This window comes from Rhyacophila brunnea, unplaced genomic scaffold, assembly GCF_057557595.1.
Source record: "Rhyacophila brunnea isolate RB1 unplaced genomic scaffold, BYU_Rbru_1.0 scaffold_16, whole genome shotgun sequence".
NCBI classification, from domain to species: Eukaryota; Metazoa; Arthropoda; class Insecta; order Trichoptera; family Rhyacophilidae; genus Rhyacophila; species Rhyacophila brunnea.
In genome coordinates this window covers 1,736,028-1,808,116 of record NW_028232816.1, presented here as the reverse complement: position 1 = coordinate 1,808,116, position 72,089 = coordinate 1,736,028, and the positions used below count along the sequence as shown (strand labels likewise).

Here is a 72,089-nt window from a genome sequence, read left to right as displayed (position 1 = left end):
ATAGAAAGACAATCCGTCACTTTATATAGATTACAGGAGCCAATAATAAATACTACACATCATTAAATTTAGTAAAAAATTATGCTTTTTTGTGCAAAACCATTTATCACTGCACTCAAGTAAGTACATAATCGCAAAGATAAAAAAATACTGCCACTGTTGAGCATGTAAAGAAATGGAATGGAAACAGAGCGATATTAATATTTTTGTGGATTTTACCAACTTAACCACAATTCATGTGCTTGCAAAATAATTACAAATGTTAGTTATAAAGTAAAAAATTTCTCGTCATTCCTATGTGTCAATTAGGGAAACCAATCCCGAGCTAAAATTTTAATCCCGCGATTACAATAATTTGACTATCTAGGGATTGGTATTTTTTTTGATTGAAAATATAAAAGTATGATTGAAATTCTGAAGTGTTATGTTGAATACATTTAGGTTATTCTGTAAGGGCAATTATACCCTTACAGAAATAAAAATATTCAAAGATTATGACGTGTGAACCTAGTTTATTTAAAACTAACCAGAATGGAATTTTGGAATTAGTAACATAGGTTTAAATCAATGGACGCACCAAGCGCGTAACAGTGAAGTGGCCATTCGATATAATTAGCATGCTATTTAAATGTAGTAATTATCTCTGCTCACGTGCAATGACCTAAGTGACGTCTAACTGGTTGTTATTAATCAGATTTATTATTATTCTAATGTTGTTAAAATTACGTATAGCATCAAGAATGGTTATGTAGAGGTTTTATATTTTAGCTCTACAAATGTCAAGTTGTTGTATATGGTCATTGATCGACCATAGACAATAATAATGAAACGAGTCAACAATTCAGTTGCAAATCCGGCCTTCAACAGTACAGTCAATCATGCGAGCAACTCCGCATAAAATTTAATTAATGTTAATCTTAAATGTTTTAGGACAATATAACAATCCATATCAAAACTGTTTCATTTAATCGTGCCCCGAAAATTATATTATCACACACACGAAGTAATTTTCTAAATACAAATAATATACGTTATATCTTCACAACCTACAACAATAGGTCATATCCTCTCTAGTTATTTATCATCCGCATGCAAACGGTGATTCCACATGTTACGTGTGCAGGTACATACACGTCACTAACATAATGATTTTGTATACATACCGATTGATTGTGATTGATGAAAAAATAAACCCCGAAAGATTCGGGATAATGTTTACAATTACGAAATTCATAGGTATCGAAAATTGTCCGGGAGGGATCCTGTGATTGAATTCCCTAGTGTCAATGCCATAAATACTAATTTGTCACATAAATACCAGTGGCCAATACTACCAACATGATGTTTGACAGACTGCATAAGTGGTACGTCTTCATAAACGTCATGACATAAATATAAAATAATGGATAAGTTTGCGAGTATCTATACGAACATACGTTATAATAAGAAAGCTATAACACTAGTATGTCTTTGTGTTTTTTAAGACTACTAGCTGTCGAGCTTCGACATAAACGTAGATATATTGCATTTATAAGGTTTTTCACCAATATGTGTAATTTTATGTATCTTAAGATCACCAAGTCGCGAGCATCTATATGAACATACACTGCATTTGTAAGGTTTTTCACCAGTATGTGTCATTTTTTTTTTTTAAGATGAATATAAATGTCGAGCATCTATATGAACATACATTGCATTTATGAGGTTTTTTTTACTAGTACGTGTCATTTTTTGTCTCTTAAGATCACCATGTTCTGAGCATCTATATAAATATAAATTGCATAAGGCGGTTTTACACCACTATGTGTAATTTATGTGTTTAGAGATGAACAAGATGCAAGCATCTATATAAACATATTTTGCGTTTATCAGGTTTTTCACCAGTATGTGTCACTTTAGACTTACGATGACCGAGTTGCGGACATCCATATGACCATACATTGCATTCATAAAGTTTTTTTTACCAGTATGTGTTATTATATGTGTTTTGAGATGAATAGATGTCGAGGATTTATACGAACATACATTTCATTTAAAAGGTTTTTCACCAGTATGTGTCATTTTATGTTTTTTGAGATTAGTAGAAGTCGAGGATTTATAATAACAAACATCGCATTTAAAGGGTTTTTCACCAGTATGTGTCATTTTATGTGCTTTGAGATTACTAGAAGTCGAAGATTTATAATAACAAACATCGCATTTAAAGGGTTTTTCACCAGTATGTGTCATTTTATGTGTTTTGAGATTTACATGTTTCAAGCATCTATATGAACATACATTGCATTTATAAGGTTTTTCACCACTATGTCTCGTTTCATGTTCTTTGAGATTACTAATTCGCGAGCATCTATATGAACATACATTGCATTTATAAGGTTTTTCACCAGTATGTGTCATTTTATGTTTTTTAAGATCACCAAGTCGCAAGCATCTATATGAACATACATTACATTTATAAGGTTTTTCACCAGTATGTGTCATTTTATGTGCTTTAAGATTTCCAAGTTGCGAGCATCTATATGAACATACACTGCATTTATAAGGTTTTTCACTAGTATGTGTCATTTTATGTGTTTTGAGCTGACTAGATTTCGAATATTTATATAAACATACATTGCATTTAAAGGGTTTTTCAACAGTATGTGTCATTTTATGTATCTTAAGATCACCAAGTTGCAAGCATCTATATGAACATACACCGCATTTATAAGGTTTTTCACGAGTATGTGTCAATTTATGTGATTTGAGATTACTAGAAGTCGAGGATTTATAAGAACAAACATCGCATTTAAAGGGTTTTTCACCAGTATGTGTCATTTTATGTGTTTTGAGATTTACATGCTTTGAGCATCTATATGAACATATATTGCATTTATAAGGTTTTTCACCACTATGTCTCGTTTCATGTTCTTTGAGATTACCAATTCGCGAGCATCTATATGAACATACATTGCATTTATAAGGTTTTTCACCAGTATGTGTCATTTTATGTTTTTTAAGATCACCAAGTCGCAAGCATCTAAATGAACATACATTACATTTATAAGGTTTTTTACCAGTATGTGTCATTTTATGTGCTTTAAGATTTCCAAGTTGCGAGCATCTATATGAACATACACTGCATTTATAAGGTTTTTCACTAGTATGTGTCATTTTATGTGTTTTGAGCTGACTAGATTTCGAATATTTATATAAGCATACATTGCATTTAAAGGGCTTTTCAACAGTGTGTGTCATTTTATGTATCTTAAGATCACCAAGTCGCAAACATCTATATGAACATACACCGCATTTATAAGGTTTTTCACGAGTATGTGTCATTTTATGTGTTTTGAGATTACTAGAAGTCGAGGATTTATAATAACAAACATCGCATTTAAAGGGTTTTTCACCAGTATGTGTCATTTTATGTGCTTTGAGATTACTAGAAGTCGAAGATTTATAATAACAAACATCGCATTTAAAGGGTTTTTCACCAGTATGTGTCATTTTATGTGTTTTGAGATTTACATGTTTCAAGCATCTATATGAACATACATTGCATTTATAAGGTTTTTCACCACTATGTCTCGTTTCATGTTCTTTGAGATTACCAATTCGCGAGCATCTATATGAACATACATTGCATTTATAAGGTTTTTCACCAGTATGTGTCATTTTATGTTTTTTAAGATCACCAAGTCGCAAGCATCTAAATGAACATACATTACATTTATAAGGTTTTTCACCAGTATGTGTCATTTTATGTGCTTTAAGATTTCCAAGTTGCGAGCATCTATATGAACATACACTGCATTTATAAGGTTTTTCACTAGTATGTGTCATTTGATGTGTTTTGAGCTGACTAGATTTCGAATATTTATATAAACATACATTGCATTTAAAGGGCTTTTCAACAGTGTGTGTCATTTTATGTATCTTAAGATCACCAAGTCGCAAACATCTATATGAACATACACCGCATTTATAAGGTTTTTCACGAGTATGTGTCATTTTATGTGTTTTGAGATTACTAGAAGTCGAGGATTTATAATAACAAACATCGCATTTAAAGGGTTTTTCACCAGTATGTGTCATTTCATGTGCTTTGAGATTACTAGAAGTCAAAGATTTATAATAACAAACATCGCATTTAAAGGGTTTTTCACCAGTATGTGTCATTTTATGTGTTTTGAGATTTACATGTTTCAAGCATCTATATGAACATACATTGCATTTATAAGGTTTTTCACCACTATGTCTCGTTTCATGTTCTTTGAGATTACCAATTCGCGAGCATCTATATGAACATACATTGCATTTATAAGGTTTTTCACCAGTATGTGTCATTTTATGTGCTTTAAGATTTCCAAGTTGCGAGCATCTATATGAACATACACTGCATTTATAAGGTTTTTCACTAGTATGTGTCATTTTATGTGTTTTGAGCTGACTAGATTTCGAATATTTATATAAACATACATTGCATTTAAAGGGTTTTTCAACAGTATGTGTCATTTTATGTATCTTAAGATCACCAAGTTGCAAGCATCTATATGAACATACACCGCATTTATAAGGTTTTTCACGAGTATGTGTCATTTTATGTGATTTGAGATTACTAGAAGTCGAGGATTTATAAGAACAAACATCGCATTTAAAGGGTTTTTCACCAGTATGTGTCATTTTATGTGTTTTGAGATTTACATGCTTCGAGCATCTATATGAACATATATTGCATTTATAAGGTTTTTCACCACTATGTCTCGTTTCATGTTCTTTGAGATTACCAATTCGCGAGCATCTATATGAACATACATTGCATTTATAAGGTTTTTCACCAGTATGTGTCATTTTATGTTTTTTAAGATCACCAAGTCGCAAGCATCTATATGAACATACATTACATTTATAAGGTTTTTCACCAGTATGTGTCATTTTATGTGCTTTAAGATTTCCAAGTTGCGAGCATCTATATGAACATACACTGCATTTATAAGGTTTTTCACCAGTATGTGTCATTTTATGTGTTTTGAGCTGACTAGATTTCGAATATTTATATAAACATACATTGCATTTAAAGGGTTTTTCAACAGTATGTGTCATTTTATGTATCTTAAGATGATCAAGTCGGAAGCATCTGTATGAACATACACTGCATTTATAAGGTTTTTCACCAGTATGTGTCATTTTATGAATCTTAAGATGATCAAGTCGGAAGCATCTGTATGAACATACACTGCATTTATAAGTATTTTCACCAGTACTTACATTTTTATTTCCTTTAATATTACTATGTTGAGAAAATACTGTGACTTGATTTTGATCATCAATTACGTCCGTGTGAGTAATTTTGTGAGTTTTTAGAGCACTTCTGCTACCAAAGACTGCGCTACAAATGCAGCAAATCAAATTACGTGAGAAATGGATTTCCCTTCTTAATATAAGGCGAAGTTCCTTCGGCGTATCTCGTTCTGAGATTTCTTTTTTAATGTCTTTCTCATCTATCGTGACTTTTGAATACTGCATCATTCTATCCTGGATTCCATCATCTGAGTTTTGTTGACTGTCGCCTGTATCGTGATGCTCTGAGAAAAATCCCTTGGTAGAAACCTAGAAAAAAGTACAATATTATCAATAAAATTGTTATGTGTTATAATATTCCATTTGATATATGTTTTCACTTTGCTTTTCAGCATCTGCCGACATTTTTAAATAACGAAATGAGAGTAAAATGATAATAGTGTCATTGGAGAGTGTGCATAGGTCTGTGACACCTGTGTTCTTGGAGGTGAAATTTTGACGACATAACTGCCTTATAATAAATTGAGTCGCTAAATAACATTACATTTACCACCCATAACAAAACCAAAGTAAGAACCAAGGAGTAAGTCCCGCAGTTCATACTGACCGGTTAAGCAACTACTCAGGATGGACTGTGGATGCCAAGAGTCGACCTAAGCGGTAAGTATTATAGGTGTAGTATAGTATATAGGATTAATTAAATAAATGTAAAGGTATTACTCGTATGCATAACGAAATAATATGTATTTAAATGTTTAATTGTATTGTTAACATAAGATCACCGAGCAAATTTAATATGCCATTACTCAATGTATAGATTCGATTAAATTAATAATCATTATATAATTGCCATTACATTATAATCAAATGACGTATCAGAATACGTAGTTGTTATATAGAATCATGTAAAAAGCAGCATATTTTATCATTATGCAAGTTTACGTAAATTTATTAATATAGTGCAAGCTTTCTTTCTTATAATTGCTATATAACTCCGTATGTCAGACAGAGCCAGCGCTCCGGCCAATTTTCTACATACGTTTTGTTTGAAGTATAAGGTGCAGTAAGTGGAAAGAGCGCACACTAGGTGGGCAATTTTCCATAGATAAACTCCACACGAGTAAACGAGATAATACCGTAATGCTTAAACAGAATAAATCAAAATTTCCTTGCAGATTAAATATTTGTGATGCCATAATTGATTTATATAAACATAGATAGAAGGCGAACATAATAATATTAACTAATAGACTAAGATAACCTTAAGCCTTTATAACTTTGTATCTATCATTTAGACGAGTATGTCCGAACATAAGTAGAGATGAAAAATCATAGTTTGTAAAGCTCAAAACTGGACGATATAACCATAAAGTTTAAACGTGCATCCTTACAAGTCCAGTCGATGAGCTAAGGGTTCATAATGTATGTAAACTATTAACTTCTATTATTCAAGATGTAACTATTTGAGAGGTAAAACATTAATCCGCCCAGCGTATCTCGTCTTTTTATGGTCAAACCTGATGGCCGCGAGTACATCCTAATTACGTGTGCGGTTCTTCAACTTTCTAATTAGCGACTCTATAATATTAAGACATTAATAAGACTTTTAAAAGTTAATAAAAATTAAATAAATAAATATATATAAATAAATTTGGACTTTAATATTTATTTAATTCTACGAATAAGTTCGTATAATTATAAATATAAACTATATATATTTTTTTACGGTTTTTCTAAGAACTATATTATACAATATATAAATTATATGTGACCTTGACCATAGAATATTATTCATAATTTGTTTATTGTACTTTTTGATGTAATTTCTGACTAAATAGGTAGGTAATGGAGTTTTTACCTACTTTATTGTATTGTTTTACTATATAAGGTAGAGTGTTCGTTGTCAGTGTGTGTTTGTTTTTGGTGAGTGTACACGACGCCTGAAGATGCCGAAAGGCGAAACCCGGGTCGCAAAAAACGACTTAAATGGAATAGTACAGAGCTTGAATCCATTACAATTTAAATTCAAATTCCATCAAGTACCTTCGGTCGAAAGTATTAATATTATAAATGATATTCATTGTATATTTAGCTAATTTTTGTATATATTAATACAAACACTCTTCAATCGGATATTTAAAAATATTAGTACACCGTAGTAATATATTTTTTTAACCATTAGAGAAAATTTGTAATTTGTGTTTATCTCACTTATCTGGTTGATCTGCCACGCCCCCCCCCCCCCCTGAGCCTGGCCCCCCAGACTAGAGCTCTGATGAAAGAGAACCCGAAGTTCTTATCACTCGTCAAGTATGACTGCTTATCATTTTTAATTATAGCTTGAGTTGAAAAAAGTTTCTCACATAGGTAATATGTCGTATAAATGGGAGCTGAACTGCGATAGCCTTGTCGGAAATCCGAGGATATTCTTTATTAACCGAAATCCAGAAAATACCCAATGGAACATCGGTGAAATTCATTTTTAGCGTCACGTCGTTCCTCAATTCAACAAAATTCCTCACGAATATAATTATAGTGCTTCTATAAAATTTCCGGCATTGGTTGCAAAAGGGTTTCGAATCCATATTGATTCATAATTCATATTGATTGTATGACAGTAATGATAAAATTTCTTTTGCAGCAAAGTTATAAGTTTTTGGGCCGGACCCAAAATTCATTGCTTGTTTTCAATGGTAGTGAATTTATTTAATATATCTATAGTAGTGAAGCATATCAATATATTTTCATTCTGACTTTGCATTTTTTTAATAATTTTATTCAGGTGCTCAAATATATAACCAGCCATGCACGCAAATTTGGCCATTAAGTGAGTATTGTATAATATACAAAATTATTAGCATTTTTTGACACAATGCGCCGCGGCACACCTAGCATCGTCTCGCTGCACACCAGTGTGCCGCGGCACACCAGTTTCGGAGCACTGATATATATGACCGATCGTCATAGAGTGTATTTGAAGCATAAGGATGACTTAGTCGCTGATCAGCAATCATGTTAGCGTGAATCAATTTGTGACTTTTTAGGACACTTTCGCATCCAAAATTGTGCAAATACTAAAAATTTAATGCGTGAGAAATATATTACCCTTGTCAGAATAAGTCGAAGTTCCTTCGGAGTATTTGCTTTAAAGATTTCTTCTTTAATATTTTGTTCGTCTATCGTCACTTCTGAATACTGCATCACTTGATCTACGATTCCAACAGGCGAGGATTGTTGCCTCCTATCTGTATCGTGATGCCTTGTGAAAAATTCCTTACTAGAAACCTAGAAAGCCAAAATTATCGTTATTATAAATTCTAAATTATGTTTTCTACTGTTTCGTTTGAGTTCTTTTTTTTCAACGTTTATGATTTTCAGAATTTTAAGACATCAACTCATTTAGTGCTGACACCGCGACTGGCGCGTTTGCATTAGTTGGCCATTAGATATAATTAATATTGATATTTAAATGTGATAATTAATAAGTAATTAGTAGGCCAGCAATTAATCATCTATACATCATCTAGATATACATCGGTGCAAATGACGCATGCCGAACGAAATATAATTTGTCATATAAATCCAAGATGCGTCTTTTTAATGTTCTGTTTATCGTTTAAATTAGTAACAATAATAATATATTCATTGACATGTTTTCTTTTTCAAGTAAATAGGTAACGTTTTTAGTCATCTTTACACGATTTAAGAATAAACCCCCGTCGCCATCACGAAACAAATTGACGTATTCACACCTCGACGTTCGCTCTCTGAATGCCAGCGAGTCCAAAATTTCGTCGCGCCTATAGTTGAAAATTATTTGCCGTTTCACTGATGTATGGTCATAAGTATACCCATCCCCTACCAAGGTATTACATACGAATTCAATATTGTTACAGAATAATCCGTAAAAAGTTAAAACAAAAAAAAGAACTACATAAAAAAGTAACATCCAAAAGGAAATACATAAAACAGAATAATATGATACAATTATTGTGGTACAAGTCTTGGTACAATATGTGTAATTTGTTTTGTACAAAATTAATATAGTTTTGAATGCAAATTCAAAGATTGGATTACATAATTGACTGATGTCAATAAAATATGTTCACTCTGCAACCGTGCTATGTTTATTCCTGATATTTTTTGATAAAATAACTTATGATCACCTTAATAACGTAACGATGGCCGAGCAGCTTACGCGTCGGGATGCGTGCAATAAACCTCCTCTTTGCTGGAAGCAATTTTTTTTATAAATGTTACGCCGAATGTGCGAAATTGACTATTACATGAAATGGGCAACAATTTGCCTAAATCAAGAAAAATGCAAGCCCGTTGCCTTATTCATGTATTAGACAAAATATCTGCCGATAGCGTGAATTCGGCAGTAAATTTTTCTGCCCAGTTCATGCATTGAACAAATTAGATAGTAGCGCTACGGTGGTGTTTTTTGCAACTAAACTAAATGTGTCAAATGCTCATGCATTGGTCAAAATTTACGTATATTATCTATGGTCAAAATAAATGGTCGCGCTCCGGTGGTGTTTTTTGCAACTAATCAAACTAACCAAATATGTCAAATGTCATTGATTATAATATAAAAATATGACGATCAATAACTACAATGACGATCATATCCATTTATTATGCGCAAAAAAAATCTAGAACTATAATATGATAACGGAAGAATTTTATTAAAAGGTATTTTCGCGATTTGATTCGTGCTTGGGTATCAATCGTGCAATGGTCGAATGTATGTTTGTGATAGTTTGTCGACGCTTGTTAGCTAAATTCAAAAAGGACATTCAGTTGAATTCAGAATTACAAGACCTAACCTAAACTAACCTAACCTAATAATAATAATATTATATTATGTCCAATTAGAACTAATAAAACCATCCGAATTAAATTTACTTTTTCTACTGTCATATTGACAGTTTAAGAATTCCATACCCTGGCGAATTCACGTAGTCGGCAGATAATTTACCTAATTCATGAATAAGGCAACAGGCTTAATTATTACATGAATTAGCCAAAATTTTGCCCATTTCATGTAATAGTCAATTTCGCATATTCGGCGTAACATAAACAATTGAACAAATTAACGTTATTTTTTGTTTACATATTTTACCTTGCATGACTTAAAAGGCACTTCCGGGAGATTAATTTAACGTACAGTGGATCGCAATTTAAGATACCTATTCACATTAAAAATTGCTTTACATTCGAATGATTGTAATGTATAAATTGTCATAATTAAATGCTCATGATTTAACGAAAGATGTACAAACCTACACATATATTATATTAATATATTATTAGTGTAAGCTAAAACCAACAAATGAAACAAGTTGGAGCGAATTAATAAAGGCGTAATAAGTTTCAAAGATGCATTTGCAAATTACAACCTTCTATATAAGACAGCATACATTATGTCTACTTACAATTGGCCTGTAATCTGAATGCGAACAACCCGGTTGAGGGTATTCATCATTATATATTGGGTGTGAAACATCTTCAATAATCTCGCGCTTGACGACGGCTTGTTGATCATCTGTCTCAGATTTTATATTAGAGAGGTCAGCCATTAGGCACTGAAAGAAACAATTATTGTATTTTGTAAACACGGTAAAACCAGTTTCAGTTATCGTAACATCCATAAAACAATGTAATATAATTATATTTAACATAAATTAGTAGATAACCTAACCTAACCTATTATATCACAGATGTATTATAGCTGTCAAGTATTCTTTAGAAACAAATTTTGATGTCATCGAATGTCCTTACATAGTTTGTAAAAAATCAACATATTATTATAATTGTATACTTATCGTTATTATTCTCAATCTAAAGTGATTGTAAAAGAATTTAGTTTCCAAAAACTAACCTCGAAATTGCAACTTGAAACGTCCGCATTCTCTTGCGTTACATGAATGCGAGGGTCCGGGTTATTTGGATGGCTAGTCAGCGTGTCATAAATAAAATTACATTTACCACCCATAACAAAACCAAAGTAAGAACCAAAGAGTAAGTCCCGCAGTTCATACTGACCGGTTAAGCAACTACTCAGGATGGACTGTCGATGCCAAGAGTCGACCTAAGCGGTAAGTATTATAGATGTAGTATAGTATATAGGATTAATTAAATAAATGTAAAGGTATTACTCGTATGCATAACGAAATAATATGTATTTAAATGTTTAATTGTATTGTTAACATAAGATCACCGAGCAAATTTAATATGCCATTACTCAATGTATAGATTCGATTAAATTAATAATCATTATATAATTGCCATTACATTATAATCAAATGACGTATCAGAATACGTAGTTGTTATATAGAATCATGTAAAAAGCAGCATATTTTATCATTATGCAAGTTTACGTAAATTTATTAATATAGTGCAAGCTTTCTTTCTTATAATTGCTATATAACTCCGTATGTCAGACAGAGCCAGCGCTCCGGCCAATTTTCCACATACGTTTTGTTTGAAGTATAAGGTGCAGTAAGTGGAAAGAGCACACACTAGGTGGGCAATTTTCCATAGATAAACTCCACACGAGTGAACGAGATAATACCGTAATGCTAAAACAGAATTAATCAAAATTTCCTTGCAGATTAATTATTTGTGATGCCATAATTGATTTATATAAACATAGATAGAAGGCGAACATAATAATATTAACTAATAGACTAAGATAACCTTAAGCCTTTATAACTTTGTATCTATCATTTAGACGAGTATGTCCGAACATAAGTAGAGATGAAAAATCATAGTTTGTAAAGCTCAAAACTGGAAGATATAACCATAAAGTTTAAACGTGCATCCTTACAAGTCCAGTCGATGAGCTAAGGGTTCATAATGTATGTAAACTATTAACTTCTATTATTCAAGATGTAACTATTTGAGAGGTAAAACATTAATCCGCCCAGCGTATCTTGTCTTTTTATGGTCAAACCTGATGGCCGCGAGTACATCCTAATTACGTGTGCGGTTCTTCAACTTTCTAATTAGCGACTCTATAATATTAAGACATTAATAAGACTTTTATAGGTTAATAAAAATTAAATAAATAAATATATATAAATAAATTTGGACTTTAATATTTATAAAATTCTACGAATAAGTTCGTATAATTATAAATATAAACTATATATATTTTTTTTACGGTTTTTCTAAGAACTATATTATACAATATATAAATTATATGTGACCTTGACCATAGAATAATAGTAGTACCATTGACAATAAATATCGTTATACTGAACGTGAGTTTTATTCGTTAAAATAACTGTAGTGAAGCACAAGCATCAAGTGTTTCCACTATGTACTCCAAGATCCTCACATAGGTGACCCCCAGATCACATAGCTGAGCATGTCGAATCTGGGTGACTGTCACCTGCCTAGCTTAAAGGCGAAACAAAGGTCACAAAAAATATTGAAATCTCATCAGACAACCTCGATCAATAGTATAAACAACATTTTAATATATTATCATACTTCGAAATTCCACATGATTTAATAGAACACTCACTACACGATACTACTCCATATTGGAGAAAGTGTTGTGGGGTGTGGGAATGACTATTAGACGACGAAACTCAAAATTACTATATCCAGTTCTACGGATTTTTTTCTACGGTTGATTTCAATATTTCGTGAAATTGGAATATTATTATTAAATATCACTATAATTAATTTGTAAATTAAATTAATAACGTTTGGCTTGCCCACTCTTGCGGCACATCCCGCTTTCGCCTATTAACTATTGGTCATTAATGAATGAATAGCAGTGTGAGGTTTTCCATAAACTTTTGATTGTATAATCTAAAGTATAGTAGGGAGAGGGGTGCAATCACTTATCAATACTAAAAATACACGCTACATGCAAGAAGTGGACAAAGGATATCTTACTTAAGAGGTGAATTTTTATCCACTGCACTAGTAAAGATGAGAAAGACAATCAAGATTTTGTATTTTACGGCAGGTGATATATTATAATTAGGTACTACATTAAATCACCGATTTCGTGATATTTCAACTCGATTCGCATGAAATACCATTACCTCTCTGTTTTCAAGATTTCACAACCGAAAAAAAGAGTTTTATTTTTTGATTAGATAGAACATACGAAAGGGTTAATCGTCAAACTGACCTGTAATACTGCGCATACTTTTTGACACTTCTGTGGGTCTATTCTATACTTATCGAACACTAAATTGATAAATAGTATCAAACTTAGGGTAGGTTTGTATCAAAATATTAGCACTTATTGTAACAATTACACGAAGCCGGTTTTTATTGTTGCAATAAGTGCGATATTTTAACAGCAGCAAGATAGGCGCTGTTAAAATATAGCACTTATTGCAACAATAAAAACCGGCTTCGTGTAATTGTTACAATAAGTGCTAATATTTTGATACAAACCTACCCTAAGTTTGATAATATTTTTCACTTTATCACTTTAGCGGTCGATAAGCATAGAATAGACCCAATGATCAGTATTTAGACCGGCAAATCATGAATAGAGTGACGATCGAACAGCGATTCAAAGATATAATTGTTTTACTTAAGCGTTGACGTTTATTTTGGGCTAAACGGGTTTGTTAATAAACAAAATTGGCGCATATGGGGTCTAATCTGGAAGAGGCCCTAGAGATTTCTTTACATAAAAATAAAACACTAGCTTATGCGGTTTACATGCTGGTAGAATCATCGAACCTTATTTATTAAAAAAGAAGCGAGAGCTCGCGTTACGGTCAATGGAGATCATAAGGCATTGGCCCATGATCAATGATATTTGTTGCTGTCGCAAATATGTATGGCATTGATCCGGACAGAATGTGGTGTCAACAGGATGAAACTACGTATCAGGATACGACCGCAACCACCGACTTATTGAATAAGATTTATTTATGATATGACCCTGTCAATTTGCTTCCAAAGTCGTGCGATTCGACAAATATGGAATAATTCCTGAGTGGCTAGGATTGTAAGTGCTATTTGTAATATACGGCCAGCAGTGTTCGAAAAAGTGGCGCAAAACTGGACGTACAGAATGCACTTCGTCAAGAACTCCGCGGTGGCCAGATACCACAAATCATTATGAAATGTTAGGCACTGTCGACTGTCTGAAGGTACACAATAGATACCTATGTCCATTGATTTTAAAACTTAAATACGCTACCTGTAGATATAAATAATAGCGAGGATATTATATTTAATGTAATTTAAGGTTCAAATAGACTATATGACGATCGGGCACATATATGCTAAGAGCGTTTTAGTGTCTATGATCAAATCCATGCCATTCCAACATTTTTACATACATATTGTATGACACCTATGACATCGTATTTAGTGCTCGTCCGTGGTGGTTTGGCGGGCGCGGGGCGGCGGCGGGGCGGGCAACTCAAACGTATGAACACGTCTCGACGTGTCCGTAGACAATGCGCGTGGACGGGTGTTCGCGCGTGTTGTTTTGGCGCGTCTAGCTCGACGCAGGCAAGATCGTACATGCGGCGGGCTCTTCCCATACTGCGCGCATAGAGGTGTCCGCACTGAATGGACGGGCGCCGACACGGTAAACGAGCGAGTAGCGAGTGTCTCAAACCATCATGAGCTTACCGCGCGCGTCTGGTGTATTTGTGGTATTATTTTCACAAAGCATAGATAGTGCGAAGTGATGTAAAGTAGGTATACGTTTTATAACTTTGCACTTTTTACTACACTGATACGCCTCTTTTCTTTATTACGTCGCATAAAATTATATCAAATGATATTCACTTGTATTAATATAATATGTAGTTCTAAATAAATATATATTATGTAAAAATAATATCTTTAAAATTCAATAATTCTTAACGCACATATAATATTGTATACTTATCTTACTTATATTTATAAAGGTAGCTACATAAAAACTGTTTTTTTTTGTCTATAATTATTCAATATTCTTTCTCATTTATCTCTTTATCTAATTTCTCTGTATTTAAATTATAATATGATTAACTATAACTATTATAATTTATTTGGAAACTTTGCTTGTTCAATATCTTTTTCTAGTCTATTTTATACATATTTTTAGTCTATGTAACTGTTTGTTTTCTTTAATAAAAAAATATAAACATAATAAAAATAAAATATATTAAGTAGGTACATCATTTCCATCCTAGAGCCGGGGTGCAAAGTTATGAAGCGTACATTCTACACCTACATTCACACCATATGAACCGAAAAGTCTTTTTTAAACTTTAATTTACATATTATCCAATATATAATCAAATTATAAAATCGACCAAGGGTACTTGATGGAATTTGAATTTAAATTCATAAATATAAATTTACCAAATAAACAGGAATTAATTGTATCAGATGACATTTTGTATTCACCATTGGTGGTGTTTGAAGATGCCAAAAGGCGATAGTCGGATCGCAAAAAATGACTCTTATATTATAAATATACTTTCGGTTTTTCGACATATATATCAGTGCTCCGCAACCTTTTCTCACCCATGGCACACCAAAGGTATTCCCAGAATTCCGCGGCACACCACAGGTAAAACAATTTATACATAAAAATATGCACCCACATGCTGAAGCGGGCCCCTTACCTATCGCTAAGGTTAAAGACAGTGTGATACTCTAAAGTAGGTAGTGTTTTTCAAATGGTATTCGAGGTAATATAAATGATATTCATTGTATTTTTAGCTAATTTTTGTATATATTAATACAAACACTCCCCAATTAAATATTTAAAAATATTAGTACACCGTAGTAATATATTTTTTTAACCATTAGAGAAAATTTGTAATTTGTGTTTATCTCACTTATCTGGTTGATCTGCAACGCCCCCCCCCCCTGAGCCTGGCTCCCCAGACTAGAGCTCTGACGAAAGAGAACTCGTCAAGTATGACTGCTTATCATTTTTAATTATAGCTTGAGTTGAAAAAAGTTTCTCACATAGGTAATATGTCGTATAAATGGGAGCTGAACTGCGATAGCCTTGTCGGAAATCCGAGGATATTCTTTATTAACCGAAATCCAGAAAATACCCAATGGAACATCGGTGAAATTCATTTTTAGCGTCACGTCGTTCCTCAATTCAACAAAATTCCTCACGAATATAATTATAGTGCTTCTATAAAATTTCCGGCATTGGTTGCAAAAGGGTTTCGAATCCATATTGATTCATAATTCATATTGATTGTATGACAGTAATGATGAAATTTCTTTTGCAGCAAAGTTATAAGTTTTTGGGCCGGACCCAAAATTCATTGCTTGTTTTCAATGGTAGTGAATTTATTTAATATATCTATGGTAGTGAAGCATATCAATATATTTTCATTCTGACTTTGCATTTTTTTATTAATTTTATTCAGGTGCTCAAATATATAACCAGCCATGCACGCAAATTTGGCCATTAAGTGAGTATTGTATAATATACAAAATTATTAGCATTTTTTGACACAATGCGCCGCGGCACACCTAGCATCGTCTCGCTGCACACCAGTGTGCCGCGGCACACCAGTTTCGGAGACCTGATATATATGACCGATCGTCATAGAGTGTATTTGAAGCATAAGGATGACTTAGTCGCTGATCAGCAATCATGTTAGCGTGAATCAATTTGTGACTTTTTAGGACACTTTCGCATCCAAAATTGTGCAAATACTAAAAATTTAATGCGTGAGAAATATATTACCCTTGTCAGAATAAGTCGAAGTTCCTTCGGAGTATTTGCTTTAAAGATTTCTTCTTTAATATTTTGTTCGTCTATCGTCACTTCTGAATACTGCATCACTTGATCTACGATTCCAACAGGCGAGGATTGTTGCCTCCTATCTGTATCGTGATGCCTTGTGAAAAATTCCTTACTAGAAACCTAGAAAGCCAAAATTATCGTTATTATAAATTCTAAATTATGTTTTCTACTGTTTCGTTTGAGTTCTTTTTTTTCAACGTTTATGATTTTCAGAATTTTAAGACATCAACTCATTTAGTGCTGACACCGCGACTGGCGCGTTTGCATTAGTTGGCCATTAGATATAATTAATATTGATATTTAAATGTGATAATTAATAAGTAATTAGTAGGCCAGCAATTAATCATCTATACATCATCTAGATATACATCGGTGCAAATGACGCATGCCGAACGAAATATAATTTGTCATATAAATCCAAGATGCGTCTTTTTAATGTTCTGTTTATCGTTTAAATTAGTAACAATAATAATATATTCATTGACATGTTTTCTTTTTCAAGTAAATAGGTAACGTTTTTAGTCATCTTTACACGATTTAAGAATAAACCCCCGTCGCCATCACGAAACAAATTGACGTATTCACACCTCGACGTTCGCTCTCCGAATGCCAGCGAGTCCAAAATTTCGTCGCGCCTATAGTTGAAAATTATTTGCCGTTTCACTGATGTATGGTCATAAGTATACCCATCCCCTACCAAGGTATTACATACGAATTCAATATTGTTACAGAATAATCCGTAAAAAGTTAAAACAAAAAAAAGAACTACATAAAAAAGTAACATCCAAAAGGAAATACATAAAACAGAATAATATGATACAATTATTGTGGTACAAGTCTTGGTACAATATGTGTAATTTGTTTTGTACAAAATTAATATAGTTTTGAATGCAAATTCAAAGATTGGATTACATAATTGACTGATGTCAATAAAATATGTTCACTCTGCAACCGTGCTATGTTTATTCCTGATATTTTTTGATAAAATAACTTATGATCACCTTAATAACGTAACGATGGCCGAGCAGCTTACGCGTCGGGATGCGTGCAATAAACCTCCTCTTTGCTGGAAGCATTTTTTTTTATAAATGTTACGCCGAATGTGCGAAATTGACTATTACATGAAATGGGCAACAATTTGCCTAAATCAAGAAAAATGCAAGCCCGTTGCCTTATTCATGTATTAGACAAAATATCTGCCGATAGCGTGAATTCGGCAGTAAATTTTTCTGCCCAGTTCATGCATTGAACAAATTAGATAGTAGCGCTACGGTGGTGTTTTTTGCAACTAAACTAAATGTGTCAAATGCTCATGCATTGGTCAAAATTTACGTATATTATCTATGGTCAAAATAAATGGTCGCGCTCCGGTGGTGTTTTTTGCAACTAATCAAACTAACCAAATATGTCAAATGTCATTGATTATAATATAAAAATATGACGATCAATAACTACAATGACGATCATATCCATTTATTATGCGCAAAAAAAATCTAGAACTATAATATGATAACGGAAGAATTTTATTAAAAGGTATTTTCGCGATTTGATTCGTGCTTGGGTATCAATCGTGCAATGGTCGAATGTATGTTTGTGATAGTTTGTCGACGCTTGTTAGCTAAATTCAAAAAGGACATTCAGTTGAATTCAGAATTACAAGACCTAACCTAAACTAACCTAACCTAATAATAATAATATTATATTATGTCCAATTAGAACTAATAAAACCATCCGAATTAAATTTACTTTTTCTACTGTCATGTTGACAGTTTAAGAATTCCATACCCTGGCGAATTCACGTAGTCGGCAGATAATTTACCCAATTCATGAATAAGGCAACAGGCTTAATTATTACATGAATTAGCCAAAATTTTGCCCATTTCATGTAATAGTCAATTTCGCATATTCGGCGTAACATAAACAATTGAACAAATTAACGTTATTTTTTGTTTACATATCTTACCTTGCATGACTTAAAAGGCACTTCCGGGAGATTAATTTAACGTACAGTGGATCGCAATTTAAGATACCTATTCACATTAAAAATTGCTTTACATTCGAATGATTGTGATGTATAAATTATCATAATTAAATGCTCATGATTTAACGAAAGATGTACAAACCTACACATATATTATATTAATATATTATTAGTGTAAGCTAAAACCAACAAATGAAACAAGTTGGAGCGAATTAATAAAGGCGTAATAAGTTTCAAAGATTCATTTGCAAATTACAACCTTCTATATAAGACAGCATACATTATGTCTACTTACAATTGGCCTGTAATCTGAATGCGAACAACCCGGTTGAGGGTATTCATCATTATATATTGGGTGTGAAACATCTTCAATAATCTCGCGCTTGACGACGGCTTGTTGATCATCTGTTACAGATTTTATATTAGAGAGGTCAGCCATTAGGCACTGAAAAACAATTATTGTATTTTGTAAACACGGTAAAACCAGTTTCAGTTATCGTAACATCCATAAAACAATGTAATATATTTATATTTAACATAAATTAGTAGATAACCTAACCTAACCTATTATATCACAGATGTATTATAGCTGTCAAGTATTCTTTTGAAACAAAGTTTGATGTCATCGAATGTCCTTACATAGTTTGTAAAAAATCAACATATTATTATAATTGTATACTTATCGTTATTATTCTCAATCTAAAGTGATTGTAAAAGAATTTAGTTTCCAAAAACTAACCTCGAAATTGCAACTTGAAACGTCCGCATTCTCTTGCGTTACATGAATGCGAGGGTCCGGGTTATTTGGATGGCTAGTCAGCGTGTCAAACAAGGGCCTGCCTTCTATATCGGAGTGTTCTCCATCGTAATCTTGCTTTACATCCATGTTAAGGGTATATATTCCAGAAACAACGTGTTACGTGACAGACAGGATCCTTTCAAGGTAATATTAGAAAAGTGTTGCCGCAATACTGAAAAGTATTTCCGTGAAAACTACATTATAATAAAAATACACCGGTGACACAATTTAATAATATGTATGTTTTGTTGTCTAAACAAAACAATGGTACGAAAATGATCGTCAGCATTTCCTCAATCATAACGAGAACAGCGCATCTCGGTATATAATAACTAATGACAATTAAATCAAATTGAATCTTTTTTCTCCTATAGTGTAAACACTGGCGATGTCTTTTTCGTGACGGCTCCACTCTCTGCTACTCTCCAGCGACAGGACATACGTTTTAGTTACGATAAAAGTTCTACGTTTAGTCGGTGTTCTTGACATTAGCATCTGTACCATAATACCTACAAAATTCAATAGGTACTTTATTATTTATCAGTTATGACGGAATATTATCAACTGCATTTTGGCAACACGTACATTTATAATACTACAACAGAATAGAAAGTTGTCAAGTTGTCTCTAGCACATTGTATACAATTGTTGATACACAAACATGGAAGTCAAGCGAGAATGTGATGGTGACCAATCTGGTACTGAAGACAAGTTTGGTGTTACGACTAGCCATCACAACAGTAATGACACGCGCACCTATATAAAGCAGGAGAACACAGACGATTTCAGTTGCGATTTTGAGGTTAGTTTTTATTTATTAGGTCCTTTCCTGCGATTTTTTATAATATTATTGTTTTAGCAGAATACCTACGATTAGTTTATATTTTGTACAAATTGTTTAAGAATTTACGAGGATGTCAAACTTTCTGTTAAAAACCTTTTGACATACTCTCATTTAGACAGCTACATACGTCAATTATATAAGTAAGTGTTGCTATAAAATAGGTACCTACGCGACCTCAAGATTGTTTTTTTTTTATATGATTACAAAAATGCATAATGTTTTCTTCAGTATTCAGCAACGCATCTCACTGAAATTAAACCCGAGATTGACCTCCAGCTGGTTGACGTTAAACGAGAGTTCGTTGCAGACGCAAAACACCCATACCATGATGAAGATCCATCACCTGGATGTTCGGATTCAGATAACGGACCATTACAGCAGGTAATTGTATATTATGCGATATTTTCTTCATTTGGCTTCGTACAACCATTTCACTAACCTATTTATCTGGTAGGTATAGTGTGAGTGGATGCATTGACCTTCAGTATTTGAATGTGATGTCTGTCACTGATGATGACCGATCGACCTATTCTGTCAGAAAGTACTTTTGTCATAACATTATTGTTTGTAGCAGTATAATAATGCTGCGATGACATTATGACATAAAACAATATGATCTGAGAGTTTGACAGAACCTGATAAGCAATTATAAATATTGCTTTTAATTATCACCGTCCTTTTATTTTTTCATTTATTGTTTTATATTCAAAATCGACAACAAGCCACTGATGTATAAAATACATTAAAAATATTATTTAGGTACATGTAGTCCAGGTGCGTTACCTAACAACCCGTATACATAATCAGAGTTCAGAGAGACATACTTTCTTCTGTGATTTGTCTACTTGAGATGATAGTATACACGAAAAGTCATGGTACCAGGTCGGGAAGTGGCCGTGACTCCCAATCCTCACCTCCGTAACTTGGTACTCGATGAGAATCCCGCGCGTACATCGGATTCGTCAGAATCATAAAGTTTGTTTTGCAATTTGTCTATCTGAGACGATAGTATGCACGAAAAGATATAGCACCATGCCGAGGAGTCGACGTGGCACTCACTCCTCACATCCTCGATGGGCACCGCGAGCGCGCCTCTGATTCACCTGCACAATATGATATACCTACACGGTCTATTTTGTAATTCATCTACCTAAGACGATAGCAAGTGGTACACGAAAAGTCACGGTAGCAGCATTTCTATTAAGCCATTGCTGAATAATTATGAGAGATGCAATTTATTTTATGATTCGTTTGCAAGAGCCATATGTAGTCACTCAATTTATATTTTCTGGGACAACAAGGTGTCTGTAGGTGGAAAAAACTGTTCACCGTTTGAATAATGTCTTCAAAAATGATCCGTGCCTTAAGCGCAAAATGTTAAACCAGTGTGTGCTTCCCGTAATCACAAGTGCGTGTGAAACATGGACCCTAAGTAAAAGAGAGACCCAGAAACATATAGTAGCACAGCGTGGTATAGGAAGGTGCATGCTTGACATAACGCGAAATGACAAAAAGCGGAATGATTGTATAAGAAAACAGACAAGGGTTTGCGATGTAATAGTGTTCTCTAAAAACCACAAATGGAAATGGGCTGGATATATAGCTCGAAAAGGGGACAACCGATTGACAGTAGTAGTCATCCAGTGGTACCCAAGAGGTACAAAACGTCCGCAAAATAGACCTAGAGGCCGCTGGATCGATGAAATGGTTAAGTACTGCGGGAGTATGTGGCAACGCAACGCACAGGACCAAGAGAAGTGGAATCAGCTTGGAGAGGGCTTCATCCAGCAGTGTATTGATTGAGACTGATGATGATGACTCTAACGATGCTACTTTTCTACCAATGATAGTTACTCTAAAATTCCCTCTATCAATATGTCTTCTACTTGTCATTATTTACACATGTACCTACTTTTAATCTCTACTCTCTATAAGAATATACTATGTAGTATATATCTATCTCATTTTTTTTTATAAAAATACCTAGATAATTTTACGTACCTACTAAAATTTTTCCCTTAAACTATGACAATGGCTTTAGATTATTCTGCATTTTTCTCCTGGTAGAAAACACTAAATAACACTTTGTGTAATCAATACCGCTGAAAAAGACAAAATGTGTTCTGGCAAAAAACACTAATTCGTTTTTCTATAAACAAATAAGAAAATAAACATAAAAAAAACTATAAATAATTATATAATTTAGTAATTTAAGTTAAAATTTATAGAAATAATCCAACGGCGCTTCAATAAGCGCCCGTTTTCTTACGTGTCTAATTTAACAAGATAATTAAGAGCTAGTCGAAGAATCTAGGTTATCACAAGCTTTGTTTTTGTTTTGTTATGCCAAAGAAGTATAACTTTAAACGTGCGTACATAAGTACACACACCGATTTTTTTTAATCGTCCGACATTGAAATAAATTAAATTTCGAACCCTACTGATGATTTAGTTATTTTTATTGTTCTCTTTTATTTCTCTATGTTTTATATTATATTTATTATTTTTTTTATTTCTATAATAAAAGAATTTTTATATAAAACAATAATTTTATATTAAAACGATGAAGCCGCATCTGCAAGTTTGTTCATCAATTCTCAAACTATATGGCCGTTACTGCAAAAATCCACAATATAATTAAAAAATATATATTTATATATTTAAGAACTACAGTAGGATAAAGTACACAAAATTATTTTATCATGGTACAATTTTCTGCAGTCTACTGCAATTAATTAAATTGTAGTTAATAATTATTTTACATTCAAACTCAAATTACTCAAGATCATATTATTTGCAGTTACGACCGTATAGATCTCAATGTGCTGTACGTTTACAAAAAGCAGAATCAATTTCGCAATGTGATGCAGTTAGCCGGAGTGTCTTTCGGTGAGTATACATTCACTTGCCAAATGTAGTCGTACATTGGTGGCCACTGAAAGCAAAGAATGCACGTATATTATTATATATTATTAATCATGTTGCTATTTTCAGGAGTTTGAAGACAGCCTGATCAATTTAAGATCGGAGAATGATAATGAGGGTGTCATCATCAAACAAGAATTTGTTGACGGTGCAATTCGCCAAATCAATAATGAAAATCCTCAACCCGGCTCATCCGATCAACAATACAGCCCAATGGACCAGGTACGTTCATTTACAGGTTCACTAATAACACAACTTTTAAACATTTTTTTTAATATTCAAAACATCGATATCTACTTGGCATTAAAATGTATATGGTCACCGCAGTTGTTCTCAACGAAGAAAACTCTGGTCATCCAATTTGGATGTCATTTATTCGAGCACTGCTGGTCGTATATCCCGAACAATATTGGCTTCCACTGGGTATTCAGCATAAACCAGTGACTCCACGAAGTTTTACAAGAAATAATCCAGAGATATCAAATCGCACGACCTTGGAGGATGCCAATAATTGTCAGCTCTATTTTTTTAAATCAACTAAAGCAATCGTTTGTAATCGTTTCGTATTTTCCGATTATATTTTCGTATTAAAGTCCATTTGTAGCGGCGATAAGAGAGCCACAGATGGCGCTGCCCATTGACTGGACGCCGCAAGCACTATATATTTAATATTGTTAATTAATCTGAACTCTGTGGACTTAATTATTACATTCCGTAATTATTATTATTTTTAAAATTTACTACTTCAATTATGTTGTCAAATTACACACTCAGAAAAAGAACTGTTATTGGAGCACCGCTGGTTTAAAATTAGTAGTACTGGTATTAGTTTATGGATTCATTTCATAATAATTAATATTATTTAATATTACCATTTTAATTATATTGTTACACACTCAAAGAAGCGCCGCTAATTAGAGCGCCGGTGGTTTAAAATAATATTGCTTCACTCCATAATTATATATAATATTTACTATTACTATTTTAAGTATCTTGTTAAATTACACACTCAAGAAAAGAGCCGATTATTGGAGCGCCGCTGGTTATTGATATATAATTTTACTCATAAATAATACTTACATTAATATAGCCTCAAATCTTTAAACACAATCAATACAATGAAAAATAAATTTACACTCCAATGTAAACGAAGTTTTATGAATAACGTTAGGAAATTTATCAGAAACAAATTTGAATCCGCTTAACACAACGATAAATATTTCAAAGTATTACGCAACCCGAATGCAATATTAATTATAAGAATTATGTGTTACATCGCGTCCGGTCACACGCAAAAAGTGTTATATCGGCGCGTCACATGCGAAAAATACACTCTGTTCCGTTTTCCCAAACGCGCCAAAAGAAGTAACTTCAAAAAAATACAAAAAAGTTTTACAAATAAATATAAATAACTACTTATATATACTATTAAAAAATAATCACGAAATATTCTACAGTTTTTAATATATTATTTAGTAATTCTGACAGACAGTCAAAACCGTTCAGTTATGGGAAATCTATAAAAGAAACGTAGTTAAAATGCGCCCACGACCTATTTGAAAAATTTGAAAACAAGGAAAAATATATTTAAAGAATAAAAATATGCCTTCGTCTAGAATCACGATGAAAGATAGAATCTCTCATTGTAATTTTTAAACCATTTTTAAGAGAATTCTTAAAAACTACTTTTTCATTTTTTCCCAATAAAAACGCCACGTCAGGCAATCAAAAGAATATATTTGGAAATATTTGACACGCGTACCTACGTAAAAAGTTCGCTAACACCGTGTCTAAGTACAATATTTCTACTTGGATCTTTTACTTATAATGATTTGTTATTTATAAATCTCTTAATTTAGTAATACTTTATATGTTTTTTTAGATTATCGCTAGAAGCACTGTACCGGCCAATGTTGCATGTCTTATATCGTCCTGGGACGTGACTGAAACACAAGTGTCTAGCGAAGACCTACACATTGAGGAACAAAACATTAAGAAAGAACTAGAGGAATATGTTGAAAGGTACAAAGATGTCACCTGTCGCAATAGTAAATGTGATATTTTTCAACCGAATATGGAAAATACAGAATTATTAGTGGTTATTAACCGATTCCGTTTCAAGGCTGGTTAAATGTGACGATGGTCATTTAACAAGATTTCATCCTAGTCAAGTCATGAACTCACTCAAAGTGACTCAGTTTTGCGAAAAGCCATTTAAGTGCGATATATGCAATTACTCATGCAAGCAATCTGGTCAAAAGAAAAAACACAAATTGATTCATTCTGGTGAAAGGCCATTTAACTGTGATAAATGCAATTATTTATGCAAACGGTCAGATGTCATGAAAACACACAAAATGAGTCATTCTAGTGAAAAACGATTTAAATGTGATAAATGCAATTACTCATATACAACGTTAAGTAGCATGAAAAGACACGAATTGACTCATTCTTGTAAAAAACCATTTAAATGTGGTATTTGCATTTACTCATGCACAAGGTCTAGTCACATGAAATGACATAAAAGGACCCATTCTACTGAAAAACCTTTTAAATGTGATAAGTGCAATTACTCATGCAGAGATTCATGTACCATGAAAACACACAAAATGAGTCATTCCGGTGAAAAACCATTTAAATGTGACACATGCAATTACTTATGTACGACGTCTGATAGCATGAAAAAGAACAATATGACACATTCTAGTGAAAAACCATTCAAATGTGATAAGTGCAATTACTCATGCAGACAGTCAGGTGCCATAAAGATACACAAAATGACTCATTCTGGTGAAAAGCCATTTAAATGTAATAAATGCAATTATTTATGCAGACATCCAAGTTACATGAAAACGCACAAAATGACTCATTCTGGTGAAAAGCCATTTGAATGTGATAAATGCTATTATTCATGCAGACATCCATGTCACATGAAAACACACAAAATGACTCATTTTGGTGAAAAGCCATTTAACTGTGATAAATGCAATTACTTGTGCACGACTTCTGGTAGCATGAAAACACATAAAATGACTCATTCTGGTGAAAAGCCTTTTAACTGTGATAAATGCAATTACTCATGCAAACAATCAAGTAACATGAAAACACACAAAATGACTCATACTGGTGAAAAGCCATTTAAATGTGATAAATGCAATTATTCATGCAGACATCGAAGTTACATGAAAACACACAAAATGCGTCATTCTGCAATTGGCGTATTCAGATAAGGCCGTTTGAATGTGATATAATTAATCATGCATAACTTCTGGGTGCATATTTCCTTATTATTAAAAAAAACCTCATTTTTGGGATATAATTTAAATAAAATATATTGTATCAATAAAGGCGTTGGCTACCCGTTCACTAATTAGCTAGGATAAAGTATCTGTAGTAAAGACTTCGAAATAATAGTCAGTCGAGAAAGGACCGAACGTGCGCAGGTACGTCATTTTTATCATCCACCGATAACGTAAACAAATAATATTTTTGTAGCCCATTCTATAGCGACATTATAATATGTAACCGTATGTAATATTATTTTAAACCATACAATAATAATTATTGTTTCTGTGCTAAGTACAGTTTTTGAATACTTCAAACCTACTTGCTCTAAGAAACCTCGTTTTTTTGTGGTGTATTTTGGATTCGTGTAAGTAGATGTTACGTCTTAGTGACATCAATTGAAATGTATCTAACTCCATTACCGTAAGCTAGTTGCTTTTTTAAAACCATATACGATCCTAGGAGGAACACATGGACCTCCAACAGATTTTGTTTTTACGAGTAACGGATGTCAGCCACTTGCTTAACCTGTCAAATCCATACTCTGACCCTACACAAATCTAAAAACAATATATGTACATGCTAGATCCAGGATTAGATCCTGGACTCACGACGCTATAAGCCGACGCTTAAGCCACGTGGCCATCGTGGGACTGTTAGCTAATTTATAGCTTTATTTGGCCGATCCGAAAATATTGTGCACACTTTTTCATTATATTTATTTGTTTTCGTTGAATTAGAAATACATATCACACATGTTGTTTGTTATTTTTTTTTTAATTTTGATGCCCTGCCCAACCATACTATAATCGATAAAAATATTATTCTATCTATAAAATATCTTATTTTAATTATGAATATGGCATAATTATAGATATTTTATAGATAGATGAGTATTTTTTGGAAAAATATATTCTGTTATGGTTTGGTTTTGGAAGGTTTAAGGTGATAGACATTTTTTTTTTGATAATTTACAATTTCAACTGTATTAATCAATAATTATGTATCTAAAGACATTGAAAACAAAAATATTTTTTATTTTGGTCTTAAGTAAACTTACAATTGTAAAAAATATTGTAAAATATGAATTTGTCAAAGGAGTCCATCTTATTATTAGGTTGGTAACATTTTAATATTATTAAAATTTAGTTTATTAAGTTTTCTATGATACACTTAACAGATTTTTGGCAAATTTTAATACTTTATATATTTGTTTTAAAAAAACATCGATTTTTGTAACAATGTAAATGTGTGCAAGCTTCGTATTTTTGCGCTAAATGCCTTTGCACATCTATTCTGTACATAAGATTGCTATCGAGGGTAGTTTTCATTTTTATATCGAAGTATTAGCACGTTTTGTAACAATTACAATAAGTTAGAAGTCTAAACAGTCAAAACTGGCTATTCCGCTATAAAATTTAACACAGAGACGTGCTGTTAAAACATAGCACGTATTGTAACAATTACAACAAACTTCTTGCAATTGTTACAATAAGTGCTAATACTTCTATACAAAAAAAATGAAAAACTACACTCGATAGTTGCCGATATCATTCTTGTGTATAGAATGGTTGCACTGGTAGGTAGGTAAAGACATCTCCTTAATTAAATCGTAATACGTGTGACGTCACTAAATACAAAAAAAAATGTACAACTGTCATCGTATTTTGGTTTATGTCTGTGAATTATTGGTGTTATTTAAAGTTGTATGCATGCTCCTCTTAATAATTATTAAAGTTTTGCCTTGTTATGGTTATAATAGTTCTGTCCAAAGAGATTGGACTTGGTTCTGTCCAAATAAAATGTCAGCCTACGAAAGTTTTTGTTGTGAATTAGTGAACCCAACATTTTTAGCCTTTTGACAACTGGAAGGTACCAACCTTTTGAGTATGACATAGCTTGGTTAAAAACTGTATTTAGTGACAATATGTACTATATTTTATATATAAATAAAGAAAATCGCAAACCTATTTGGTTTTAATCGTTTTTACTCAAACTATCCCTCCTGTTCTCACAAGGAAACTTCATTAAGGAAACCCATATAGTTTTTGCCATCTCCCGTCAGAGCGAAAAAATGCATTCTCTTCGCTCGGTATGCTGGTTGCTGGTCATCGTCTGTTATTTGGACTTGGGAGTGAACAAATAAATACCTCGGAATGGTCGAAAAAGGCGATTTTTATTTGACTTAAACTTTCACTATTTATTACATTTTCATCAATTTTCAGGACGCGAGATGTACCTTTATCATTTTTACAATTTTATTGCAATCTCTGGAAGCCTAAACTTTTTCGCTTTCGATCTCGCTATCAGCGAGAAGCGCTTTAGCGGTACAAGCGATCTACCATCACAATAGCGGTGGTCATAAATGCAGCGTTGCTTTTTGCGTTCTGACAAACATCGTTGCCAGATATTTTTTTCTCGTTATCGACCATTACTATGAGTCAGCCCGGAAATGGTTCCGGCCTCTCCAGGCCTCCAGAGGAGTGTGACATTATGTCATCTTTCAAAAATAGGAGACTTCTTTTTAATAAATTATTGACGTAGAACTATCTTTCCAGCAGGTCTATTCTAAACGGTCATCTCTTTAGTACGTTTCCATTATATTCATTGTCCAAATTAATACGGAAGGTATTCCATACATTAAACAGTTATCGGCGGCTATCTCCAATACGTAATACAGGGAAAATTTAGGTTGGTAGACATGTCGGTCAAATTCATATACGTGTTGCCTGTGAAGAGCGATCCTAAGCTGATGAAGCCGAATCAGCGCCGTGTAGTCGGTAACTCGGTAATGAGTATGAGGTAATGATGAATAGATGTTTGACACCTCTTGACTGTAGTATTTTTATTGTTTATAATAATTACTAATGATCTATTAGGTTTTGACGATTTATTATTTATGGATTATATAGGGGGGTTATTACAAACACTTCAACTATTCATAATTGTTTTATTGTGACCCTTGACTTGATAGGTGTAATGGAATTTTTACAAAGGTAATCTGTTGTATTGATTTGTTATTTAAAGTATTCGTTGTCAGTGTTTATTTGCCTTTTGGTGAGTGTACATAGTGCCTGAAGATGCCGAAAGGCGAAACCCGTGCCGCAAATAACGACTCAATTATTGGAATACAAAACCTAAATCCATTAGAGTTTAAAAATACATCTAGGCATTTTGTTAATCCTTCATTATTATTATATTATATAATGTTTGAGGCTTTCACGGTTGTTTTTTATCGTAGTAGTTTTTTGGGTTTCCACCGTGTGTCCTTCTTCCTTCTTTACTCGACGTTTCGGGCTCGTTGAAGAGGCCATCATCAAAAGATGATTTTATAATTTAATTATATTTTATTTCCATAAAACTTAATTTATAATTATTTCTATATTTATTTTTATTTGTATCAGTTACGTGAAACTTTACTATGCGGCACTTTATGAAAAGGTTGGGAACTACTGGCACTTTCCTAGATGTACCTTATGGTACTTCGCGTCTATATACTTGTGAGTGACTCACCCACAACGAGTGTACTTGCGGGGTGACGTCACCTACTGTGACGCACTTGCTAGAGAGGTACTCGTATGTACCTATTACTCCATGAAAATCCTCTCGTAGGATTTTTCACCGGAAAATCCGACACCAAAGTGGCATGGATTAAGTCGGCAGGATTTTTCCGAAAATTTGACTTCACGGGACGCGAGCCTCTGCCTACGGTTTTAAGACTTTATCAATTCTCTCTTTAAACCTTGAGAAATCTAATGAAGAAATACTAAGGCTAGCTGAGGACCCGAATTACCCTTCATTTGAAATATATTTTTAATGTGGAAAATATGCGTACATGACTTTTACATGACATTTCAACGCTCATATGAGACATCTATATTATTATAAATAAAAATATTGCCGGATATTTTCCCAAACATTGGTGATTATGTAATATACCGACGAAAATTAATGCGATACATTTTTTTATTGGCTCTAACTTTCTTAGTCATATGAGAAAAACGCTATATATATAATGTCTTAATCAATGACTTAAAACATATGAAAAGATTAATTAATACGATTGAAAAACGTTAGCGTGAAACTATTTGTAAATTGTGTTGGTACGAAATTGTTTACTTGATTTGTTTGATGTATTTTTAAATAACTAATTCGCAAAAAATCTTTAAAACATACATCGCATTGATGTGGTTTCACCAATGTTTGTCATTTAATGTGTTTTGCGTTCACTTCTTGTGATGAATTTTTTAAAACACACATCGCACATGCGTAATCTGAGATCAGCAATACGCAGAAATTTTTTAAAACACACATCGCATTGTTGTGGTTTTTCACCAGTGTGTGTGTCATTTTGTGGCTTTTGAGATAAGCAATTCGCAGAATTTTTAAAAATACACATCGTATTGATGTGGTTTTACACTAATGTGTGTCATTTTATGTATGTTAAGTTAACTTTTTGTGATGAATTTTTTAAAACGCATCGCACTGATATTTTTTTTCACCTGTGTGTCATTTGATGTGTTTTTAAATGACCAATTCGCAGAAATCTTTTAAAACATATATCGCATTGTTGTCGTTTGTCACCAGTATGTGTAATTTTGTGGCTTTTGAGAAGAGCAATTCGCAGAAATTTTTTAAGACACACATCGCATTGATGTGGTTTTTCACCAGTGTGTGTCATTTTATGTGTTTTGAGTACACTTTTTGTGATGAATTTTTTAAAACACACATCGCAATGATGTGGTTTTTCACCAGTGTGTACCATTTTATGTGTTTTGAGTTCACTTTTTGTGATGAATTTTTTAAAACACAAATCGCACTGATGTGGTTTTTCACCAGTGTGTACCATTTTATGTGTTTTGAGTTCACTTTTTGTGATGAATTTTTTAAAACACACATCACACTTATGTGGTTTTTCTCCAGTATGTGTCATATTATGTCTTTTGAGTTCACTATTGTTGATGAATTTCTTAAAACATACATCGCATTGATGGCGTTTGCCAACAGAATGTGTTATTTTGTGTCTTTTGAAATCAGGAATACGCAGAAATTTTTTAAAACACACATCGCAGTGATGTGGTTTTTCACCAGTATGTGTCATCTTATGTGATTTAAGTTTACTATTTGTGATGAAATTTTTAAAACACACGTCGCATTGATGTGGTTTTTCACCAGTATGTGTCATTTTGTGTATTTTCATATCACTAGATTGTAAACAAGAATGATGACATTGGTCGCATTTAAATGGCTTTTCTCCAGAATGTTTCATTTTGTGCCTTTTCATATCAGCAAATCTTATACATGAGTAAATACATTGGCCACATTTGAATAGCTTTTCACCCGAATGAGTCATTTTGTGTATTTTCGTAGAATTAGATCTAACGCTAGAGTAACTGGTAGGTTTTAATAGTCCAACACCCTTACCCTTCTTTGTTGCTGTTTTATGAACTGCTTTGTGAAGTTTTAATAAATATAAAGATGCGAAAAAATCAAAACAAAAACTGCATACAAAATTTTCGTTATGAAACAATGTCTTCTCTATCTTTATAACAGCTACTAATAATTTAGGATCTGTGACAGACGGTTGCATTTGATTATATTTAGCAGTGTGACTGACGGCGTCTGTATTAGTAATCGTTGTATAATATATCAGGAGTTCTTTCTTGATGTCTTGTTCGTCAATCTGTGTTTCATCGTATGGCTCTTGTAATTCTGAGATTTTCTCTGACAATGTTAGGCTAGCGGTGTCGGTCAATGCAGGAGTTGCTGGAATCAACTAAAAGAACATGGAATATTACATCAAAGTGAATAGTGAAACACTTATTTAAAAAAAAAAAAAACCTATTATATAATAATTTATTCACATTATACGCATGGAACTTAAATATATTATTTCAGACGATTGCTTATCGCTCTCTACCAGATTTACTTATGATATTGTATTATGTAGGTACGCACGGGGCCTAAAGATGACACGATGCGAAAATCAGCTACAGATATACAGATAGGTAACACTATGAGGATACCTAATAAGCTAGTCGAGAATTCATCTTTATCACAATTACTTAATCCGAGTTAAACATATTCGTTGACGATCTCTATATAACAGCAGGTAAGTAAGTAGGTGACCCTCCCTGAGAGATGAAATTTTTCGTTTACAATGTAAACTTCAACAAGTGAGGTATACTCTTTAATATTTACACGCATTTATTTATTGTAGAAATTATACAATTATTAAAGAGTGACATTCCAAACCGGCCTAAGTCTAAAAATGTGATTTTGAGATAATCATATTTTTGTGATTTACAATAAATGTTTGGCAATTTCATAGAAAATTCAGAATCAAAAAGATGAAATATAAATAACATTAAAAAGCATACTTTTTTTGAAATTTCAAGAAAAAAATCTTTTTTTCAAAATGGCCACAAGTCAGTACTAAGGGCTTGCGCAGACAGAGCGCGGTCAGGCGGTCTGCGTTCCGCGTTCTTTGTACTGTATGGACTTCATACTGTATGGGTACACAGCCGGCGGTCAGACCGCGCCGGTCAATTGGAACGCTAGAGTTCTAGAGTTCTATGCCCGGAATGACAAAGAACGCCGTACCTCCCGTCCAGTCCCGTAATAGGAATTTGAGCAGTCACACAACATAGGGCGAAACCACAAGGGGGAGTAAGTACGCAACAGCGGTGCTTTCTCACTTCCACTCGCAGTCGGAATATAGCGGTCTCGCATTATGCAGCGCCTGTGTCACAACGACGTTTGTATACAAATGGAACGCTTATTGTTGACCGCCACCTGTCTGCTGTCCCTGAACGTTAGCGGTCAACGGTCGGTTGAACGCAGAACTCCGACCGCTCTCTGTCTGCGCAAGCCCTAAATAAAGTAAATTTGAGAATCTTTTGAATTTACAATTATGATTGTCTAATGGAATGTGGTCATGGACAGGTTTGTTGGAATGACTTATGCATTTTTTGATAAAAAGGTACACAATGTAACTTTTCAACATATATATAATAATACTACTATAATTAAGGTTTTCATCAATAATCATCTTCAATAACAAAATATTTTACCTAATGTGCACATAAAAATGTAAGCTCCATTATGTTACTATATATATATATGCCTACCTATACACAGTTTTACATTTTTTTTAAATATGCCTGTAATGGCAACGGAACTTCTGCTATTCATCCATTTTTTAAAACTTACACTCGTTTGAAGTCAAGATAAGATGAATAAATTAAAATATCTCACTGTCATTCGAATAACACACCGAAAACACAAAATTAATTAAATTATATGTGTATATTATTATAATACCTGGATCACCCAATGTTAAAACTCCAACTTTTTTGGGTGCGTTTGTTTGTGCACGATTTTGCACCTATAATAACCGAAAAATTCCAATTTCAAATTGGATGTTCCAGCTAAACGTTGGGTCACCCAATGTTGAATTTTCAACTTTTTTTTAGTGCGTTCGTTTGTGCTTCGCCACTGCACGTTTGTGCACGCACATTAAGGGGGTTAAGAAGTTGTCATACAATAGTTAAAATCAACTTCCTGGAAATTAGTATGCGATTTATTAGTGGAAGGGTTGTGAAAATAACAATGCGTTAATTATATTTAATAGATTAAAAAAAAAAAAAAAAACAATAAAAGTAATATATTTTTTGAGGCATACCCTACTATCAGTTTATGAATGATATAGCAAACGAGCAGTATTCCTCACATACAGGCTGTTCCTATGCATATAGTCACCGAATTCCATATAACCAGGTGCTTGATATGAAATGCCGAATGTTGCATGGAAATAAAGACGTTTGAACTATTTTAAGATCCAGTGTATCCAGCATAAATTAGATTATATACCTGATTTGCTGGATTGCATTCCGAATAAAAGCAACCGGGTTGTGGATCCTCATGAATGCTTTGGCTCATTGTATCTTCAACATACTCCACTTTGAAATCGACTCCCGGAAAATGAATATCAGATTGTTTCGTGGCCTCCTGAAAAAAACAATAATTTATAAGTAATTACATTTTGAAATAAAACAAAACGGTTATTTGATAAGGGTGCAGTCTACTATCGGTATTGGCAAATCTGGTAGGAGATCGTTCTATAACGCAGTGCTCCGCAACCGGTGTGCTGCGGCGCAATGCTCCCAAAAAAACAATACAAATAATTTTGTATATTAGGTATACAATACTTAGTTAATAGCCAAATTTTCGTACATGGATGGTAATATATTTGAGCACCTGTATTTACTTAATAAAAAAATGCAAGATCAGAATGAAAATATATCGACATGCTCTGATAAAGTAGAAGATGTAAAGACTGGGATCTCTACAAATATACCAAAGGACCTACAAGACCACCACTGAAAACAAGCACTTAATTTTGGATCCATCTCAAAAACATTGAACTTTCTGCAAAAAAATTCCATCATTACTTACATACAATCAATACGACTGGATGCAAAACCCTTCTGGAAACAAGGCCGAAAATAGAAGCACTTTCCCTATAAACTCTAGAGGAATTTGTGAATTGAGAAACAACGGGACGCTAAAACAGAAGTTCGCCGATGTTCCATTGGCTATTTTCTGGATTTCAGTTAATAAAGAATATCCTCGGATTTCCGACAAGGCTATCGCAGTTCAGCTCCATTTTCTACGACATACCTAGGTGAGAAAAGTTTCTCAACTCAAGTTATAATTAAAAATAAAAATCCGTCTTGCTTGAAGGGTCTTGACCGAGAACTTCGTGTGCTCTTTCAAATACCAAGTTAAAATATTTACGTTCAATGAAACAAGCTCAGTTATCACATTTCATTATCAGTTATCACAATTAGTTATTATATTGATAATACAAATACTTGGAAATATGTACCATTTAGTTATTCGTCGTGTGATATGTTGTTTGTAAGTATATTTAATTATTTATCAAATAAAAAAACCTAAATTAATGTAATTTTAGTGCATGGCCCCCACAAGGGGGGCTGACAGGGCTCTAGCCTGGGGACCGAGGCTCAGAGGGGGCCGGCATGGCAGGTCAACCATATAAGTGCGATAAACACAAATTAAAAATGTGCTCTAATAGGATATATATACTATATATATATAATAGGGTAAAATTTATTATTATTACTTATGTCAATTTACTCGACAAATAATAAAATTATTCTTCACCCGACAACTATCCATAGATCAAGTGAATATATTAATAAATACAAAAAATCGCTAAACATACAATCAATACCATTGATTTTATCTCGAACACCATTTGAAAAGATCACAGAGCGTTGGAGCAGGAGCACGGAGCAGTGGAGCAATGAGGTTTTACCCGGAGCAGGAGCGGAGCTGGAGCACTGAATATATGTAGTGCTCCACTGCTCCGGATGTTTTTTTTTATTTTTAAATTTTCATCCTATAATCCGGGGTATATAAAAGGTTCTGCTCCAACGCTCCAGTATCACATGGAGTTTAACCTTAGCGATAGGTAGCGGGTCCCGCCAAAAATCCTGGCTTGGGGTCCTTCTTCAGGATGTAGGGTCCATATTTTGGTATATAAATTGCGTTACGTATGGTGTGCCGTGGAATTCTGAGAAGACCTTTGGTGTACTGTGTGTGTGAAAAGGTTGCGGAGCACTGGCCTAATTAAAATCCATAGCAAACAAAATGTTACGTAGGTACTTCACATTCAACGGTGGTCAAGCAGTTCGTTTTGTTTTTATGAATAAAACATCGGCTTTCATTAATTATTCACGTTGTAAAATTTAATCAAGAGAGATGGTAAATCAATGGAATATACAACGGTTGGACTTGAGTAGTTTTTTTTTAATTGTTGTAGAACAGACAAAAAAACCTATAAAAACTATGAAGTATATTTTTTTTAAATTATTAGTTAATATTTCTGGAATTCAGTTCATTCCATCTCTTACACGATCAGTATTTCTGTCACTATTTAAAATAAAACCACTTAGCCGATTCACTCGCTCTGAATGAGTACAATCCTGTTTCGGATCTTCATAATTGAATGGGTATTGTATGTCTTCAATAAACTCAGTCTTGATGTCAATTAGCTGAGTGCCTGACTTCAATGGTATTATTGCCGGGTCTGAAACAATAGTCTGAAAAACAAAATATTATGTAATAAAATCAAGAATATTTTTAAGAAGACCGACAATACGCGTGAAGTTCGACCACACACTTGAGGGGTCTCAGCTCAAACACTCTGCAATGTGGACATGGTGTGTCTGTCGTTATCTAACGACAAACTTCAATAACAACGAGTATTTTAAAATATAATGACAACAAGCATATTGCAAACAATAATATGTACTGATCTACAATATTATTTGAATTGTCAATATCAATTATTCATAACTAGTACCTATAAATTAATTTGAAATAAAACAAAATATTATTATGAATATAAATGGAGGAAACTTATCGATATTCAATTATGTCGGCCAATTGAATCGCTATCAACCTTTAGAATAAGAATACTCAATGTTAATTAAAAATATTTATATAAAAAGAACTTTTTATTTACAACGTTTTTAAATTTTCTGTTGAATCATATTATATACTTGACTTGACTAGCTTAAACGATCAAAAAAATGTGTACTTGATAAAAAAAATACTGAAATGTCATTTTGACATGTCATGTTTATTTCCATAGTAACGCACGTAAATAATAATAATTTAGTTTCTAGGACCCCAGACCCCTAGCAACCAATAATAGTGGATTAGATTACGGATTTCTTCCGAAAAACTTTTCATACAAAACAGAATTAACTGAAAATGAATTCAATTCTACTTAAAGATGGCTAAAAGTATTTAAAAAATGAATTGGCATCGTGTTCTGATATATTCCAAAAGTTTTAAATGTCTAGCTAGTCGCGAAGTTAGTTGGAAATCGATTGCAAGATTTGTATCGGATAAACAATCACCGGACAAATAAGAATACGAGCTAATAAAAACGTTGTAAAATAAATGACGTTCGTGACAACGGACCCTAGAAGAACAAATGAATCCAGTTTCAAAATGGCCGCCAGTAATAAAGCTTGTATTATTATGTGTTCCACTGTCGAGAACAGGAATGTATTTTGTTTTAGTTTCGTTTATCCGGAGTCCCATGTTTACAGGAGCTGACTTTATTTTATGGAAATAAATGCCTTGTTTGTGGGCAATTATATCAATAACAATGTCAATGTTAGGTGTGGTATCAAAATTGTTACGAAAACTCATAGTTAAAGGTACCTACAGGGATAGTGTTACCAGCAAAATTACCTGGAGTTATACGGTTGACGTAGGCCGTTCGGAACTTTGTCGCAATTTGCATACGGTTTTTAGTACACAAAATACATACCTACACTGTTAATTACGCCAGACGACACACATCTCAAAACAAACAATACTACGACGTACAACAATCCGATATGAAAAACTAACCTCAAAAGTGTATCCGGCTTCGTCGGTGTACTCTTGCTTTATGTAGGTAAGCAGCTGGCTGTTAGGATCATGATTCACAGGTACCTCAAACCATTTCTCCGCTTCTGCAACAGGTTCGGAGTCTTCTCGTTCACCTTTAATATCCATTTTATGCATTCAATCGGTCCTCGAGTTTATCGTGGCACACAGAACGTAACAGGCGTGACGTGCGTAAGTAGACATGCGTCGTTTTCGAACGAACGTATCTTTTAAAACTAATCTTTAGCCAGCGAACAAATCGGTCCCGTGTCACCTGGCGCTTTTGTCGTTCGAGGCGTACGAGATTCGCGAGAGTGCGCGCGCAGTATAGGAAGAAACGTGGGTGCGAAGGATACGCTGCCCAGCGAACGGTTTATGTCGTTCGGGGCGAACGAGATTCGCGAGAGTGCGCGCGCAGTATAGGAAGAAACGTGGGTGCGAAGGATACGCTGCCCGGCGAACGGAATATGTCGTTCGGGGCGAACGAGATTCGCGAGAGTGCGCGCGCAGTATAGGAAGAAACGTGGGTGCGAAGGACACGCTGCCAGGCGAACTGAATATTTCGTTCCGTTGAACTAGAGTGCGCGCGCAGTATTGGAAGAAACGTGTGGGGTGGCGACGAGATTCCGTAATTCGTACGCGCTAGTACTATACATTTTATTACAGCTACAAAAGACACCATTGACCTAATCTGTCCGAACAAATCACTATCCGTAATTAACCTATTCGGTCGGAGTCCTCATTAAGTGACTCATTTTCCATAGCTATGCGTAAGCATTTCGCCATAGACTAATATACATATAACTACCTACATTTCGCCATAGACAAAAATTTTGCAATTATTATGAAAATTAAATACAAAACTCAACTTTCTTTGGTACCTAGGTACATCTCCACATGCCACCTTCCCGTTATAATCTTTCTGGTCCACTGGTTTGCAAACCAAAGCATTTTGTTATGCCAGCGCTCCATTGGCGAGCCAAAAGTTCGAGGACAATAAATAATAATAATTATTGTCCGATTTGTAAATAATGCTCTGTTACTGATCAACGAACGAATAAAAAAGTCGTGCTGTCAAAAGAGAAAAGTGTCGATTCTCGCAATGTCTTCCTATAATCCTATAATTTTGTGTTATTTATATTTATACTTGCATTAAGTAATTACGTAAGTAATAACGGCACATGTTTTACGTTTTCTTTTATGAATTTCATAAATACAAATTTTAAAAAAATTGGTAAATCCCTCATTTTGTAATGTGTAAATTAACAAATTTATCAATAAAAATGCTTAAAACAATAACAGATTTTTTTCGGTCCGAATGATAGGTATTAATGTTAAAATTATTATCGAATTCGCGTAGTGATCGACGAACGAAGTCTGGCAACACTGAGGGTAAAATATGCTTTGGGCTTTTTGCGCGCGGATCATATTCTCAAGTATGCTAAATTTTGATCATTGACCCAAGTTCGTGGAGCATGCTGATGTTCTTTTTAAACTAAACAGTCGCATTCGACCAATCTGCGGAGCAACATTTGGCAACGTGTGTTTTGTGATTAAGGATGACGTCACACTGACGTATTCAATACGTTGCAGGCGGACGAGTTTTGACGTGAGAGCCAGCTTATAAAGTTTCAGGAGAAAATTTATATGTTGAATGTACTTATATTAAAACATCTTATTATGTGTAGGTAGGTATTACAATAATTTTATCAATAAACCTATTTGAATAACAACAGCTGAGAATAAAATAACCATGACTATCCAAAATTATACTTACAAGAATAATTAATCAACTACTAATTAATAATAAGTAATTTTATTAAGAAATCTTAATAATCTAATATTATTTAAATAGTAGGTTATTTAGCAATACCTACCTAAGTATCTATTATTTTATTATTGCCGCAATATTGTTGCAAAAGAAACTTCGCATTAAAGCTGACATTAAACTATAAATTTTATTATTATCATTATTTTTACCAATATTGTATACTTAATACATCGTAATATTTTTACAGCACGTCTTATAAAGTGGCAACACAATGTTGCCTTTGAGCAGTGATGCCAACCGTACTATAATTATAGTACAATACTATAATTTTAATTCTGCGACAAATGTAAAATACTATAATTTTACGCCAAATATACCAAAATACTATAATTTTAAAGGATTTAAGACGAAAAATGTTCCTGTACTGTATATTTTTTAGAAATACTATAATTTTTACGCATTTGTACTATAATCAGCATAGAAAAAGATGGCAACACTGCCTTTGAGTTTTGACAAAACCGAAAATATACCTGAGCAAAATGGACGTAAATTGTGAACCAGCTGAATTCGCATTCGACGCAGAAGGAGATGATTGCGTCACCGTTCAGGCAAAAGTCACCAACCCTGAAAATGGAAGTTTTGAGTTGAGTATGTCACCCGAAGGGTAAAATTATGTTCTTTAAGATGCATAAGTCACCACGGTACATTAGTTAGTAAAATTTTGCTTAAATCCGAATTATTTGTTTTTCACTAAATGACTTTCGATAAAATCTTAACAAGCAAAAGTCATTATAGGTGAATAGACATTATTGACTCAATAAAAAAAAATCCTTCGTTATAAATATACAAGCAAAAGTCACTATACTATGGATGGTGAGTTTTATTGATCCTTCTTTTGGCTAACATTGTTCAGATTATTAACAAGCAAAAGTCACCAAACCCTAATTGAGCTACCTTGCCTCCTTCAAAACCTTCCAGATGTTTTAATTAGCATCAAAAAGTAAAAATACCTTAAAGAAATTATTAAGAAGACATGAGAAAATAATTTAATGTAGATAAAACCTTAAAAACATTAAAATCTGATTTTTCCTGCATTTTCAAACTTTCAAATTGCGATATCTCAAAACTATGTTTTTAGGGTTGGTGACTTTTGCCTGAACGGTGACGATTGGTTCGATGTGCCTATTATTATTAATTCAAACAACCTGAATGCCTACACTCGTATAAAGCAAGAGAACTCTGAAGTTGTCGTTTCCATTTCTGATGTGAGTTTGTTGAAAATTAAATTTTTGTAGGTTATATTTTATTTATAGGTACGCCCACGGCGGCCGCGTGGCTTGAGCGTTGGACTATCACGCCGTGGTTCCCAGGTTTGAATCCTGGGTCTGCCAAGTCTACCTACTCTGTGGAGGCCCATACGATCCTATTAGGATCGGACATGGTCGGGGGATAGCTATTTAATTGTTGGTGATTTTCGCCAACTAAGGCCGTTCGCTCATGATGAAACTAAAATTCAACGAACTGCTTGCTGATTGAACTCATAAACACGTCAATGACTGATGCTTCGCACATGGCGCTACTGAAGCCCACTTGCAATAATTTAAACATCTCATAGGTACCTAACCTCAAACTGTCAAACCCATTATCTTTCCTAGGTATTTCTTTTTAAGATTTTTCCGTAGGTAATATCTCTACGGGAATATTCTGGCAGCCTGTAATTATACAGGCAGGAGTATTTCTCAACTATTACTAAAATTTTAATTAAAAATCGTTTCGCCCATCTTAACTTTTGACGTCTTGACTTGTTATTGGTTTTCAGTTCAGTGGTAGCAATAATTTTGGTAAGAAAATATGGTTTTGCATCGAATTTATTGATATTGGCACCACTGTTTTATGGGCGACTGGAAACTGAGAGACTGGGAGACTAGCATGTCGCGTCTCTTCAAGTTAATAGCGAACGTTTTGAAACGTAGAGATTCCAATCTTGCCGTGAGCGAGCCGCCATTGAAATATATTACCTAGCTGGATACTGACTGGATTTTTAGTTTCAGTCTCGCCTTTTTTGAGTATTCTCGTGAGCGGAAGGCCTTAAATTCGAAGATTCTACACAACACGACGATGTGGTTAAAAGCGAATGAAAACATAGCTGACGATAAAATAAGACAATACAATATGTTGCAAAACGTCTTCAAAATAACACGATATGTAGGTACTCATAAAATGTATATTTTGTAACCTAATTATTTTGATATTTGTATTGTTTTTTTTTCAGATTCCTTCAACAAACCTATCCACAGTAAAATGTGAGGCTGATTATCAGCGAGTAATTGACTGCAACAATGTGTATGTTGAAAATACAAAACGTCAATTCGACTATGAAGATCCTCAACCCAGTTGCTCATATTCGGAATCAGAATGCAACCCAAGCAATCAGGTTAAACCTCGTATTCTATGAATTTAGATATCATATTAAGTACATACAAACATAATAGATTTACAGCCCTTGCTTGGTTATTATTTTTGTTATTGGCCATGAATATTTCATTAATTACACTTGCGAAACATATATAGTTACTGAGATATCCCGGGTCCTGTGGCTAGCTCGGGATGTTGGTAGTACCAGGGATTCACAAAAATTAAATCATAAATAGAATTAGGTAGCAGTAAAATGAAAAAGTCTTTAATGTTTCGTTCAGACAACGTGGTTTTTATATTTTGGCTATAGCGACACACCATCAATTCACAATATTATTCTTACACATTTCCGTCACCGTCATTACTGTTTTTCCGTTTCCGTTTCCGTCATTACTGCTTAATCTCTAATTCGCTTTAACTTTAAACTTAATTCTCTATATCCGTTTCTCTAACTAATTTTTCACGCCATGCGTGGGTGTGTAGTTTCTTTTTACTCTCTGAGTCGTGGGGCCTAGTTACCTCTTTCAATGGCAACCCTCTACTCGTCTTTTTCTCTCGAACAATGTTGCCATCCTTCCCTTACCTTATTATTAAATTCGTTTGGCTTTCATTCGTCTTTTTTATTCGGCAAATCACATGCTTCTCTAATATACTTTTATTTGGAGAGGCCCAATAATCATCGGTGTGACAGTACCTACATAGAAACATAAACAAAGATACATTGTGACAAATAATCACAACTAGTATTCTATAATCATGAAATCTAATCCTGAGAAGTGTGGCTCTGCAAAAGCTATGAGGTTTTTAATACAGATATTTATTTGATATGTAGTATAAAAATAATTTTTATATAAGAATATAGTATCGGAGTGTTTAGTTATGCATTATTTCTCATCAAGTTTAGTATTTATCAATAAGTATGAATGACCGTCTTTCAATTTAATTAATAATTGTACTACTGTCGTTTGCGTAGTAGGGTTATCAAATCATCATCATCAGCCGGGATCAATCCACTGCTGGATGAAGGCCTCTCCAAGTTTCTTCCAACTCTCTCGGTCCTGTGTCTTTCGCTGCCACGTATTTCCGCCGAACTTTACCAGTTCGTCAATCCAGCGGTTTTTAGGGCGACCCTGTGGCCGTTTTGTGCCCCTTGGGTACCACTCGATGACCGCATTTTTCCAGCGGTCGTCCTTTCGGCGAGCAATGTGCCCCGCCCATCTCCATTTCAGCTTTTTGGCAACGTCTGTTACATCGCGTACTCCTGTCTGTTTCCTAACCCATTCGTTTCTCTTACGGTCCTTTCGCGTGATGCCCAACATACACCTCTCCATGCCTCGCTGTGCGACTCTTAGCCTTTGGACATCTCTCGTGTTGAGGATCAACGTCTCGCAGACATACGTGAGCACGGGTAGCACACATTGGTTGAACACCTTACGCTTAAGACATAATGGTAGGTCACTCATGAAGATACGATTCAGACGTCCGATAGCACTCCATCCCAGCTTTGTTCTTAGAGCAATTTCATCGTGTATGCTTCCTTCTATGAGCACCTGCTGTCCAAGATAGACGTAGCTGCTGACTTGCTCGAGTTGGGTGCCATACAGATAATCGCAAGGTCCGAAAAACATTTCCTCATCACTTTTGTCTTTGAGACATTTTATAATAAAACATACGAATAATTTAATGAATATCGGTTTTTAGGTGAGTTATTCGAATGACCGTAAGATATTTTCATATGTTCATCTATCCTTAACTTCAAACTAATGTATTCAAAAAGTATGAATAGCAGAAGATCCGTGGACATTACAGGCATATTTTTTGGAAAATGTTATACTATATAATATATCATCATCAGCCTGAATCTATCCACTGCTGGATGAAGGCCTCTTCAAGCTGCTTCCACTTTACTCGGTTCTGTGCATTGCGTTGCCACGTACTTCCGAAGAACTTTATCAATTCATCGATCCAGCGGCCTCTAGGTCTACCTTGCGGACGTTTTGTACTTCTTGGATACCACTGGACGACTAGATTTGTCCAACGATTGTCTCTTCTTCGAGCTATGTGTCCAACCCATCTCTATTTAAGGGTTTTAATAAACTATTACAACGCAAACTCTTGTCTGCTTCCTTATCCACTCGTTCCTCTTTTTGTCCAGCATGCACCTCTCCATTCCACGTTGTGTTTCTCTAAGTTTCTGGATCTCTCTTTTACTTAGGTAGTTACTATAATATATATACTTATATTAAGGGGGAAGGTGTTCCATGTCAGCTATTTTATGGTATTTTCGGAGGTTAAGCCTGAATCTTACGAAAGATTTATAGAAAAACTATTTATATAATTATGAAGCTTATTCATCGGCAAATATTTATGTTAAACATTTGATAACTGCATAAAGTATTTTTATGACGTAAAATAATATTCTTTGGAACCTTGAAATGTAATAATGGAGAACGAAGCCATATTTTTGTGACATTAATGGACTGTGTTGATAACCGTTTTTTCCACTAAATATTATGTCAAACCGTTTATTATAGATAGTTTTAATGTTATCAAACATAATGCAGTAAAATATATTCAGTACTTATAATTATAATATTTGCAGTTTCTGTTGGCTCTAAATCTAACGGAATCGACTGGATATTTTGTTATTAAAATATGCGATAATTATATACATTCCAAATAATCTAAAGCTACGTATCAGAAGGGTTATCATTAATCATTGAAGAAATGATGAAATATCTTGTCAATTATAAATTTATAATACTAAACAGATACCTTTTAAAAACAACCATTTCACGAAATATTTGACCAACTTGAAGGTACGTTAGATCCGCCAGCAATTTGGCGAAAGATGTATGGAATTTGTAGCTGGTATTATTTTCAGTTTATATGACCAAAAAAATACGCCAACCCACGAGTATTGTACAAAAATATGTTTATAAAAGTGAATGCTACAAATTGAGCACAAAAATAGGTAAAACAAACATAAATTCGAACAAATTAATCAAAAGGAAAACATATTTTGACATTTGAGGACAAAACAAAAAAACATCTGAAGAAATTTGTACTTTCGTAAATTCTACGTAATGTCATACTAAATCATACATCGTAATTTTTAACACTGTTGCAACCATTTGTGCCTAATATTGCAACATAGCAATAAGTTTTCTGTCCCTTTCTATGACTATCTCCCTCTATATTCAAAATAATTATTATGATGTAGTATGTATTTTTTAAAATGTGATAGATTTTATTTCAGTGAAATATAGCGGATCGTCCAGTATTGCCATATCTACTAAAATATTATTGGATTGATATTTTAGTAAATAAGAGAATGAAGTTTTTCACCAGTACTATTAGTTTTACTATTTTTTATTTAATAAATAATACACATGAGGTTTTACGAATTTCACATTTGCTATTAAACATACTTACTTACATAATTTAGAACACCCCAAACACATCGCGAAGTAAAAATATCTATATTTTTTACTTAGCCAAAATTATGAATCAACCTGGGTTAGGTACCTACTGATATTTATATTACAGAAAATTTAACTTTTACTAAATTATGAATTTGCGAGATTATAATACAGATGATTTTAAAGAATACTTTCATCAAATAACATAATAATGGATGCCTGTACTTACATAATATTTTCCAATGTAAATTTTTTTTTAAAAACTAACTTTAATTTCGAAAGTTTAGCCTGGCAATACTATGAACGTCATTTATTTCAGCGGGAATGCGAAATTTTCATCCTCGGTTTTTGACATAGGTACCTAACAATATTATCACAATTATTTATATCGATTGTACTTACAAAAAATGCCACGAACTCACTATCCGATGGCTGGAAGTTCCAAAAAAAGACGTAGGAGAAAAGATGGAAATTCTAATACATTAAAAACACAAAGGTTTGAAATTTATAATTTGACATAATCATACATAGTTGAAAAAACCACATTTCACAGAAAATTTTGGTTCACAATATTTTTTTATCTTGCAAAAGGAAGTTTTGCGTATTACTTATTAATACACGCAATTAAGTATTATGATCATTTGTACTTATATTTTTTTATATTATGTTTGTGCCATGTCTTATTCGACATTAGTGTGTCTGTGACAAAAATTATAATCTGGTACAATAATTAATACCAGCTATACATTTTGTTTTCTGTTAACTATCTAACTATCTACTAAACTAATATTTTTGAATGTATTATAGTATTGATATATTGCCGAAGACTATGCCTGAGCATGGAAATCCTCAAAGCATACTACCTGAACCAGAATTTCATCCCACATTTGAACACGAACACGAAGAATTTATTATAGAAAATAAAATTGAAGATTCAAGCCCTAAATTCCGTGTAGAAGGCCGTAGAATTATGGACTTTTCATATTTTTTCCAACAACTTCAAATAATTAGCCACCATGATTCTCCATTTAATTGTAATTTATCACATTTAGAAATTTTTGGGGAAAATCGGGAAAACTTTAGTAGTACATTTTTTATTCAATGTAAACTTTGTGGTAAAAAATTAAAATTATATACCACTGAAATGAACGAAAACAAAATGAATCTGTGTGACGCATTTGTATCCAGTATAATCAGTATCGGCAGTGGATTTTCAAATCTGGAAGAAATGTGTTCTGCAATTGATGTACCATCGATTACAGCAAGAACATACAGAAAGAGTCAACAGAAGGTCTACGAGTGGTTTGAAGAAACCAAAAATAAGAGTATGGAAAACGCTGCGAAAGAAGAGCGACAACTTGCAATCGAAAATGGTGACGTCGATTCTTCTGGTATTCCCATGATATCAGTTGTTGCAGACGGCTGTTGGTCAAAACGTTCATACAGATGCAATTATTCCGCAGCATCTGGTGCTGCCACGATCATTGGTCAAAGAACCGAGAAGATTTTGTACATGTCAGTGAAAAATAAATAGTGCGATTTGTGCGCTAAAGCTAAAAATAAAAATATCCCTGCTCAACAACATAAATGCTTCTTAAATTACACCGGTCCGTCAGCTGGAATGGAATCTACAGCAATATTAGAAGGCTTTAAAGAACCTATTAATACACATGGATTGATTTATTCAAAATTGATTGCTGATGGAGATTCCAGCACATACAAAAAAATTCATGATTGTCACCCTTATCCGAATGTAACTGTCGAGAAAGTTGAATGTAAAAACCATGTAATTAGAAATTATTGTGGCAAAATAGAGGCATTAACCAAAGACACAAGATATCCCTTGAATGTAAGAAAAATCATTGCGTCAAGAAAAAGACGTCTGCGGAATGCCGTCATAGGTGCAATCAAGTATAGAAAACTACAAGATAGTACTTTCGAAGAAAAGGTTATCGCTTTGAAAAATGATTTAATTAATGGACCGCACCATGTTTTTGGAGACCATACTTCTTGTCTACCATATTTTTGTACAAATGAACCAAATACAGAGGACATGCTTGATGTAAATTATGTACCAGCATTAAAAGAATGTAGTCTATTTTCTCAATTAATGATATATAATTCTCGTTTGGTGCTAAATTCAAAAAGTTTAATTTATAATTTTTCTACTAATATTTCAGAATCTTTTAATAACATGATTGCAAAATTTGTAGGCGGCAAGTACTGTATTACAATCTGAATGTGCAGAATGGCTAGAAAGGCGACGAAACCTTCTTACTGCCTCTCTTTTTGGAAAGGTGTGTAAGCGGCGAGAAAATACAAAATTTGGGCCTTTGGTAAAACGTTTATTATATAGCCAATCATTAGCCAACGTGAAAGCGGTAAAATATGGTAAAGAAAATGAATCAATAGCTTTACAACAGCTTAGTGTACAAGAACGAATTAAGATTGAGAGATGTGGATTGTTTATCGATGATGTGTATGATTTTATCGGTGCAACGCCAGATGGCATCAGCGATGATGATACAATTATTGAAATAAAATGTCCTTTCTCAGCTGCTGGAATAAGTGCAGATGAAGCTATTGTACAGAAAAAAATTAAATTTTGGAAAGTAGATAAAGACAGGAATATGGTAATAGATAAAAATCACGATTGGTACTTCCAGATTCAGGGGCAGCTTCATATTACTAAGAAAGATGTCTGTTTATTTGGAATTTGGACGGGACATAATTTTCCTGTTAAAATAGAATTAATCAAAAAAGACGAGACATTTTGGATTGAAAAGATTGAAAAAAAGATATATCACTTTTATATGAATTGTCTACTGCCAGAAATAGTAGATCCCAGAACCAGTAGATCTATGAATATTAGAGAACCAGAAAGGCTGAATTTCTAAATTTTTATTTTAAATTTTATTATGCTTAATATATTTTCAACAAGTCTATATTACATCACTATTTTATAGTTCATCAAGATATATCTAATTTACTAATATAGTTTACTGTTACGAGACACCCAGAACGAGTGTAATTTTATGAAATTCAAAATAATATGTATACTTACATCTAAATAATGATACCTACAGATCTTGCTGGCGATTCCACTGTGCCATATTTTGTATAAGCATTCGTCTCTGCAGCCGTGGGGTTTGGTTCCGTGTAAAAAGTACATTTTGTTCTCAAGGTCAAAAACCAAATTGGTTGTGCCAATGGCTTATAACCATTCCTCATAAATGATTATAACTGATATCACCTCATAACTGATCAGTGCCACGCACGAGTTAACTCGCGGGATCTTTTAAACGTCATAACTTCTGAATGAACTGTTTGTGTATATTTTCTTAACAATATTTATCATTTTAGTGTGAAAATATTCACGTTAAACATGTTGATTTGGTAAATTTTCACAAATATTTATCATTCTATTCTTATTTCATATTTTTTAAGGGATTCATTTTATTCCAAAAATAACTGACCTACAAGTACCCACCTGGTAAAAATTGGATTTGGATTGGATGGAATTTCCTAGTAGATTTTCCAACTAAACAACATGACGCTTTCTATATATTATTTACTGTTAGTTTTGAAATTATTGTATTTGAAGTAAATAATGTATCAATAATACACATAGAAATTTTTAGAAGTAACGGGAGATAAAAGAACGCACCAAATAGCCTCCCATCACGCTGAGAGTGAATACGCAACTTTGTACCTGGCCCGGCCTCGTGCTGCGAGTGCCTGAAGAGAATCCCAATCTGGTTTGCCTGTTCTTCAAGCCAACCGGATTCCGGCGTCCTGGATGGCCGCTAAATACTATCTATATAGCATATCTGGCGGAGTTACGGGCTGCTAGTATGACCTGGAACGATGCAAAAAAACTAGAGTGACAGAGATTCTTGGAGGCGCCGCATTGTATCCATATGCTGCAACTAAGATGCGGATATAGCCGAAGAGAAGAAGTAATATACAGCATCTAGAAAACTTATAGCCTTTGAAATGTGTGTGTATAGATAGATGCACCTTTCATTGGTGTTGGAAAGACAATTTTTCTAATATCAAAGTGATATTGAGGCTGAAAAAGACAAGACTTGGAGAGTAAGCTCTACCAAATGACATACCTAATATGATACAAGTAACTGATATGCACAATTATATTATATGTTATATTACGAATCAAAATAGCAACTTTTATATCATTATCGATAATAAATTTAGTGCAAAAATGTTTTTATAAAATTGTTTTATTTTTTAAACATTAGTCACTTTATATTTACCTTGTGTAATTGTACTATTAAATCTATAAAATGGGTGTATATGCTTTATGGTCGACGTCATAAATCACGCCATGTTCGAATCGTACGCCGAAAGTAGGATTTATTTCATTATTAATTAAAAGATTTATTTCATTCCATCTTATTCATATGAAACCGTCGACAAGCAAAGATCTCGGTAGACATTTTCTCCATCTGCAAAAAACATAACATAGGAACTGTTAATAGTGTGATTTTTAATCTTTTATAGTTGGCGACTGTTTGAAGAGTGGTAATTAAAACGGATTAGTGATAATACAAAGCATCAAAAAAGATTGATTAACTAAAATAAAGTAATCAGGTAGGTAACATGTTTAATAACAACTAGAACGCCTTAGATTATATCAAACAAATATATATGAAATCACAGGTTTTATATAATTCTGGAATGAATGTAACTAACCTCAAAAAAAGGATTGTATTACGTCGGAATTATGAAACATTGAAAGTATGTATAGACTAAGAAAACAATAAATAAACACTTGAATAATATATGCAAAACACACAGAATACTAAGATAGTAATAAATAACATAATATTGTACTTACAGATAGTGTTTCTTATTCCTGATATAAAACACAATTATTTTAGGTACCTTGCAATTTGAAAACATAATATTTGACGGCAGAGAGATTTTTCTATTAGTCTATGGCCAAAAATACGGATTTATTTGGCCGGCTAAAAAAAAGATTTTAATATAGCAAGAACATTTTAAATATGCGACAAATAAATAAAAGTATATATAATATAGTTGTTAAAAAAATCTGTGTACATTATAAAATATATTTAATATTATAAATACATATATTTTTTAAATTTATGTTATAATTTGTAAACGACGAAGCACGTCAGCTAATACGCATAGTAAATGTTTAAACTTCGGTAATCAAATTCGAATGTGACAGAAAGAGAAAGAATAACTTTTTAATCATATTAGCATGCGTAAAAGAGATGTAACATAATATCACTTTCACTTTAAAAATCATACCTAGTATTCAATGTCATAGTTCAACTTTAAATGAAAAAACAGAAACTCTAGGTAAGCATGTGTGCCCTTAATATAATTGAGTTTTAATGTTTATGTGCACATTAGGTAAAATATTTTGTAAGGTATTGAAGTAGATTCCTAGATTGTAGTATTATTATTTATTACATAATATTATGTTGTAAAAGTTGCATTGTGTACATTTTTATAAAAAAATGCAATAAGGTGAAAGATATTTATTATTATTATTATCACAACGTTTTTCTTAGTTCGTATTCTTATTTATTATGTCCGGTGGTTTTTTGTCCGGTAGAAATCTTGCAATCGATTTTTAACTAACTTCCCGACTAGCTAGACATTTGAAACTTTTAGAATATATCAGAACACGATGCCAATGCATTTTTTTTTACTACTTTTAGCCATCTTTAAGTGTAATTGAATTCATTTTCAGTTAATTCTGTTTTGCATGAAAAGTTATTTCGACACCATTATTGGTTGCTAGGGGTCTGGGGTCCTAGCAACTAAATTATTAATATATACGTGCGTTACTATGGAAATCAATATGAATGTCAAAATGACATTTCAGTATAATTTCTATCAAGTAGGTACAAATTTTTTTGATCGTTTAAGCTAGTCAAGTCAAGTTTATATGATTCAACAGAAAATTTATAAACGTTGTATATAAAAAGTTTTTTCTTGAAATTATTTTTATGCATAAGTCATTCGAACAAACCTGTCCATGACCACATTCCATTACTTAATCATAATTGTAAATGTAAAAGATTCTTTAATTTATTTAATTGTGCTTAGTACAGACTTCATTCATAAAGGTCCATTTTGAAAAAAAATGATTTCTTTTGAAATTTTACTATGTATGCTTTTTAATATTATTTACAAGTATTTCATTATTTTGAATCTTTTAATTTTCTATGAAATTGCCAAACAAATTTTAGTAAGTACTGAAAAACTCAGAGGTATATAATAAAGTACAAAAACACATTTTTAGACTTGGGCTGGCTTGGAATGTCACTCTTTAATAATTATATAATTTCTCCAAGAAAATAAATGTGTTGAAATATTAAAGCGTATACCTCACTTGAAATTTACATTGTTAACGGAAAATTTCATATAGGTATGGTTTCTCAGGGGTCACCTACTTATCTGTTGTTCAAAGATATAGTGGTCGTCAACGAATATGTTTGACTCAGATTTAGTAATTGTGATAAAGATAAATTCTCGACTAGATTATTATGTATCCTCATAGAGTTATGTGTATATCTGTAGCTGATTTCCGCATCCTATCATCTTTAAGCCCCTTGCGTTTATAATGCATCATAAGTAGATCTAGTAGAGAACGATCAGCAATCGTCTGAAATAATATATTTAAGTTCCATGCGTATAATGTGAATATGTTATTATATAAGTTTTTTTTTTTAAATACATGTTTCACTATTCACTTTGATGTAATATTCCATGTTCTTTTAGTTGACTCCTGCAACTTCTGCACTGACCGACATAGCTAGTATCACATTGTCAAAGAAAATCTCTGAATTAAAAGAGCCATACGATGAACCACGAATTGACGAACATGGCATTAAGAAAGAACTTGGGATATTTTATCAAACGATTACTAATACAGACGCCGTCAGTCATACTGCCAAATATAATCAATTGCAATCTACGTTCACAGATCCAGAATTATTAGTAGCTGTTGTAAAGATTGAGAAGAAATCGTTTCATAAGGAAAATTTTGTGTGCGGTGTTTGCTTTGGTTTTTTTGCATCTTTATATATATTAAACCTTCACAAGGCAGTTTATAAAACAGCAACAAAAAAGAAGGATACGGGTGTTGGACTATTGAAACCTACCAATAACTCCGGCGTTAGACCTAATTCCAAGAAAATACATAACATGGTGCATTATGATGAAAAACCGTTTAAATGTGATCAATGTGATTACTCGTGTAAACAATATTATCAACTGAAAATACACAAAACGACTCATTCTCGTGAAAATCCTTTTAAATGTGATCAATGTGATTACTCATGCATATTATCTAATGCTATGAAAAGACACAAAATAACCCATTCTGGTGAAAAGCCATTCAAATGTGACCAATGTAATTACTCATCTAAAACATCTGGTAACATGAAATTACACAAAATGGCTCATTCTGATGAAAAGCCATTTAAATGTGATCAATGTAATTACTCAAGTAAACGATCTGATCATCTTAAATCGCACAAAATGACTCATGTCGGCGAAAAACCATTTAAATGTGACCAATGTAATGTCTCTTGTATGAATCCAAGTAATTTGAAATTACACAAAATGACTCATTCTGGTGAAAAAAAATATAAATGTGATGAATGTGATTACTCCTCTATTCAATCCAATCCTATGAAAAGGCACAAAATGACCCATTCTGGTGAAAAGCCATTTAAATGCCACCAATGTGATTACTCGTGTAAACAATCTGGTGCAATGAATTTACACAAAATGACTCATTCCGGTGAAAAACCATTTAAATGTGACCAATGTGATTACTCTTGTATATCTTCTAATGGCTTAAAAAGACACAAGATGTCGCATTCTGGTAAAAAACCATCTTAATGTGATCAATCCAATTACCGATGTGCACAATCTGATACACTTAGATCGCATAAAATGACTCATTCTGGTGAAAAGCAATTACAATTTAATTTATGAGATTACTCGTGTATACAATCTTAACCTCAATATTCCTGAAATGTCGCATTCTGGCGAAAAGCCTTTTAAGGTTGTCCAACGTAATTTTACTATTACTAATGTATACAATATAAGAAATAAAAGCCCGAATAACCGCTGCAAATAAACCATACTTCTCATTGCTGCCCATGTTCAAATCCAGAAATGTCCACAGAAAAACTAAGACGCGGCTCTATAAAATTGCATACGCACAGTCGTTGCATACGGGTGCGAGTCATGGACGCTAAATGTGAAAGCAGCTGAAATGGTGGATTGCTTTGAGTGAAAGATCCTTAGGAGGATATACGGACCCATGAATGATGGTGGGGAGTAGAGAATTAGGTACAACAAGGAACTATACCGCTTATGCCAAGATTCAAAACTCTCCAACTTAATAAAACTCCAGAGGCTAAACTGGGCACGCCATGTCCAGCGCATGCCTGAGTCACGGATACCGAAGAAGATTCTCGAAGAAAACCCAGGGGGAAAAGGCCAGTGGGAGAGCCACGCACACGATGGGGTGACAACATTACAAAAGATGCCAACCAGCTGCTAAAATCATGAACTGGAAAAGACGTGCGAAGGACCGTTCCGGCTGGAGAACGGCGGTGGAGGAAACCAGGGCTCGAGCTGTAGAGCCATCAAAGAAGAAAAATGTATACAATATATTACTATGAAACAATATTTTAATTTTTAATTGTTACTGATACTTCTGAACTCTTGGAACTTTGGAATAATAAGCAAACAGCTGTTTGTCAAAGCAATAAATAAAAATTACTTTTTGTTTAATAGAAAAATTAAATGAAGTCTATACAATTAAGTGCCTAAATATTACGAATTATTTGAATAAGAATTAAAATAAGCTATTGTAATAAAATTAACAAATAACTTGCCTGTTAATTAAACATAAATAAAAAATATATGTTTACACATTTAAGGGAATAATATAATATTGATATATTATCAGACATGAACCAGTGTTTTCCAACTTTGGCCCTGTTTTGCATGAATTATTTTTAATAAACAATAATTGCGAGAACCATGTTAATAAACACGAACATGTTGTAAGTGTACCTGTGGGAGTACCGTAAAACCCCCTAACTTCGCCCGGTTTTTTAACAGAAAGTCGTTTTGCCACCAAAATATCCACCAATATGAAGTCTTATAGATCTTATGAAATGCACAATGATAGTGTTTAGTTTATTTATATTGAAGTAATACCCTTTTCATACTAAATAATACAATAAATCACTATTTTTTATATAGACGTTTCACACGGGACACCTGTGGAAAGCAGCTGCATTTAGACACAACTGATTGGGCGCGTTCATCGTTATCGTTCATACTAAATTTATTATATGTAGTAATAAAAATAAATACATTTATGAAAATTAAATTCTATTGCAAGTACGATTTTTTATTTATTATTTACTTTATTTCGTCACTGTTCTGGCAGAAGACACTAATTCGAAAAAATGACATATCTAGTTAGTTATACCAAAATTTTCCTTATTTCAAACTTTACCGTCTGGAATAACACACTAATTTTTATAAAATATAAATTTACTTAAAAACAGTTTTGTGCAAATGCACTACATGAAAAATTACGAAATGTTGCCTGGAAGTAACAACTAATTGAGTTAGTGTTTTCTGCCAGAACCAATTTTGCTTTTCACCTTATACTGGCAAACGACTTAGTGTCTATATTCTCTACATTCTACAACAATATGATCTGAGAGATTGGAAGAGCCTGATTAGCAATTATAAATATTGCTTTTAATCATCATACTCCTTTTATTTATTCATTTATTATTTTATAATCAAAATCGACAACAAGCCACTGATGTATAAAATACATTAAAAAGAATATTTACATGTAGGTAGTCCAGGTGCGTTACCTAACAACCAGTATACATAATCAGAGAGACATACTTTCTTCTGTGATTTGTTTAGGTACTTGAGATGATAGTATACACGAAAGGTTATGGTACCAGGTCAGGAAGTGGTCGTGACTTCCAATCCTCACCTCCGTAACTTGGTACTTGATGAGAATCTCGCGCGTAGGTACATCGGATTCGTCGGAATCATATAAAGTTTGTTTTGCAATTTGTCTACCTGAGACGATAGTATACACGAGAAGATATAGCATCATACCAAAGAATCGATGTGGCTCTCACTCCTCACATCCTCGATGGGCACAGCAAGCGCACCTCTGATTAACCTGTACAATATGACATACCTACACGGCCTATTTTGTAATTCGTCTACCTAAGACGATAGCAAAAACGAAAAGTCACGGTAGCAGCATCGGAAGTAGTCGTGAATCCAACTCCTTACTACTTAACTTGAAACTATAATTACACTGTGTGAGCATCTTAGTTTCGTATTTATATGAGAGACGCAGTATGACTTTGTATATTATTTAACGCTGGCCATTGTCAAGAATATAGACATGGTGCCATTGTATCCAGCCAGTGTATTGGTTACTTTGGTGTTAGCATCATTCTTTTTTTTCATAGTAGGAACCTCATGGCTCCACCCCTCTGTATACCGAACTTCGTGTTCGAATTAACTACGATATCAATATGTGCTTCTACTAACAAAGCTCACGTGACTCTTCTAAGATGAAAGACGCAGTTGTTTCATTTATGATATATACCCATTCCATACCATTTATGATGGTACCCGTGGCAATAGGCAACCATGTCATGTTTCCAGTCGTAGAAGTGGTCATGCCTTTCACGAATCACCACCTAACTTGACTACATGCACATGGTTGATTTTCTATTAAGCCACTGCTGAAACAATTTTTCGTAATAATTATGAGAGATGCAATTAATTTTATGATTCGTCTGCAAGGGCCATATGCAGTAACTCAATTGATATTTTTTAGGACAACAAGGTGTCTGTAGGTGGATGTATATTCGATGAAATTGTTCACATAGTGAAGCTGGGCTGAAAAACTTTAGACCGTCTGAATAATGTCTTCAAAAATGACCCGTGCCTTAAGCGCAAATGTTAAACCATTGTGTGCTTCCCGTAATCACAAGTGAGTGTGAAACATGGACCCTAAGTAAAGGAGAGACCCAGAAACTTATAGTAGCACAGCGTGGTATAGAGAGGTGCATGTTGGGCATAACGCGAAATGACAAAAAGCGGAATGATTGTATAAGAAAAAAGACAAGGGTTTACGATGTAATAGTGTTCTCTAGAAACCACAAATCGAAATGGGCTGGATACATAGCTCGAAAAAGGGACAACCGATGGACAAATATAGTCATCCAGTGGTACCCAAGAGGTACAAAACGTCCGCAAAATAGACCTAGAGACCGCTTGAACCGATGAAATGGTTAAGTACTGCGAAAGTACGTGATAAATGCAACACACAGGACCGAGAGAAGTGGAATCAGCTTGGAGAGGGCTTCATCCAGCAGTGTATTGATTCAGACTGATGATGATGACTCTAACGATGCTTCTTTTCCAGCAATTATAGTTACTCTGAAATTCCCTTTATTAATATGTCTTCTACTTGTCATTATTTACACATGTACCTACTTATAATCTCTACGCTCTATAAGAATATACTATTGCAGTATGTATCTATCTCATTTTTTTTTATAAAAATACCTAGATAATTTTACGTACTACAATTTTTCCTTAAAACTATGACAATGGCTTTAGAATATTCTGCATTTTTCTCCTGGCAGAAAACACTAAATAACACTTACCGTAAAACCCCATAACTTCGCCCGGTTTTTTAACAGAAAGTCGTTTTGCCACCAAAATATCCACCAATATGAAGTCTTATAGATCTTATGTAATGCACAATGATAGTGTTTAATTTTATTTATATTGAAGTAATACCCTTTTCATACTAAATAATACAATAAATCACTATTTTTTATATAAACGAAGTTACGGCACGATTCCCTAACTTCGCCTAATGTGTTTTAGTATATGCAATAAAAAATATTGTCTATGGATACTCACGAAATCTATTAAAAAATAGCCTTAAGCAAATTCAGGTCTTATGCTAGAGACAATTTGACATATTTTAAAGAAATATCTACGTTGGCGAAGATAGGAATCACTTCAATGACTGTTTCATACAACCTACCAATTTACGCTAGGGCTGCCAAAACCCAAAGCATTATAGTATCATTTTTATGTGTTGATTTACATAGTAAATTTTTAATAAAGGAAATATGAGAAAAATTGTTAACTGGTGATTCAAAGTGATGAATAGTTTTTAGTCTAAAAACAATAAAAATAAAAAAAAAACACATTTATTTCAAGAAAATCGTTTTTTTGTGACAACCCTAAAGCCACGGGAAGTGTAGGAACAAGTAGTTCAAAAAACATAGCCTGACATTGCATACTCAAATAATTGATGTTTTATTATAAATATCGGAAATCGCACGTTACATTTGGCAAGCAGACTATATCACTATATTATATTAAAAATATGAAGAACCTAACTCTACAAGATTCGTAGAAATCAGCAAAAGTTCAGAGGTATTCCGAAAAAATCTCTTCAAACCGGACTCGAAAAAACGGCACTAACACAAACACGGCGAAAATAATGGCGGTTTGAAAATTGTGTGGTGACAGGACGAATATTATCTTTAAAATCGCCTCAGTGACTTAAAGTGGTGCAATAGTAAAAACATGAGTTTTTAGTGTTTAATTGATTTAGGTGAAGTTAGGGACACTTGGCGAAGTTAGGGGGTTTTACGGTAGTATAATCAGTACCGCTGAAAAAGACAAAATGTGTTCTGGCAAAAAACACTAATTCGTTTTTTTATAAACAAATAAGAAAATAAACATAAAAAAAGAAAATTTTACTTTATTTTTTACTTCAACCTTCTCAATAAATAAACAGTATTTATTTTAAAGTCATCATTTTTACGATTACTTAATAAACTCACATGATAGACCATTTCAAACATTTTAAAACTTCAAAGTCAAATTACTCGAAACTAGTATTCTCCAGTTACTGTGTTCGTCCAGAACAGAGACGATTTATTTATGAATTCTATATCCGTCCATTGTACAAATTATGTTCGCAACAACAACAAACGAACATTATTTGTAGAACTTCGACAATTCGAAAATTAGTTTTTACCAGTATGGGTCAATTTGTGTGCTTTGATTTTGTCTGATTTATTACAACAGAAGTTACAGCCTTCACATTTAAATCGCTTATCATCGGAATGGATCATTTTGTGATATTTTAATTGACCGAATTGTATGCAGGTATATTCACATTTATCACATTTAAAGGGTCTTACACCAGAGTGTGTCATTTTGTGTGTTTTCATGCGAAAAGATCGTGCACATGTAAAATTACACTCATTACATTTATATGGCTTTTCACCAGAATGAGACATTTTGTGTGCCTTCATGCTACCAGATGTTATACATGAATAATTACATTCATCACACTTGTATGGTTTTTCACCAGATTGAATCTCTTTGTGCGATTTCATGCTACCGGATCTCACACAGGAAAAATCACATTCCAAACATTTAAATGGCTTTTCTCCCGTATGAGTCATTTTATGGTACTTGGTGTCCTTAGAATATATACATGAAAAAATACACTGATCACATTTGAATGGCTTTTCACTAGAATGAGTTGTCATGTGTGCTTTCATGCTGCTCGAGTGTATGCACGAATACTCACATTTCAAGCATTTTAATGGTTTTCACCAGAATGAGTCATTTTGTGTGATATCATGTGAGAAAATCGTATACAAGAATAATTACATTCAGAACATTTAAATGGCTTTTCACCTGAATGGGTGATTTCGTGACATTTCATAGTATATGATCGAGTATACGCAAAATTGCATTCTTTACATTTGAAAGGTTTCTCATTTGAATGAGTGATTTTATGTGATTTCAAGTTACTAGACTGGATACATGAATAATTACATTCATTACATTTAGATGGCTTTATCCCCCTATTGGATGTTTTATGAGAAGCTTTGTGAATCTTAAGTAAGCTCGATGATCGAAACAAATCAAAACAAATAGAGCACACAAAATTTACTTTTTGGAAAGACATATTATGTAACATTATAACTGATTCTATTATAACGTTGTTTGTTGCATTAGATTGTATATCACTACGTTTAACGGTTTGACATAATATTCCATATTTTTCTTTATATTCCGTTACTTCCTTTTTTATGTCTTGTTCAATAATCTGTATGTCATCGCAAGGCGCAACTTTTGATAGCCTACACGGCGATTGAAGACTTGCAACGGTCGAAATTACGGTGTTTGTAGCAATAGACTAGAATATAAAAATACATATTTAGAATTTAGTTATGATTTTGACAAATAGCATATCATAACGTACGACCCATGGGTTTATTTTACATCGATATTAGAGTACCCATCCGCATCATAACTTTGCACTCCGGCTCTAGGATTAAAATGATGTAAGCAATATATTTCAAAAATATATTTTTTACATAATATATTATGTGTCTATTTAATTATTAGGTACTACATGTATAAACAATACTTCGGACGCAAGTAAAGTTATATGATGGTTTTATTAATAACTTAAAAACACTTTGGGCCCATGTTGGTTGTCAGTAATAGTATGTTATAGTCTTGGTAAAATAGAAACACTTCCAGTTTTACTATTTATTTCGAGTTCACAGAGATTAATCGACAATAATAGAAAATACTTCAAACTGTGCACGAAGATAGATTAGGAAGATAAGATGACTCGCTCGACCAAATAACTAGATGAAATTGCCAAAGGATTAGTTCAGTTATGTATCACATTTGAAAACTAGATACCACACTTATCACTAGAAACAAATCGCGATAGTGTAGGGTACTTAGTCTCAAAATAGAGGACCTGTATGATCAAAAAGGTCAGGGCTAATCAGACTAAGCTGACCGGCCGTGAGAGATAACAATTTCGGAGTCAACATATTTAAGTCAACAACGAGTTAAATCCTAATCTGTCTACATTACATTCACATACACGAAATAACGTGTGACAACGGAAATTTCATAATTCGAAAAACGTGCCGTGGAGTGATAAAGATTGGAAATCACCCGGTTAGTTAAAAAAATCAGATATATACAGAATTTAAAATAAAGTGATTGATGTATAAGTAGGTATCTACCTGATTTACCGGCCGGCATTCCAAATATGAGCAACCAGGTATTGGATTTTCATAGTCGATTTGAAACATTGTGGTTTCAACAAATTTGTCCTTAAAATCTGAATTAATCTCAGTTTTTATATTAGCACACTTCGTTGCAGAGCTCTGAAAAAAACAATACTTACGTAATCTAGATTTTAATATAATCATAGTCAAATATTCAGATACATTTCAATTTATCAACAGTTAGTTTTATTATAATCAATTCATGTTACTTAGGTACCCATTTATATTAAGTTGACGAAAACTATTATATTATAATACACTATTATTGTATATCTTATATTTGTTGTGCTCGTAGTACATCGAAATAGGCCGGAAGACAAAATTTATATTAAGAAAATTTCTTTTATTTTGTTAACTGTCAATTCATGGTGGAACTGCATTGTATTGTTGTTTTTATTTAATAAAACGCATTTTTTTTTGTAGTACTTATTCCACTTTTAATCAATAGATTAGTTTTCGGTTCAATAGACGGTTCGTCCGCCTCAGAGGGACATTTTCAACTGAATACATTTTTTTAAAACAATATTTATCAAACAAAATCCAAAGCGACAGAAATAATATTACAATAGGTACATAAATAATCCGTCCACTAATACCTTCCCAATAACAGATTAATTTAAAATTAGTGAGTTTGGACATTAATATTTCATACTACATCAGGGGCATTAAAAAATTATTTTAAATATTAACAAACCACAAAATATGAAACAATCAACACTTACAATAACATTAATATCAACAAATATTTATGATTAGTCAAAATTTACAATAAAATTCTGTTTTCAAAATATATATTTTAATTATAAAAATGGGGTTTTATTGTTCTCGCATGTGATACCAGTCGATCGCCATAAATAATTTTTTCAACAAGTCGATCGTAGAAAACAAAAGTGTGGCCACCCCTGCTCTATAGGGTCATAATTACATGATTTTGAGTAATTTGAGATTCTCTTTCTCTTCTTGGTCGTGCGCTCATGTCTGAGGATCGTGACCACATTTAAATTTCGCCATCCTTTGAGCGACTAAGACTTTCCATCCTTCTCGATCTTCTGCTTCTTTCAGGGCAGAATGGATGGTGCCCCCAGTCAGCTCTTTCACTTGGTCGCTCCATCGCGCAGACGCTCTTCCTCTGCTTCGCCTTCCCTGAAGGTTACCCAAAACAACCAGTCTCTCCAGGTTTTCCGGTCCGCGCCTGATAATATGTCGAAAAAACTGCAGAATTCTTCTCAGACATATCGTCGAGAGCCATTCCTTTATCTTCAGTCTCTGGATGATTGACTGGTTCGTCCTGTACTCCGTCCAAGAAATGCGAAGCATTCGGCACCAACACCACATCTTAAAGGCATCAATTGCCTTCCGTTCTCTTGCCTTCTGGGTCCACGACCAAGATTGGACATTAAAAAATTAGCTACAATAATTTAATTAATTGCAGTAGACTGCTGAAAGTTGTACCTTGTTAAAATAATTTTGTGTACCTTTTTTATCCTACTGTCATTACTCATTAAATATTAAGTATATGTTTTTCAAAAATTTTATAGCGGATTTTTGCAGTTACGGCTAACTATATAGTTTGAAAATTAACACACAAACTTGCAGATGAGGCTCATAGACTAAACAACAATTTTCGATTTTTGCGATTTTCATTGAAACGCCAAGTTTAACAAGTCATCTTAGTTTTACAATAAGCAGAACAGTGAAATTTGTCTAATAATGCCACTTTTTGGACGTGAAAAAAATTTGACATAAAACGAAATAAGGAATTTCTAATTTGCAATAAAGAATTAACTCCCAAACAATATAGCCGCCATTGTAAAACAGTGAAGTTTTTTCCATTTTATTTCGTTGTTTCTGTTAATATATTCTTATAAAATCGTTGATGTGTTTATCAAAGAATATAGGTACCTACTACTATTATTGTTCAAGAAATTACACGAATAATCCAAGGATAATGTAAATTGAAACGAATGTAATTCATAATTTATTGTTTATAGGTTTTGGGAACTGTCATATTCACATGTCACTTAAGGCTATACCTCAGTTGAGGCATGGTCTAAAAAGATCGTGGCTAGGCGATGCGCGGTTTTCGGGTCGCGGGTGCAAATGACGCATGCCGACCGAAATATAATTTGTCATATAAATCCAACATACGTCCATTTAATGTTCTGTTTATTGTTCTATTAGTAAAAAGTTGCGACTGAACTGTCGAGCCAAGCGGACGTGTTTTTGCATCGCTATTATTTCGCTTTCGTTATCTAATACCTTCGCCTGCCCTTGGAATACGATTTGTGAAACTTTTGTGTGTTTTCCCCTTGGACTTTCCCGGGAATTGTGACTTTTAATTCATTTAAGAATAGTTACCTAATTATTGTAACTATAATATTTATTGTGCGATAAATTGTGTTTGAGTGAGTGACGTGTGACGAGTGTTACCTAGCGCCATGGTCAACCACAAAGGGGACCCCATGCAAGTGGAAGGAATGTCCACTAGGAAGCGGAAGTCGGACGTGGCTGAGGGTATTGGTGACCCAAAGCAGGCCCCCAAGGTCAAGGATAAAAGGCCTGAGAAAGAAAAAGAGAAAGACAAGCAGAGCGCTTCCACTTCAAAGGGCAAGGGCGTTAAGTCAAGGGCTGGTTCGGCCTCAGCATCTTGCGAGGAGATCAGTCCCGTGGCTTTGAGTATTCTCTCTGAGTCTCAGGAGAGTGCGTCCAGGGCGACGATTGCCATCAAGAGGGCGCTTGCCGCCCTCGAGAAGGACAGTCGTATTGCCAGAGCAACCGTGAACGCAGTAGCCGAGGAGCTTGAGATGGCAATCACTGAAACGTGGGCCATGGCGATAGAGCTGGAGGCGCACAAGGCAATTATGAAGGATCGTGCCTCCTTAACGAGAGCCATCATCCAGGCTTCTTCTAATGCTCCTCCCAGGGCTCTCTAGAGTGACATAACCCGTAGAGAGGCTCAACCAACTAGAGTCTCCGAATGGCCACCAGTTCCTCCGAAAACTGTCGCCAGGCCTGGGGTGATGTTTTATCCGACTAAGGAGGGCCAAGAATCGACTGCCACAAATGAAGCGGTCATGAAAACTATTGTGCCTGAAACTTTGGGAGTGCACATCACCGGGGTACGCAAGATCCGGGGAAATGGGATCATCGTGCATCCCAAAAGTGACGACGAGGCTAAGCGGCTCATGGCTGCCCCTGGGCTGACTGAGGCCGGCTTAAAGGCCCAAGTCGCGGGGAGAAAGCTTCTTCGCGTCATAATTTTTAATGTACCCATTGAGACGACAGAACAGCAGCTCAAGGAGGCAATCATAAACAATACCCAGGAGGCGTCTGGCCTTGCATCTGAGGGTTACGCTGGAACCAAACTGAGCCACAAAGCGGGACCGAAGACCAAACTTTGTCATATGATAATGTCGATCCCGGGAAAGGCTTGAGAGGCGCTGCTTAATGATGGCAGACTTTTCATGGGGTGGAATTCGTTCCCTGTGCGTGACTTTTGCGGAGTTGTCAAGTGTGCAAAGTGCCACTTATACGGACACATGGCGAAGGGTTGCAGCGCTAAGGTTACAACGTGCGGCCACTGCACTAGAGAAGGGCATGACAGAGCAGACTGCCCCACCGCTGACGAACCGGGCAAGTGCCCTTGTCCCGCGCGCCTACACGCTATTGAGGAGGAAAGAAGCCGCACTGATTACTGTCCGCAATGATCTCCTTCGCTCAGATCAACGTGGGCAGAGGTCGAGCCACATCTGCCGAGCTGCTTGAGGTTGCTCGGGATCAGAATACGGACATAATTATGATACAAGAGCCATACGCCTTTGGTCCCAATCGGGGCCTAAGCGGTGGCCGTATCATACAAGCTACCCCAAAATCTCTAGCTTGCATATTTGTAATTGACACCGCACTGACTGTGTTGCATCTCTCGCATCTATCCAATGAGCTCTTTGCGGTGGCGGAGATTGCTAATAACAGGGGGCTCTCCATTGTAGTTATATCTGCGTATTTTCAGTACAGTTCTTCTACCCTGTATTGCACAAAACAACTGGAGAAAATCTTATATGCTTGCAGAGGCAAGCAGATAATTGTTGGGGCGGACGTTAACGTCCAGTCCTTGCTCTGGGCCCCCTCTGGGACCAGACGTAACAAGGACAAACCTGAGCCACTCGAGGAGCTCTTGGCCGCCTTTGATTTGACGGTGCTAAATGACCATAACGGGCCGGCCACTTTCTCCACCAGAAATGGTGAGTCACATATTGATGTCACTCTGACATCCAGTGGCGTTGCCAGACGCGCCGTGGACTGGCAGGTCCACACGGACGCGGTGGCTAGCGATCACCGTCTGATCACATTTTTGTTCAGAGTTGCGAGAGATGCGGCCCCATTGAGCCAAACCGAGAGCGTACTACTTCCCAGGCGCTTTCGGATGAGCGGTGTCAATTGGGATGCTTTTGACGTCAAAATTGGTGGACTGGCCTCTGCCATGTCGGCTGACGATCTCCACCAAAGAGCCAATGACTTGACTGCGTTCATTACTCAAACTGCGGAGTCCACGCTGGGTAGAACCTCTCTGAGGCCACCCAACCTTGCGCCATGGTGGATACCAACATTGACGTCTTTGAGAAGGACCATGAGACTTGCCCAAAGAAAATTGCAAAGAGCTAGAAGATCTCAGAACGACTTACCCAGAAATGACGAACCTACGGAGATTGCTTATAAATCCGCAAAGGCAAAATTCAAAAAAGAGTTAAATAAAGCCAAGAAAAAGCACTGACGGGATTTTGTCTCTGAAATGGGGGGCTATGATCCGTGGGGACCGCCTTTCCGCGTGATAAAGCTGGGCTCAAGACCTGGAAAAGTCATGGCGGCTATGCGGCGCCCCGATGGCACCTTTGCGATGGACAGCGCAGAGTCTGCATCCATACTGCTGGAAGCTCTAATTCCACAGGACATACCTAGGGCACATGAAGATGACAGAACCTGTCAACTAAGACAATCTGCAATCTTGACGTTGGCGACTCACCATTCTCCTGAGCTTACCCAGTCGGAGGTGGGATTAATTTTTGATGGCCTCAGGGCGGGCAAAGCCCCCGGACCTGATGGGATCAGCAATGTGATTGCCAGAAGGGCGTGGCTTCAAGCACCTCATGAGATAGTCGGGCTGTATGCTGACTGCATGAGCAGGGGCATTTTCCCGGACTGTTGGAAGAAGGGTCTCCTTAGGATTATACCTAAGATGAGCACACGACCACCGCATGACCCAAAAGCGTACCGTCCAATCACTCTTCTGCCAGTGCTGGGTAAGATATTGGAGCGGTTAATCAGCAGAAGGCTGGAGGACCACCTTGAGAGAATCTACCCTATCTCGGAGAGGCAATTTGGCTTCAGACCCGGCAAATCTACTGAGGACGCCATCAGATTTGCACAGAAATTTGTTGAAGACTCAGAAGGAGTCATTGTGGCAGGCTTCTTTTTGGACATAGCCGGTGCCTTCGACACCGCATGGTGGCCATTAATTCTATCTAAGCTTTGGCTCCGACAGATCCCGGGGGACCTCTTTGCCCTAGTGCAAAGCTATTTTAATAAAAGGGAAGTTATATACGACTCTAGCACTGAATTGATTTACAGGGAGACCACCATGGGGTGTCCGCAGGGTTCCGTACTTGGCCCCTTGCTATGGAATATACTTTTTGACGATGTTTTGACGTTACCTCTGCCACCGGGCTGCGCGCTCGTCGCGTACGCTGACGACCTTCTTTTACTAGTTGGCTCGTCGAGCCGTCCGACACTCGAGCGCGTAGCTAAGGACGCATTATCGAGAATCCTTAACTGGGGTAAGCTTAATAAGCTTTCATTTGCACCTGGCAAAACGGAAGCTATCCTCCTCAAGGGCAGCTCAAGGATAAACATAAATAAGCGATCACCCGCAGTGCGCTTCGGTGACTCTGCTATAAGGTTTTCTCGAGAGGTGACCTACTTGGGGGTCGTTCTGGACGAGAAGCAGACCTTTTTGAAGCATGCTAAAGTAATTTTGGCTAAGGCCAACTCAGCCTATCAGAAGGTTGCTCGCCTGGCGGGCAACAATTGGGGCCTAAAGCCTCGGGCCCTGAGAATCGCCTAAGAGGCTATATTCATGGGCATCGCTGGCTATGCCTCCAGCGTGTGGCACACCAAAGCCTCGCTGACAAATGTGAAGAGAGCTCTGCTTAGCGGACAGAGGGCTGCTCTGATTGGCCTTACTAAGGCCTATAGGACCACATCTTCGGATGCCCTGGCGGTACTTGCGGGGGTCTTTCCCCTCGACTTGCACGTTCAAATTAGAGGATCGATCACTCTCCTTATGAGGAGGATCAATACAACTCTCGCCGGTGTCCCTCTGACACCACCATCGAGAGTGGAGGGCGTGAGCTACAGAAAGACTGTATCTGAACTGGTCTAAAAGACCGCATATGCGGCATGGCGGGCGAGATGGGTGGCCTCCTCTAAGGGCCGCCAGACTTTTCTATATTTTCCAGATGTCTCGGTGAGACACATGACGAGGAGACTGGTGCCGACCCACTGGACTAGTCAATTCATGACTGGCCATGGAAACTTTGCGGCCAAACTGCAGGGGTTTGGTTTGGCAGGACATGGGTCGGGTTGCTCATGTGGACACGACCAGCAGGACGCAGAGCACGTCCTGTGGGACTGTCCACTTATGGGCCCCGAACGAGCGGAGTTGTTTGCTCGGGTCCGACCCCATTCGGGCCCAATAGGACACGCGGACATGGTGGCAACCGAGGCCAATTTTGCGGCCTTTACTAAATTCGCCAGAGCGTACGGGGGGCGGGACACTCTCGACTCCCCTTGCGACTCTTCAAATTAAAGTCACTCTGATAGTTGCCATATAAATTAACATCATGCATTCGCACTTCGGTGCAAGGTTGCATCACCAGTCCCGTGCGGCTCTGCTCGGGACAAAATGAGGGCTTAAATTCTTTGATCTGGCACACGTAAGGGTTATGTTAGCCGGCCGCGTATGACGTGGCTGCATATACATAACGGGAGCGGAGGTGGGATTTTTACACACCATGTTCTATTAGTAACAATAATAATATATTCATTGACATGTTTTCTTTTTAAAGTAAATGGGTAACGGTTTTAGTCATCTTTATACGATTTAAGAATTAATACCCCCGTCGCCATCACGAAACAAATTGACGTATTCACACCTCAACGTTTGCTCTCAGACTGCCAGCGAGTCCAAAATTTCGTCGCGCCTATAGTTGAAAATTATTTGCCGTGTCACTAAAGTATCGCCTTAATTGATTATTGCTTGGTATTTTTTTGAAAATTTTTGGTGTATAAACTGTCTTGAGTGTATAACTATATTGAGTATTGCAAAATGCAATTTCTATTATTTTATTGCAAATTGAATATTTTAAAATATTGGTGCATAGTAGTTATATTTTTTATCAGGGTGTTACTTTTAGTTACTTACTTTTAATTTATGTGAAAAAATTGAATATGTAAATATGTTTCTGTGAGACAATTATTATTAATTATCTCTGCAGTAAATAAATCATTAAATTCGACTTTCATAAACATTACAAATTTATATTTATCAGACTACATAGTAATAATACATAGTTATTAAATGCGTTGAATTATCGATGTGAATCATTTTTTTTTCTATTTGTTTCTTACCGAAAGAATATGAATTCGGAGATGTGGAATGTTCTTTTAAATATACACGTCTGTATGCAGCTGGCGATTACATTGGAGTAATACGAGGCTGCAGAAAGCATTTTTTTTTTTTTTTAATAAATTAAGATTAAAAAGTGAAAATATTGTATCAACTGAACAGATAGAAAAAACATTATCAGGAACAGAAAGGTTGACATAGGTACATGGAATTAAAGTAAGCTGGTCGAAGACGTAACAGATCCAACTGGTTTCGATCTAAAATATCTTTGGATTTCAATATAGAAAATAATACAGATGAGGCAAAAATATCAGCATAATTATACCTAACAATTACTATTTGCTCACTTTGTATTAGCCATTAGGCTTTTTTTTATACATTAAATTTAATTTAAGTACCTACTTGTTTTTTTATTTTCATTAAGTACTTACTGATCATTTTCCTTTATTTTCAACTTAAATAGTATTGTAAACCAAATTTATAATGAAAAATTATAATATTCATCTATGTTAAAAATACCTACTGATTTTTATGGAGAGTAAAATTATACATTATAAATTTAATTAGTAAAAATAAAATTGATCTAGATTCTTGAGTAGGTATCTAGAAATTCTGTAATTTATGATGGATTGGTGTGAACATAATAATAATATAAAATCAGTTAATTCCAAAGACATTGCACCGTGCATCTAATGCAGACTAGTCTCTTTGGTTAATTCACATTCATATTTCATATACTTAATTGGTTAATGAGAAGATTACAAACTGACATTTATTTTTTCAATGAAATTCAACTTTGCAATAATAATTTTATTACAATATTAGTGACAAAATAACAAAATACCTTATATATTTATACTAGGTAATTATATTCCATGAACAACAGTATTATTAAATAAGAATTCAAAATGAAAATTATAAATGAACCTGATATCATGATATAAAACAAAATACATTTAAACTTGAAATGCATATAACCAGCGCTATCTTTAAATTAATAAAACCTAAGCATATCTTTTAGCACAAGAAACGAGCGGTTCACTGTCCAGCTGTCGAAATCAGATCCAAGATTGCTTGACATATTGATTCGCCCTTTCTCCTTTCAAATTGAATTATTAAAAAATCTCAAATCAAATAAATATTAACTATCAATGTTATTTATAAATACGATACATTCATGTTATTCATCTGCTGTCAAAGTCAGACTAGTCCTTCACACAAAAACCGATGGTAATATCGATTTCCAAAAAAAATGTAAGTAGCATTGATATTTACATAATGCTAGTGTATTAATTATCATGTAGGTAACTTATCTATCCAAATCCAAGCCATTCCCTGTGTGAACACGACAGACGCGTCCACAGAACAGATAATAAATATAATACCGATAGGCTATATTCAATACGCCTCATGTTGATGCAGGGTTTTTGAATGTGTGTGAGTGTCCTACGAAAATGAAGAACGCATTATGCACGTGCAATAGTGTGTGTAATACACCAACATTAAATGAGCGTAAATGCATAAACCGAGAACAGTTTTCAGTATTCGACGTACAACGTATTCTTGACACGTGTGTAAGTTTAACCCGGATTCTTCCTTACTCGAGTCGGTAACCTGCAATCGCCTTACCCGTTAGGTATTTCAGTTCCCATTATTTCTGAGTTCCCTGGACGCGTCAGTATGAGCACTCTATAGAACAAAGACAGGTCATCCATAGACAACAACGTGGGGGGCGGAAAAGGTAGGACCAGTCGTTGTGAATGTATCGGCTTTCTTCTTGAGTCGGCAATGATATAGGTACCTAACACAAAACTCTATTTTGGTGGTTAAATGATTATTGTTAAACAACGTCCAGCTTAGATCTTAAAGCACATTGCAACACAGGCTCAATGATCGTTTCTTCCCATTGTCTATTTTCATAAAGGTTCAATTCTGCCCTCGCTGCCTCAACGCTGATCGACCAATTGAAAATTATCAAAGATCGCTTCATCCTTTGACACTTTACCTGTCATCTGATAATTCTAAATGTAGCCAAGAAGTAGTGGAGGTGACAACAGTGGCGAAGGTAATGTCAAAATAATTACACTTTACAAAACTATTCAAACTATCAAAAGGCTTGTTTACCCTATTACCTTTAGTTTACTTATCCACGAGATTTCATGTTTCACAACGCCAAAAATGAAGCTTAATAAATAAGGTTTAAAAAAAACTAACCTCAAAAGTACTACAGGCGGTGTGAGCATTCTTTTGCAATATATAAGTAGATTTGTCCGGGCTTTCAGAATGAAATATTAGTGCATTCAACAAATCGCTGTGCTAGTTCAATACTGTAACAACTAAAAAAAATGAGTTTTTTGACTTATTATTGATTTGGATTCCAAGTATCGCATTTTAGCAGTTTAACCCTGTAACATAACGAAATTAAATATTATTATTGAGATATCCTCAACGTTTTTGTATAACACTGTGATAATTTGTTAGGATTCTCAATACAATACAATAATAAATAAATAAATATTACAGTATTTACTTCAGTGAAGACGTAGCCACTAGTTCAATACAATAACTTGTAGATTTGTTATTGTATTACACTCAGGAAACTACAACTAAAATGCGTTGCCCGCCCTGAATATAGTAACAAGTAACAATTCATTCAAGATTGACAGTTAGCGTGGTAGTGTTGTTAGTGAGTTTGGCGTGTTTTAAATAGTTTTAAGACAAAAGTTTCTTGCGATAGCGATAATTATGGATAAATTAATAAGAAGCTTACCTAAAAGCAGAGGGAAAATGATGTTGTTGGCCTGTACAGCTGAATCAATTGTAAGTAAAACATGCTCAATATTTAGTATCATAACCTCAATATTTCAATTTGAAAATTATATTTTGTCACTCTACGTTTAGGCTTTATAAAAATTATGGTTTTGGCAATAAATATGATGATAAAACAAACAAATATTATCAGTGCATCCATTCTCATAATATTATTTTGTCTCCACTTTTAGGGTGAAACAACATCAACTGGCGATAATGTAAATATCGACAAATCAATTCAACGGGAGAATATTACAGTGACAGTAGGTGAAGAGCAAAACAATGTTGTATGTGATCGAGAAAATACTTCAAGTGACCCGATGGTGATTCTGGAATCTGATGCTGAGGTGATAGAAGATTTACTTATACTGGATATGGATGCTAACATGAACACGGAGGCACAATATAA

At 34.4% G+C, this 72,089-nt stretch overlaps 3 protein-coding genes and 2 long non-coding RNA genes across 5 annotated transcripts; 2 read left to right on the top strand and 3 right to left on the bottom strand.

The window, feature by feature from the left end:
• Positions 1-1,654: 1,654 nt before the first annotated feature.
• LOC147074158 (uncharacterized) lies at positions 1,655-19,976 on the bottom strand. Its single transcript, XM_085943841.1, has 8 exons — positions 19,771-19,976; positions 19,327-19,476; positions 16,991-17,170; positions 10,725-10,874; positions 8,389-8,568; positions 4,770-5,592; positions 4,014-4,428; positions 1,655-3,844 (listed from the first exon to the last, which is right to left on the bottom strand). Exons 1-7 carry the CDS (start codon positions 19,915-19,917, stop codon positions 4,415-4,417), a joined length of 1,644 nt encoding a protein of 547 aa, XP_085799967.1. The 5' UTR covers positions 19,918-19,976; the 3' UTR covers positions 1,655-3,844; positions 4,014-4,414.
• Positions 19,977-20,491: 515 nt separating this feature from the next.
• LOC147074157 (uncharacterized) lies at positions 20,492-25,730 on the top strand. Its single transcript, XM_085943897.1, has 4 exons — positions 20,492-20,632; positions 20,903-21,055; positions 23,669-23,821; positions 25,482-25,730. Exons 1-4 carry the CDS (start codon positions 20,492-20,494, stop codon positions 25,728-25,730), a joined length of 696 nt encoding a protein of 231 aa, XP_085800023.1.
• A 10,570-nt stretch (positions 25,731-36,300) lies between these two features.
• Positions 36,301-39,140, bottom strand: LOC147074156 (uncharacterized). Its single transcript, XM_085943569.1, has 2 exons — positions 38,342-39,140; positions 36,301-37,014 (listed from the first exon to the last, which is right to left on the bottom strand). Exons 1-2 carry the CDS (start codon positions 38,495-38,497, stop codon positions 36,805-36,807), a joined length of 366 nt encoding a protein of 121 aa, XP_085799695.1. The 5' UTR covers positions 38,498-39,140; the 3' UTR covers positions 36,301-36,804.
• A 2,170-nt stretch (positions 39,141-41,310) lies between these two features.
• On the top strand, positions 41,311-52,855 carry LOC147074154 (uncharacterized). The gene is made up of 3 exons (XR_015070207.1): positions 41,311-41,395; positions 42,403-42,564; positions 52,748-52,855. It is a non-coding gene; the product is annotated as an uncharacterized LOC147074154 (long non-coding RNA).
• On the bottom strand, positions 49,664-50,890 carry LOC147074155 (uncharacterized). The gene is made up of 3 exons (XR_015070206.1): positions 50,826-50,890; positions 50,242-50,433; positions 49,664-49,826 (listed from the first exon to the last, which is right to left on the bottom strand). It is a non-coding gene; the product is annotated as an uncharacterized LOC147074155 (long non-coding RNA).
• Positions 52,856-72,089: the final 19,234 nt, after the last annotated feature.

Coding starts and splice junctions, on each gene's coding strand:
- LOC147074158 (XM_085943841.1), bottom strand. CDS start 19,917: ATGGATGTAAAGCAAGATTACGATGGAGAACACTCCGATATAGAAGGC. Junction 19,477..19,770: donor TTTCAAGTTGCAATTTCGAG/GTTAGTTTTTGG, acceptor ATTGTTTTTCAG/TGCCTAATGGCTGACCTCTC. Junction 8,569..10,724: donor ATTCAGATTACAGGCCAATT/GTAAGTAGACAT, acceptor TTGGCTTTCTAG/GTTTCTAGTAAGGAATTTTT.
- LOC147074157 (XM_085943897.1), top strand. CDS start 20,492: ATGGAAGTCAAGCGAGAATGTGATGGTGACCAATCTGGTACTGAAGAC. Junction 20,633..20,902: donor ATTTCAGTTGCGATTTTGAG/GTTAGTTTTTAT, acceptor TGTTTTCTTCAG/TATTCAGCAACGCATCTCAC. Junction 23,822..25,481: donor AATACAGCCCAATGGACCAG/GTACGTTCATTT, acceptor ATGTTTTTTTAG/ATTATCGCTAGAAGCACTGT.
- LOC147074156 (XM_085943569.1), bottom strand. CDS start 38,497: ATGCATAAAATGGATATTAAAGGTGAACGAGAAGACTCCGAACCTGTT. Junction 37,015..38,341: donor AAGCCGGATACACTTTTGAG/GTTAGTTTTTCA, acceptor TTTGTTTTTCAG/ACTATTGTTTCAGACCCGGC.